We start from the raw sequence: 72,089 nt of genomic DNA, 5'->3' as shown, positions 1-72,089 counted from the left end.
ATCATGCTAAGAGGAGCAGGAAAAAGCAAAAAATTTCAGAATTGCACCTTGCAATGCGGAGAAATTACTGTTTGTGCATTTACAATATTCATTGATTTTTGCCATTGAAAAACATCCAGAAATGTTTGAAGCTACTTACTGATTGAAAGGAGCTGGCATCTCACTCTCTTTGAATCTTCTTTACCATGCTAAGAGGAGCAGGAAAAAGCAAAAAATTTCAGAATTGCACCTTGCCATGCAGAGAAATTACTGTTTGTGCATTTACAATATTCATTGATTTTTGCCATTGAAAAACATCATGTTATTCATATACCAGAAATGTTTGAAGCTACTGACTGAATGAAAAGAGCTGGCATCTCACTCTCTTTGAATCTTCTTTATCATGCTAAGAGGAGCAGGAAAAAGCAAAAAATTTCAGAATTGCACCTTGCAATGTGGAGAAATTACTGTTTGTGCATTTACAATATTCATTGATTTTTGCCATTGAAAAACGTCCAGAAATGTTTGAAGCTACTGACTGAATGAAAGGAGCTGGCATCTCACTCTCTTTGAATCTTCTTTATCATGCTAAGAGGAGCAGGAAAAAGCAAAAAATTTCAGAATTGCACCTTGCAATGCGGAGAAATTACTGTTTGTGCATTTACAATATTCATTGATTTTTGCCATTGAAAAACATCATGTTATTCATATACCAGAAATGTTTGAAGCTACTGACTGAATGAAAAGAGCTGGCATCTCACTCTCTTTGAATCTTCTTTATCATGCAAAGAGGAGCAGGAAAAAGCTAAAAATTTCAGAATTGCACCTTGCAATGTGGAGAAATTACTGTTTGTGCATTTACAATATTCATTGATTTTTGCCATTGAAAAACGTCCAGAAATGTTTGAAGCTACTGACTGAATGAAAAGAGCTGGCATCTCACTCTCTTTGAATCTTCTTTATCATGCTAAGAGGAGCAGGAAAAAGCAAAAAGTTTCAGAATTGCACCTTGCAATGTGGAGAAATTACTGTTTGTGCATTTACAATATTCATTGATTTTTGCCATTGAAAAACGTCCAGAAATGTTTGAAGCTACTGACTGAATGAAAGGAGCTGGCATCTCACTCTCCTTGAATCTTCTTTATCATGCTAAGAGGAGCAGGAAAAAGCAAAAAATTTCAGAATTGCACCTTGCAATGCAGAGAAATTACTGTTTGTGCATTTACAATATTCATTGATTTTTGCCATTGAAAAACATCCAGAAATGTTTGAAGCTACTGACTGAATGAAAGGAGCTGGCATCTCACTCTCTTTGAATCTTCTTTATCATGCTAAGAGGAGCAGGAAAAAGCAAAAAATTTCAGAATTGCACCTTGCAATGCGGAGAAATTACTGTTTGTGCATTTACAATATTCATTGATTTTTGCCATTGAAAAACATCATGTAATTCATATACCAGAAATGTTTGAAGCTACTGACTGAATGAAAAAAGCTGGCATCTCACTCTCTTTGAATCTTCTTTATCATGCTAAGAAGAGCAGGAAAAAGCAAAAAATTTCAGAATTGCACCTTGCAATGTGGAGAAATTACTGTTTGTGCATTTACAATATTCATTGATTTTTGCCATTGAAAAACGTCCAGAAATGTTTGAAGCTACTGACTGAATGAAAGGAGCTGCCATCTCACTCTCTTTGAATCTTCTTTATCATGCTAAGAGGAGCAGGAAAAAGCAAAAAATTTCAGAATTGCACCCAGCAATGCGGAGAAATTACTGTTTGTGCATTTACAATATTCATTGATTTTTGCCATTGAAAAACATCATGTTATTCATATACCAGAAATGTTTGAAGCTACTGACTGAATGAAAAGAGCTGGCATCTCACTCTCTTTGAATCTTCTTTATCATGCTAAGAGGAGCAGGAAAAAGCAAAAAATTTCAGAATTGCACCTTGCAATGTGGAGAAATTACTGTTTGTGCATTTACAATATTCATTGATTTTTGCCATTGAAAAACGTCCAGAAATGTTTGAAGCTACTGACTGAATGAAAGGAGCTGGCATCTCACTCTCTTTGAATCTTCTTTATCATGCTAAGAGGAGCAGGAAAAAGCAAAAAATTTCAGAATTGCACCTTGCAATGCGGAGAAATTACTGTTTGTGCATTTACAATATTCATTGATTTTTGCCATTGAAAAACATCATGTTATTCATATACCAGAAATGTTTGAAGCTACTGACTGAATGAAAAGAGCTGGCATCTCTCTCTCTTTGAATCTTCTTTATCATGCTAAGAGGAGCAGGAAAAAGCAAAAAATTTCAGAATTGCACCTTGCAATGCGGAGAAATTACTGTTTGTGCATTTACAATATTCATTGATTTTTGCCATTGAAAAACATCATGTTATTCATATAAGAGAAATGTTTGAAGCTACTGACTGAATGAAAAGAGCTGGCATCTCACTCTCTTTGAATCTTCTTTATCATGCTAAGAGGAGCAGGAAAAAGCAAAAAATTTCAGAATTGCACCTTGCAATGTGGAGAAATTACTGTTTGTGCATTTACAATATTCATTGATTTTTGCCATTGAAAAACGTCCAGAAATGTTTGAAGCTACTGACTGAATGAAAGGAGCTGGCATCTCCCTCTCTTTGAATCTTCTTTATCATGCTAAGAGGAGCAGGAAAAAGCAAAAAATTTCAGAATTGCACCTTGCAATGCAGAGAAATTACTGTTTGTGCATTTACAATATTCATTGATTTTTGCCATTGAAAAACATCATGTTATTCATATAAGAGAAATGTTTGAAGCTACTGACTGAATGAAAAGAGCTGGCATCTCACTCTCTTTGAATCTTCTTTATCATGCTAAGAGGAGCAGGAAAAAGCAAAAAATTTCAGAATTGCACCTTGCAATGTGGAGAAATTACTGTTTGTGCATTTACAATATTCATTGATTTTTGCCATTGAAAAACGTCCAGAAATGTTTGAAGCTACTGACTGAATGAAAGGAGCTGGCATCTCACTCTCTTTGAATCTTCTTTATCATGCTAAGAGGAGCAGGAAAAAGCAATCAATTTCAGAATTGAACCTTGCAATGCGGAGAAATTACTGTTTGTGCATTTACAATATTCATTGATTTTTGCCATTGAAAAACATCATGTTATTCATATACCAGAAATGTTTGAAGCTACTGACTGAATGAAAAGAGCTGGCATCTCACTCTCTTTGAATCTTCTTTATCATACTAAGAGGAGCAGGAAAAAGCAAAAAATTTCAGAATTGCACCTTGCAATGTGGAGAAATTACTGTTTGTGAATTTACAATATTCATTGATTTTTGCCATTGAAAAACGTCCAGAAATGTTTGAAGCTACTGACTGAATGAAAGGAGCTGGCATCTCCCTCTCTTTGAATCTTCTTTATCATGCTAAGAGGAGCAGGAAAAAGCAAAAAATTTCAGAATTGCACCTTGCAATGCGCAGAAATTACTGTTTGTGCATTTACAATATTCATTGATTTTTGCCATTGAAAAACGTCCAGAAATGTTTGAAGCTACTGACTGAATGAAAGGAGCTGGCATCTCACTCTCTTTGAATCTTCTTTATCATGCTAAGAGGAGCAGGAAAAAGCAAAAAATTTCAGAATTGCACCTTGCAATGCGGAGAAATTACTGTTTGTGCATTTACAATATTCATTGATTTTTGCCATTGAAAAACATCCAGAAATGTTTGAAGCTACTGACTGAATGAAAGGAGCTGGCATCTCACTCTCTTTGAATCTTCTTTACCATGCTAAGAGGAGCAGGAAAAAGCAAAAAATTTCAGAATTGCACCTTGCAATGCAGAGAAATTACTGGTTGTGCATTTACAATATTCATTGATTTTTGCCATTGAAAAACATCATGTTATTCATATACCAGAAATGTTTGAAGCTACTGACTGAATGAAAAGAGCTGGCATCTCACTCTCTTTGAATCTTCTTTATCATGCTAAGAGGAGCAGGAAAAAGCAAAAAATTTCAGAATTGCACCTTGCAATGTGGAGAAATTACTGTTTGTGCATTTACAATATTCATTGATTTTTGCCATTGAAAAACGTCCAGAAATGTTTGAAGCTACTGACTGAATGAAAGGAGCTGGCATCTCACTCTCTTTGAATCTTCTTTATCATGCTAAGATGAGCAGGAAAAAGCAAAAAATTTCAGAATTGCACCTTGCAATGCGGAGAAATTACTGTTTGTGCATTTACAATATTCATTGATTATTGCCATTGAAAAACATCATGTTATTCATATACCAGAAATGTTTGAAGCTACTGACTGAATGAAAAGAGCTGGCATCTCACTCTCTTTGAATCTTCTTTATCATGCAAAGAGGAGCAGGAAAAAGCAAAAAATTTCAGAATTGCACCTTGCAATGCGGAGAAATTACTGTTTGTGCATTTACAATATTCATTGATTTTTGCCATTGAAAAACATCATGTTATTCATATAAGAGAAATGTTTGAAGCTACTGACTGAATGAAAAGAGCTGGCATCTCACTCTCTTTGAATCTTCTTTATCATGCTAAGAGGAGCAGGAAAAAGCAAAAAATTTCAGAATTGCACCTTGCAATGTGGAGAAATTACTGTTTGTGCATTTACAATATTCATTGATTTTTGCCATTGAAAAACGTCCAGAAATGTTTGAAGCTACTGACTGAATGAAAGGAGCTGGCATCTCCCTCTCTTTGAATCTTCTTTATCATGCTAAGAGGAGCAGGAAAAAGCAAAAAATTTCAGAATTGCACCTTGCAATGCAGAGAAATTACTGTTTGTGCATTTACAATATTCATTGATTTTTGCCATTGAAAAACATCATGTTATTCATATAAGAGAAATGTTTGAAGCTACTGACTGAATGAAAAGAGCTGGCATCTCACTCTCTTTGAATCTTCTTTATCATGCTAAGAGGAGCAGGAAAAAGCAAAAAATTTCAGAATTGCACCTTGCAATGTGGAGAAATTACTGTTTGTGCATTTACAATATTCATTGATTTTTGCCATTGAAAAACGTCCAGAAATGTTTGAAGCTACTGACTGAATGAAAGGAGCTGGCATCTCACTCTCTTTGAATCTTCTTTATCATGCTAAGAGGAGCAGGAAAAAGCAATCAATTTCAGAATTGCACCTTGCAATGCGGAGAAATTACTGTTTGTGCATTTACAATATTCATTGATTTTTGCCATTGAAAAACATCATGTTATTCATATACCAGAAATGTTTGAAGCTACTGACTGAATGAAAAGAGCTGGCATCTCACTCTCTTTGAATCTTCTTTATCATACTAAGAGGAGCAGGAAAAAGCAAAAAATTTCAGAATTGCACCTTGCAATGTGGAGAAATTACTGTTTGTGCATTTACAATATTCATTGATTTTTGCCATTGAAAAACGTCCAGAAATGTTTGAAGCTACTGACTGAATGAAAGGAGCTGGCATCTCCCTCTCTTTGAATCTTCTTTATCATGCTAAGAGGAGCAGGAAAAAGCAAAAAATTTCAGAATTGCACCTTGCAATGCGGAGAAATTACTGTTTGTGCATTTACAATATTCATTGATTTTTGCCATTGAAAAACGTCCAGAAATGTTTGAAGCTACTGACTGAAGAAAGGAGCTGGCATCTCACTCTCTTTGAATCTTCTTTATCATGCTAACAGGAGCAGGAAAAAGCAAAAAATTTCAGAATTGCACCTTGCATTGCGGAGAAATTACTGTTTGTGCATTTACAATATTCATTGATTTTTGCCATTGAAAAACATCCAGAAATGTTTGAAGCTACTGACTGAATGAAAGGAGCTGGCATCTCACTCTCTTTGAATCTTCTTTACCATGCTAAGAGGAGCAGGAAAAAGCAAAAAATTTCAGAATTGCACCTTGCAATGCAGAGAAATTACTGTTTGTGCATTTACAATATTCATTGATTTTTGCCATTGAAAAACATCATGTTATTCATATACCAGAAATGTTTGAAGCTACTGACTGAATGAAAAGAGCTGGCATCTCACTCTCTTTGAATCTTCTTTATCATGCTAAGAGGAGCAGGAAAAAGCAAAAAATTTCAGAATTGCACCTTGCAATGTGGAGAAATTACTGTTTGTGCATTTACAATATTCATTGATTTTTGCCATTGAAAAACGTCCAGAAATGTTTGAAGCTACTGACTGAATGAAAGGAGCTGGCATCTCCCTCTCTTTGAATCTTCTTTATCATGCTAAGAGGAGCAGGAAAAAGCAAAAAATTTCAGAATTGCACCTTGCAATGAGGAGAAATTACTGTTTGTGCATTTACAATATTCATTGATTTTTGCCATTGAAAAACATCCAGAAATGTTTGAAGCTACTTACTGATTGAAAGGAGCTGGCATCTCACTCTCTTTGAATCTTCTTTACCATGCTAAGAGGAGCAGGAAAAAGCAAAAAATTTCAGAATTGCACCTTGCCATGCAGAGAAATTACTGTTTGTGCATTTACAATATTCATTGATTTTTGCCATTGAAAAACATCATGTTATTCATATACCAGAAATGTTTGAAGCTACTGACTGAATGAAAAGAGCTGGTATCTCACTCTCTTTGAATCTTCTTTATCATGCTAAGAGGAGCAGGAAAAAGCAAAAAATTTCAGAATTGCACCTTGCAATGTGGAGAAATTACTGTTTGTGCATTTACAATATTCATTGATTTTTGCCATTGAAAAACGTCCAGAAATGTTTGAAGCTACTGACTGAATGAAAGGAGCTGGCATCTCACTCTCTTTGAATCTTCTTTATCATGCTAAGAGGAGCAGGAAAAAGCAAAAAATTTCAGAATTGCACCTTGCAATGCGGAGAAATTACTGTTTGTGCATTTACAATATTCATTGATTTTTGCCATTGAAAAACATCATGTTATTCATATACCAGAAATGTTTGAAGCTACTGACTGAATGAAAAGAGCTGGCATCTCACTCTCTTTGAATCTTCTTTATCATGCAAAGAGGAGCAGGAAAAAGCAAAAAATTTCAGAATTGCACCTTGCAATGTGGAGAAATTACTGTTTGTGCATTTACAATATTCATTGATTTTTGCCATTGAAAAACGTCCAGAAATGTTTGAAGCTACTGACTGAATGAAAAGAGCTGGCATCTCACTCTCTTTGAATCTTCTTTATCATGCTAAGAGGAGCAGGAAAAAGCAAAAAGTTTCAGAATTGCACCTTGCAATGTGGAGAAATTACTGTTTGTGCATTTACAATATTCATTGATTTTTGCCATTGAAAAACGTCCAGAAATGTTTGAAGCTACTGACTGAATGAAAGGAGCTGGCATCTCACTCTCCTTGAATCTTCTTTATCATGCTAAGAGGAGCAGGAAAAAGCAAAAAATTTCAGAATTGCACCTTGCAATGCAGAGAAATTACTGTTTGTGCATTTACAATATTCATTGATTTTTGCCATTGAAAAACATCCAGAAATGTTTGAAGCTACTGACTGAATGAAAGGAGCTGGCATCTCACTCTCTTTGAATCTTCTTTATCATGCTAAGAGGAGCAGGAAAAAGCAAAAAATTTCAGAATTGCACCTTGCAATGCGGAGAAATTACTGTTTGTGCATTTACAATATTCATTGATTTTTGCCATTGAAAAACATCATGTAATTCATATACCAGAAATGTTTGAAGCTACTGACTGAATGAAAAAAGCTGGCATCTCACTCTCTTTGAATCTTCTTTATCATGCTAAGAAGAGCAGGAAAAAGCAAAAAATTTCAGAATTGCACCTTGCAATGTGGAGAAATTACTGTTTGTGCATTTACAATATTCATTGATTTTTGCCATTGAAAAACGTCCAGAAATGTTTGAAGCTACTGACTGATTGAAAGGAGCTGCCATCTCACTCTCTTTGAATCTTCTTTATCATGCTAAGAGGAGCAGGAAAAAGCAAAAAATTTCAGAATTGCACCCAGCAATGCGGAGAAATTACTGTTTGTGCATTTACAATATTCATTGATTTTTGCCATTGAAAAACATCATGTTATTCATATACCAGAAATGTTTGAACCTACTGACTGAATGAAAAGAGCTGGCATCTCACTCTCTTTGAATCTTCTTTATCATGCTAAGAGGAGCAGGAAAAAGCAAAAAATTTCAGAATTGCACCTTGCAATGTGGAGAAATTACTGTTTGTGCATTTACAATATTCATTGATTTTTGCCATTGAAAAACGTCCAGAAATGTTTGAAGCTACTGACTGAATGAAAGGAGCTGGCATCTCACTCTCTTTGAATCTTCTTTATCATGCTAAGAGGAGCAGGAAAAAGCAAAAAATTTCAGAATTGCACCTTGCAATGCGGAGAAATTACTGTTTGTGCATTTACAATATTCATTGATTTTTGCCATTGAAAAACATCATGTTATTCATATACCAGAAATGTTTGAAGCTACTGACTGAATGAAAAGAGCTGGCATCTCACTCTCTTTGAATCTTCTTTATCATGCTAAGAGGAGCAGGAAAAAGCAAAAAATTTCAGAATTGCACCTTGCAATGCGGAGAAATTACTGTTTGTGCATTTACAATATTCATTGATTTTTGCCATTGAAAAACATCATGTTATTCATATAAGAGAAATGTTTGAAGCTACTGACTGAATGAAAAGAGCTGGCATCTCACTCTCTTTGAATCTTCTTTATCATGCTAAGAGGAGCAGGAAAAAGCAAAAAATTTCAGAATTGCACCTTGCAATGTGGAGAAATTACTGTTTGTGCATTTACAATATTCATTGATTTTTGCCATTGAAAAACGTCCAGAAATGTTTGAAGCTACTGACTGAATGAAAGGAGCTGGCATCTCCCTCTCTTTGAATCTTCTTTATCATGCTAAGAGGAGCAGGAAAAAGCAAAAAATTTCAGAATTGCACCTTGCAATGCAGAGAAATTACTGTTTGTGCATTTACAATATTCATTGATTTTTGCCATTGAAAAACATCATGTTATTCATATAAGAGAAATGTTTGAAGCTACTGACTGAATGAAAAGAGCTGGCATCTCACTCTCTTTGAATCTTCTTTATCATGCTAAGAGGAGCAGGAAAAAGCAAAAAATTTCAGAATTGCACCTTGCAATGTGGAGAAATTACTGTTTGTGCATTTACAATATTCATTGATTTTTGCCATTGAAAAACGTCCAGAAATGTTTGAAGCTACTGACTGAATGAAAGGAGCTGGCATCTCACTCTCTTTGAATCTTCTTTATCATGCTAAGAGGAGCAGGAAAAAGCAATCAATTTCAGAATTGAACCTTGCAATGCGGAGAAATTACTGTTTGTGCATTTACAATATTCATTGATTTTTGCCATTGAAAAACATCATGTTATTCATATACCAGAAATGTTTGAAGCTACTGACTGAATGAAAAGAGCTGGCATCTCACTCTCTTTGAATCTTCTTTATCATACTAAGAGGAGCAGGAAAAAGCAAAAAATTTCAGAATTGCACCTTGCAATGTGGAGAAATTACTGTTTGTGAATTTACAATATTCATTGATTTTTGCCATTGAAAAACGTCCAGAAATGTTTGAAGCTACTGACTGAATGAAAGGAGCTGGCATCTCCCTCTCTTTGAATCTTCTTTATCATGCTAAGAGGAGCAGGAAAAAGCAAAAAATTTCAGAATTGCACCTTGCAATGCGGAGAAATTACTGTTTGTGCATTTACAATATTCATTGATTTTTGCCATTGAAAAACGTCCAGAAATGTTTGAAGCTACTGACTGAATGAAAGGAGCTGGCATCTCACTCTCTTTGAATCTTCTTTATCATGCTAAGAGGAGCAGGAAAAAGCAAAAAATTTCAGAATTGCACCTTGCAATGTGGAGAAATTACTGTTTGTGCATTTACAATATTCATTGATTTTTGCCATTGAAAAACGTCCAGAAATGTTTGAAGCTACTGACTGAATGAAAGGAGCTGGCATCTCACTCTCTTTGAATCTTCTTTATCATGCTAAGAGGAGCAGGAAAAAGCAAAAAATTTCAGAATTGCACCTTGCAATGCGGAGAAATTACTGTTTGTGCATTTACAATATTCATTGATTTTTGCCATTGAAAAACATCATGTTATTCATATACCAGAAATGTTTGAAGCTACTGACTGAATGAAAAGAGCTGGCATCTCACTCTCTTTGAATCTTCTTTATCATGCTAAGAGGAGCAGGAAAAAGCAAAAAATTTCAGAATTGCACCTTGCAATGCGGAGAAATTACTGTTTGTGCATTTACAATGTTCATTGATTTTTGCCATTGAAAAACATCATGTTATTCATATAAGAGAAATGTTTGAAGCTACTGACTGAATGAAAAGAGCTGGCATCTCACTCTCTTTGAATCTTCTTTATCATGCTAAGAGGAGCAGGAAAAAGCAAAAAATTTCAGAATTGCACCTTGCAATGTGGAGAAATTACTGTTTGTGCATTTACAATATTCATTGATTTTTGCCATTGAAAAACGTCCAGAAATGTTTGAAGCTACTGACTGAATGAAAGGAGCTGGCATCTCCCTCTCTTTGAATCTTCTTTATCATGCTAAGAGGAGCAGGAAAAAGCAAAAAATTTCAGAATTGCACCTTGCAATGCAGAGAAATTACTGTTTGTGCATTTACAATATTCATTGATTTTTGCCATTGAAAAACATCATGTTATTCATATAAGAGAAATGTTTGAAGCTACTGACTGAATGAAAAGAGCTGGCATCTCACTCTCTTTGAATCTTCTTTATCATGCTAAGAGGAGCAGGAAAAAGCAAAAAATTTCAGAATTGCACCTTGCAATGTGGAGAAATTACTGTTTGTGCATTTACAATATTCATTGATTTTTGCCATTGAAAAACGTCCAGAAATGTTTGAAGCTACTGACTGAATGAAAGGAGCTGGCATCTCACTCTCTTTGAATCTTCTTTATCATGCTAAGAGGAGCAGGAAAAAGCAATCAATTTCAGAATTGAACCTTGCAATGCGGAGAAATTACTGTTTGTGCATTTACAATATTCATTGATTTTTGCCATTGAAAAACATCATGTTATTCATATACCAGAAATGTTTGAAGCTACTGACTGAATGAAAAGAGCTGGCATCTCACTCTCTTTGAATCTTCTTTATCATACTAAGAGGAGCAGGAAAAAGCAAAAAATTTCAGAATTGCACCTTGCAATGTGGAGAAATTACTGTTTGTGAATTTACAATATTCATTGATTTTTGCCATTGAAAAACGTCCAGAAATGTTTGAAGCTACTGACTGAATGAAAGGAGCTGGCATCTCCCTCTCTTTGAATCTTCTTTATCATGCTAAGAGGAGCAGGAAAAAGCAAAAAATTTCAGAATTGCACCTTGCAATGCGGAGAAATTACTGTTTGTGCATTTACAATATTCATTGATTTTTGCCATTGAAAAACGTCCAGAAATGTTTGAAGCTACTGACTGAATGAAAGGAGCTGGCATCTCACTCTCTTTGAATCTTCTTTATCATGCTAAGAGGAGCAGGAAAAAGCAAAAAATTTCAGAATTGCACCTTGCAATGCGGAGAAATTACTGTTTGTGCATTTACAATATTCATTGATTTTTGCCATTGAAAAACATCCAGAAATGTTTGAAGCTACTGACTGAATGAAAGGAGCTGGCATCTCACTCTCTTTGAATCTTCTTTACCATGCTAAGAGGAGCAGGAAAAAGCAAAAAATTTCAGAATTGCACCTTGCAATGCAGAGAAATTACTGTTTGTGCATTTACAATATTCATTGATTTTTGCCATTGAAAAACATCATGTTATTCATATACCAGAAATGTTTGAAGCTACTGACTGAATGAAAAGAGCTGGCATCTCACTCTCTTTGAATCTTCTTTATCATGCTAAGAGGAGCAGGAAAAAGCAAAAAATTTCAGAATTGCACCTTGCAATGTGGAGAAATTACTGTTTGTGCATTTACAATATTCATTGATTTTTGCCATTGAAAAACGTCCAGAAATGTTTGAAGCTACTGACTGAATGAAAGGAGCTGGCATCTCACTCTCTTTGAATCTTCTTTATCATGCTAAGATGAGCAGGAAAAAGCAAAAAATTTCAGAATTGCACCTTGCAATGCGGAGAAATTACTGTTTGTGCATTTACAATATTCATTGATTTTTGCCATTGAAAAACATCATGTTATTCATATACCAGAAATGTTTGAAGCTACTGACTGAATGAAAAGAGCTGGCATCTCACTCTCTTTGAATCTTCTTTATCATGCAAAGAGGAGCAGGAAAAAGCAAAAAATTTTAGAATTGCACCTTGCAATGTGGAGAAATTACTGTTTGTGCATTTACAATATTCATTGATTTTTGCCATTGAAAAACGTCCAGAAATGTTTGAAGCTACTGACTGAATGAAAAGAGCTGGCATCTCACTCTCTTTGAATCTTCTTTATCATGCTAAGAGGAGCAGGAAAAAGCAAAAAGTTTCAGAATTGCACCTTGCAATGCAGAGAAATTACTGTTTGTGCATTTACAATATTCATTGATTTTTGCCATTGAAAAACATCCAGAAATGTTTGAAGCTACTGACTGAATGAAAGGAGCTGGCATCTCCCTCTCTTTGAATCTTCTTTATCATGCTAAGAGGTGCAGGAAAAAGCAAAAAATTTCAGAATTGCACCTTGCAATGCGGAGAAATTACTGTTTGTGCATTTACAATATTCATTGATTTTTGCCATTGAAAAACATCATGTTATTCATATGCCAGAAATGTTTGAAGCTACTGACTGAATGAAAAGAGCTGGCATCTCACTCTCTTTAAATCTTCTTTATCATGCTAAGAGGAGCAGGAAAAAGCAAAAAATTTCAGAATTGCACCTTGCAATGTGGAGAAATTACTGTTTGTGCATTTACAATATTCATTGATTTTTGCCATTGAAAAACGTCCAGAAATGTTTGAAGCTACTGACTGAATGAAAGGAGCTGGCATCTCACTCTCTTTGAATCTTCTTTATCATGCTATGCTAAGAGGAGCAGGAAAAAGCAAAAAATTTCAGAATTGCACCTTGCAATGCGGAGAAATTACTGTTTGTGCATTTACAATATTCATTGATTTTTGCCATTGAAAAACATCATGTTATTCATATACCAGAAATGTTTGAGGCTACGGACTGAATGAAAAAGGCTGGCATCTCACTCTCTTTGAATCTTCTTTATCATGCTAAGAGGAGCAGGAAAAAGCGAAAAATTTCAGAATTGCACCTTGCAATGTGGAGAAATTACTGTTTGTGCATTTACAATATTCATTGATTTTTGCCATTGAAAAACGTCCAGAAATGTTTGAAGCTACTGACTGAATGAAAGGAGCTGGCATCTCACTCTCTTTGAATCTTCTTTATCATGCTAAGAGGAGCAGGAAAAAGCAAAAAATTTCAGAATTGCACCTTGCAAAGCGGAGAAATACTGTTTGTGCATTTACAATATTCATTGATTTTTGCCATTGAAAAACATCATGTTATTCATATACCAGAAATGTTTGAAGCTACTGACTGAATGAAAAGAGCTGGCATCTCACTCTCTTTGAATCTTCTTTATCATGCTAAGAGGAGCAGGAAAAAGCAAAAAATTTCAGAATTGCGCCTTGCAATGTGGAGAAATTACTGTTTGTGCATTTACAATATTCATTGATTTTTGCCATTGAAAAATGTCCAGAAATGTCTGAAGCTACTGACTGAATGAAAGGAGCTGGCATCTCACTCTCTTTGAATCTTCTTTATCATGCTAAGAGGAGCAGGAAAAAGCAAAAAATTTCAGAATTGCACCTTGCAATGCGGAGAAATACTGTTTGTGCATTTACAATATTCATTGATTTTTGCCATTGAAAAACATCATGTTATTCATATACCAGAAATGTTTGAAGCTACTGACTGAATGAAAAGAGCTGGCATCTCACTCTCTTTGAATCTTCTTTATCATGCTAAGAGGAGCAGGAAAAAGCAAAAAATTTCAGAATTGCGCCTTGCAATGTGGAGAAATTACTGTTTGTGCATTTACAATATTCATTGATTTTTGCCATTGAAAAACGTCCAGAAATGTCTGAAGCTACTGACTGAATGAAAGGAGCTGGCATCTCACTCTCTTTGAATCTTCTTTATCATGCTAAGAGGAGCAGGAAAAAGCAAAAAATTTCAGAATTGCACCTTGCAATGCGGAGAAATTACTGTTTGTGCATTTACAATATTCATTGATTTTTGCCATTGAAAAACATCATGTTATTCATATAAGAGAAATGTTTGAAGCTACTGACTGAATGAAAAGAGCTGGCATCTCACTCTCTTTGAATCTTCTTTATCATGCTAAGAGAAGCAGGAAAAAGCAAAAAATTTCAGAATTGCACCTTGCAATGTGGAGAAATTACTGTTTGTGCATTTACAATATTCATTGATTTTTGCCATTGAAAAACGTCCAGAAATGTTTGAAGCTACTGACTGAATGAAAGGAGCTGGCATCTCACTCTCTTTGAATCTTCTTTATCATGCTAAGAGGAGCAGGAAAAAGCAAACAATTTCAGAATTGCACCTTGCAATGCGGAGAAATTACTGTTTGTGCATTTACAATATTGATTGATTTTTGCCATTGAAAAACATCATGTTATTCATATACCAGAAATGTTTGAAGCTACTGACTGAATGAAAAGAGCTGGCATCTCACTCTCTTTGAATCTTCTTTATCATGCTAAGAGGAGCAGGAAAAAGCAAAAAATTTCAGAATTGCACCTTGCAATGTGGAGAAATTACTGTTTGTGCATTTACAATATTCATTGATTTTTGCCATTGAAAAACGTCCAGAAATGTTTGAAGCTACTGACTGAATAAAAGGAGCTGGCATCTCCCTCTCTTTGAATCTTCTTTATCATGCTAAGAGGAGCAGGAAAAAGCAAAAAATTTCAGAATTGCACCTTGCAATGCGGAGAAATTACTGTTTGTGCATTTACAATATTCATTGATTTTTGCCATTGAAAAACATCATGTTATTCATATAAGAGAAATGTTTGAAGCTACTGACTGAATGAAAAGAGCTGGCATCTCACTCTCTTTGAATCTTCTTTATCATGCTAAGAGGAGCAGGAAAAAGCAAAAAATTTCAGAATTGCACCTTGCAATGTGGAGAAATTACTGTTTGTGCATTTACAATATTCATTGATTTTTGCCATTGAAAAACGTCCAGAAATGTTTGAAGCTACTGACTGAATGAAAGGAGCTGGCATCTCACTCTCTTTGAATCTTCTTTATCATGCTAAGAGGAGCAGGAAAAAGCAAACAATTTCAGAATTGCACCTTGCAATGCGGAGAAATTACTGTTTGTGCATTTACAATATTCATTGATTTTTGCCATTGAAAAACATCATGTTATTCATTTACCAGAAATGTTTGAAGCTACTAACTGAATGAAAAGAGCTGGCATCTCACTCTCTTTGAATCTTCTTTATGATGCTAAGAGGAGCAGGAAAAAGCAAAAAATTTCAGATTTGCACCTTGCAATGTGGAGAAATTACTGTTTGTGCATTTACAATATTCATTGATTTTTGCCATTGAAAAACGTCCAGAAATGTTTGAAGCTACTGACTGAATGAAAGGAGCTGGCATCTCCCTCTCTTTGAATATTCTTTATCATGCTAAGAGGAGCAGGAAAAAGCAAAAAATTTCAGAATTGCACCTTGCAATGCGGAGAAATTACTGTTTGTGCATTTACAATATTCATTGATTTTTGCCATTGAAAAACGTCCAGAAATGTTTGAAGCTACTGACTGAATGAAAGGAGCTGGCATCTCACTCTCTTTGAATCTTCTTTATCATGCTAAGAGGAGCAGGAAAAAGCAAACAATTTCAGAATTGCACCTTGCAATGCGGAGAAATTACTGTTTGTGCATTTACAATATTCATTGATTTTTGCCATTGAAAAACATCATGTTATTCATTTACCAGAAATGTTTGAAGCTACTAACTGAATGAAAAGAGCTGGCATCTCACTCTCTTTGAATCTTCTTTATGATGCTAAGAGGAGCAGGAAAAAGCAAAAAATTTCAGATTTGCACCTTGCAATGTGGAGAAATTACTGTTTGTGCATTTACAATATTCATTGATTTTTGCCATTGAAAAACGTCCAGAAATGTTTGAAGCTACTGACTGAATGAAAGGAGCTGGCATCTCCCTCTCTTTGAATATTCTTTATCATGCTAAGAGGAGCAGGAAAAAGCAAAAAATTTCAGAATTGCACCTTGCAATGCGGAGAAATTACTGTTTGTGCATTTACAATATTCATTGATTTTTGCCATTGAAAAACATCATGTTATTCATCTACCAGAAATGTTTGAAGCTACTGACTGAATGAAAAGAGCTGGCATCTCACTCTCTTTGAATCTTCTTTACCATGCTAAGAGGAGCAGGAAAAAGCAAAAAATTTTAGAATTGCACCTTGCAATGTGGAGAAATTACTGTTTGTGCATTTACAATATTCATTGATTTTTGCCATTGAAAAACGTCCAGAAATGTTTGAAGCTACTGACTGAATGAAAGGAGCTGGCATCTCACTCTCTTTGAATATTCTTTATCATGCTAAGAGGAGCAGGAGAAAGCAAAAAATTTCAGAATTGCACCTTGCAATGCGGAGAAATTACTGTTTGTGCATTTACAATATTCATTGATTTTTGCCATTGAAAAACATCATGTTATTCATATACCAGAAATGTTTGAAGCTACTGACTGAATGAAAAGAGCTGGCATCTCACTCTCTTTGAATCTTCTTTATCATGCTAAGAGGAGCAGGAAAAAGCAAAAAATTTCAGAATTGCACCTTGCAATGTGGAGAAATTACTGTTTGTGCATTTACAATATTCATTGATTTTTGCCATTGAAAAACGTCCAGAAATGTTTGAAGCTACTGACTGAATGAAAGGAGCTGGCATCTCCCTCTCTTTGAATCTTCTTTATCATGCTAAGAGGAGCAGTAAAAAGCAAAAAATTTCAGAATTGCACCTTGCAATGCGGAGAAATTACTGTTTGTGCATTTACAATATTCATTGATTTTTGCCATTGAAAAACATCATGTTATTCATATACCAGAAATGTTTGAAGCTACTGACTGAATGAAAAGAGCTGGCATCTCACTCTCTTTGAATCTTCTTTATTATGCTAAGAGGAGCTGGAAAAAGCAAAAAATTTCAGAATTGCACCTTGCAATGTGGAGAAATTACTGTTTGTGCATTTACAATATTCATTGATTTTTGCCATTGAAAAACGTCCAGAAATGTTTGAAGCTACTGACTGAATGAAAGGAGCTGGCATCTCACTCTCTTTGAATCTTCTTTATCATGCTAAGAGGAGCAGGAAAAAGCAAAAAATTTCAGAATTGCACCTTGCAATGCGGAGAAATTACTGTTTGTGCATTTACAATATTCATTGATTTTTGCCATTGAAAAACATCATGTTAATCATATACCAGAAATGTTTGAAGCTACTGACTGAATGAAAAGAGCTGGCATCTCACTCTCTTTAAATCTTCTTTATCATGCTAAGAGGAGCAGGAAAAAGCAAAAAATTTCAGAATTGCACCTTGCAATGTGGAGAAATTACTGTTTGTGCATTTACAATATTCATTGATTTTTGCCATTGAAAAACGTCCAGAAATGTTTGAAGCTACTGATTGAATGAAAGGAGCTGGCATCTCACTCTCTTTGAATCTTCTTTATCATGCTAAGAGGAGCAGGAAAAAGCAAAAAATTTCAGAATTGCACCTTGCAATGCGGAGAAATTACTGTTTGTGCATTTACAATATTCATTGATTTTTGCCATTGAAAAACATCATGTTATTAATATACCAGAAATGTTTGAAGCTACTGACTGAATGAAAAGAGCTGGCATCTCACTCTCTTTGAATCTTCTTTATCATGCTAAGAGGAGCAGGAAAAAGCAAAAAATTACAGAATTGCACCTTGCAATGTGGAGAAATTTCTGTTTGTGCATTTACAATATTCATTGATTTTTGCCATTGAAAAACGTCCAGAAATGTTTGAAGCTACTGACTGAAGGAAAGAAGCTGGCATCTCACTCTCTTTGAATCTTCTTTATCATGCTAAGAGGAGCAGGAAAAAGCAAAAAAATTTCAGAATTGCACCTTGCAATGCGGAGAAATTACTGTTTGTGCATTTACAATATTCATTGATTTTTGCCATTGAAAAACATCATGCTATTCATATACCAGAAATGTTTGAAGCTACTGACTGAATGAAAAGAGCTGGCATCTCACTCTCTTAGAATCTTCTTTATCATGCTAAGAGAAGCAGGAAAAAGCAAAAAATTTCAGAATTGCACCTTGCAATGTGGAGAAATTACTGTTTGTGCATTTACAATATTCATTGATTTTTGCCATTGAAAAACATCATGTTATTCATATACCAGAATTGTTTGAAGCTACTGACTGAATGAAAAGAGCTGGCATCTCACTCTCTTTGAATCTTCTTTATCATGCTAAGAGGAGAAGGAAAAAGCAAAAAATTTCAGAATTGCACCTTGCAATGTGGAGAAATTGCTGTTTGTGCATTTACAATATTCATTGATTTTTGCCATTGAAAAACGTCCAGAAATGTTTGAAGCTACTGACTGAATGAAAGGAGCTGGCATCTCACTCTCTTTGAATCTTCTTTATCATGCTAAGAGGAGCAGGAAAAAGCAAAAAATTTCAGAATTGCACCTTGCAATGCGGAGAAATTACTGTTTGTGCATTTACAATATTCATTGATTTTTGCCATTGAAAAACATCATGTTATTCATATACCAGAAATGTTTGAAGCTACTGACTGAATGAAAAGAGCTGGCATCTCACTCTCTTTGAATGTTCTTTATCATGCTAAGAGGAGCAGGAAAAAGCAAAAAATTTCAGAATTGCACCTTGCAATGTGGAGAAATTTCTGTTTGTGCATTTACAATATTCATTGATTTTTGCCATTGAAAAACATCCAGAAATGTTTGAAGCTACTGACTGAAGGAAAGAAGCTGGCATCTCACTCTCTTTGAATCTTCTTTATCATGCTAAGAGGAGCAGGAAAAAGCAAAAAAATTTCAGAATTGCACCTTGCAATGCGGAGAAATTACTGTTTGTGCATTTACAATATTCATTGATTTTTGCCACTGAAAAACATCATGTTATTCATATACCAGAAATGTTTGAAGCTACTGACTGAATGAAAAGAGCTGGCATCTCACTCTCTTTGAATCTTCTTTATCATGCTAAGAGGAGCAGGAAAAAGCAAAAAATTTCAGAATTGCACCTTGCGATGTGGAGAAATTACTGTTTGTGCATTTACAATATTCATTGATTTTTGCCATTGAAAAACGTCCAGAAATGTTTGAAGCTACTGACTGAATTAAAGTAGCTGGCATCTCACTCTCTTTGAATCTTTTTTATCATGCTAAGAGGAGCAGGAAAAAGCAAAAAATTTCAGAATTGCACCTTGCAATGCGGAGAAATTACTGTTTGTGCATTTACAATATTCATTGATTTTTGCCATCGAAAAACATCATGTTATTCATATACCAGAAATGTTTGAAGCTACTGACTGAATGAAAAGAGCTGGCATCTCACTCTCTTTGAATCTTCTTTATCATGCTAAGAGGAGCAGGAAAAAGCAAAAAATTTCAGAATTGCACCTTGCAATGTGGAGAAATTACTGTTTGTGCATTTACAATATTCATTGATTTTTGGCATTGAAAAACGTCCAGAAATGTTTGAAGCTACTGACTGAATGAAAGGAGCTGGCATCTCACTCTCTTTGAATCTTCTTTATCATGCTAAGAGGAGCAGGAAAAAGCAAAAAATTTCAGAATTGCACGTTGCAATGCGGAGAAATTACGGTTTGTGCATTTACAATATTCATTGATTTTTGCCATTGAAAAACATCATGTTATTCATATACCAGAAATGTTTGAAGCTACTGACTGAATGAAAAGAGCTGGCATCTCACTCTCTTTGAATCTTCTTTATCATGATAAGAGGAGCAGGAAAAAGCAAAAAATTTCAGAATTGCACCTTGCAATGCGGAGAAATTACTGTTTGTGCATTTACAATATTCATTGATTTTTGCCATTGAAAAACATCATGTTGTTCATATACCAGAATTGTTTGAAGCTACTGACTGAATGAAAAGAGCTGGCATCTCACTCTCTTTGAATCTTCTTTATCATGCTAAGAGGAGCAGGAAAAAGCAAAAAATTTCAGAATTGCACATTTTAATGTGGAGAAATTACTGTTTGGGCATTTACAATATTCATTGATTTTTGAAATTGAAAAACGTCCAGAAATGTTTGAAGCTACTGACTGATTGAAAGGAGCTGGCATCTCACTCTCTTTGAATCTTCTTTATCATGCTAAGAGGAGCAGGAAAAAGCTAAAAAATTCAGAATTGCTCCTTGCAATGCGGAGAAATTACTGTTTGTGCATTTACAATATTCATTGATTTTTGCCATTGAAAAACATCATGTTATTCATATACCAGAATTGTTTGAAGCTACTGACTGAATGAAAAGAGCTGGCATCTCACTCTCTTTGAATCTTCTTTATCATGCTAAGAGGAGCAGGAAAAAGCAAAAAATTTCAGAATTGCACCTTGCAATGTGGAGAAATTACTGTTTGTGCATTTACAATATTCATTGATTTTTGCCATTGAAAAACGTCCAGAAATGTTTGAAGCTACTGACTGAATGAAAGGAGCTGTCATCTCACTCTCTTTGAATCTTCTTTATCATGCTAAGAGGAGCAGGAAAAAGCAAAAAATTTCAGAATTGCACCTTGCAATGCGGAGAAATTACTGTTTGTGCATTTACAATATTCATTGATTTTTGCCATTGAAAAACATCATGTTATTCATATACCAGAAATGTTTGAAGCTACTGACTGAATGAAAAGAGCTGGCATCTCACTCTCTTTGAATGTTCTTTATCATGCGAAGAGGAGCAGGAAAAAGCAAAAAATTTCAGAATTGCACCTTGCAATGTGGAGAAATTTCTGTTTGTGCATTTACAATATTCATTGATTTTTGCCATTGAAAAACGTCCAGAAATGTTTGAAGCTAATGACTGAAGGAAAGAAGCTGGCATCTCACTCTCTTTGAATCTTCTTTATCATGCTAAGAGGAGCAGGAAAAAGCAAAAAAATTTCAGAATTGCACCTTGCAATGCGGAGAAATTACTGTTTGTGCATTTACAATATTCATTGATTTTTGCCATTGAAAAACATCATGTTATTCATATACCAGAAATGTTTGAAGCTACTGACTGAATAAAAAGAGCTGGCATCTCACTCTCTTTGAATCTTCTTTCTCATGCTAAGAGGAGCAGGAAAAAGCAAAAAATTTCAGAATTGCACCTTGCAATGTGGAGAAATTACGGTTTGTGCATTTACAATATTCATTGATTTTTACCATTGAAAAACATCCAGAAATGTTTGAAGCTACTGACTGAATGAAAGGAGCTGGCATCTCACTCTCTTTGAATCTTCTTTATCATGCTAAGAGGAGCAGGAAAAAGCAAAAAATTTCAGAATTGCACCTTGCAATGCGGAGAAATTACTGTTTGTGCATTCTCAATATTCATTGATTTTTGCCATTGAAAAACATCATGTTATTCATATACTAGAAATGTTTGAAGCTACTGACTGAATGAAAAGAGCTGGCATCTCACTCTCTTTGAATCTTCTTTATCATTCTAAGAGAAGCAGGAAAAAGCAAAAAATTTCAGAATTGCACCTTGCAATGTGGAGAAATTACTGTTTGTGCATTTACAATATTCATTGATTTTTGCCATTGAAAAACGTCCAGAAATGTTTGAAGCTACTGACTGAATGAAAGGAGCTGGCATCTCACTCTCTTTGAATCTTCTTTATCATGCTAAGAGGAGCAGGAAAAGCAAACAATTTCAGAATTGCACCTTGCAATGAGGAGAAATTACTGTTTGTGCATTTACAATATTCATTGATTTTTGCCATTGAAAAACATCATGTTATTCATATACCAGAAATGTTTGAAGCTACTGACTGAATGAAAAGAGCTGGCATCTCACTCTCTTTGAATCTTCTTTATTATGCTAAGAGGAGCAGGAAAAAGCAAAAAATTTCAGAATTGCACCTTGCAATGTGGAGAAATTACTGTTTGTGCATTTACAATATTCATTGATTTTTGCCATTGAAAAACGTCCAGAAATGTTTGAAGCTACTGACTGAAGGAAAGAAGCTGGCATCTCACTCTCTTTGAATCTTCTTTATCATGCTAAGAGGAGCAGGAAAAAGCAAAAAAATTTCAGAATTGCACCTTGCAATGCGGAGAAATTACTGTTTGTGCATTTACAATATTCATTGATTTTTGCCATTGAAAAACATCATGTTATTCATATACCAGAAATGTTTGAAGCTACTGACTGAATGAAAAGAGCTGGCATCTCACTCTCTTTGAATCTTCTTTATCATGCTAAGAGAAGCAGGAAAAAGCAAAAAATTTCAGAATTGCACCTTGCAATGTGGAGAAATTACTGTTTGTGCATTTACAATATTCATTGATTTTTGCCATTGAAAAACGTCCAGAAATGTTTGAAGCTACTGACTGAAGGAAAGAAGCTGGCATCTCACTCTCTTTGAATCTTCTTTATCATGCTAAGAGGAGCAGGAAAAAGCAAAAAAATTTCAGAATTGCACCTTGCAATGCGGAGAAATTACTGTTTGTGCATTTACAATATTCATTGATTTTTGCCATTGAAAAACATCATGTTATTCATATACCAGAAATGTTTGAAGCTACTGACTGAATGAAAAGAGCTGGCATCTCACTCTCTTTGAATCTTCTTTATCATGCTAAGAGAAGCAGGAAAAAGCAAAAAATTTCAGAATTGCACCTTGCAATGTGGAGAAATTACTGTTTGTGCATTTACAATATTCATTGATTTTTGGCATTGAAAAACGTCCAGAAATGTTTGAAGCTACTGACTGAATGAAAGGATCTGGCATCTCACTCTCTTTGAATCTTCTTTATCATGCTAAGAGGAGCAGGAAAAAGCAAAAAATTTCAGAATTGCACCTTGCAATGCGGAGAAATTACTGTTTGTGCATTTACAATATTCATTGATTTTTGCCATTGAAAAACATCATGTTATTCATATACCAGAAATGTTTGAAGCTACTGACTGAATGAAAAGAGCTGGCATCTCACTCTCTTTGAATCTTCTTTATCATGATAAGAGGAGCAGGAAAAAGCAAAAAATTTCAGAATTGCACCTTGCAATGCGGAGAAATTACTGTTTGTGCATTTATAATATTCATTGATTTTTGCCATTGAAAAACATCATGTTATTCATATACCAGAATTGTTTGAAACTACTGACTGAATGAAAAGAGCTGGCATCTCACTCTCTTTGAATCTTCTTTATCATGCTAAGAGGAGAAGGAAAAAGCAAAAAATTTCAGAATTGCACCTTGCAATGTGGAGAAATTGCTGTTTGTGCATTTACAATATTCATTGATTTTTGCCATTGAAAAACGTCCAGAAATGTTTGAAGCTACTGACTGAATGAAAGGAGCTGGCATCTCACTCTCTTTGAATCTTCTTTATCATGCTAAGAGGAGCAGGAAAAAGCAAAAAATTTCAGAATTGCACCTTGCAATGCGGAGAAATTACTGTTTGTGCATTTACAATATTCATTGATTTTTGCCATTGAAAAACATCATGTTATTCATATACCAGAAATGTTTGAAGCTACTGACTGAATGAAAAGAGCTGGCATCTCACTCTCTTTGAATGTTCTTTATCATGCTAAGAGGAGCAGGAAAAAGCAAAAAATTTCAGAATTGCACCTTGCAATGTGGAGAAATTTCTGTTTGTGCATTTACAATATTCATTGATTTTTGCCATTGAAAAACATCCAGAAATGTTTGAAGCTACTGACTGAAGGAAAGAAGCTGGCATCTCACTCTCTTTGAATCTTCTTTATCATGCTAAGAGGAGCAGGAAAAAGCAAAAAAATTTCAGAATTGCACCTTGCAATGCGGAGAAATTACTGTTTGTGCATTTACAATATTCATTGATTTTTGCCATTGAAAAACATCATGTTATTCATATACCAGAAATGTTTGAAGCTACTGACTGAATGAAAAGAGCTGGCATCTCACTCTCTTTGAATCTTCTTTATCATGCTAAGAGGAGCAGGAAAAAGCAAAAAATTTCAGAATTGCACCTTGCAATGTGGAGAAATTACTGTTTGTGCATTTACAATATTCATTGATTTTTGCCATTGAAAAACGTCCAGAAATGTTTGAAGCTACTGACTGAATTAAAGTAGCTGGCATCTCACTCTCTTTGAATCTTTTTTATCATGCTAAGAGGAGCAGGAAAAAGCAAAAAATTTCAGAATTGCACCTTGCAATGCGGAGAAATTACTGTTTGTGCATTTACAATATTCATTGATTTTTGCCATTGAAAAACATCATGTTATTCACATACCAGAAATGTTTGAAGCTACTGACTGAATGAAAAGAGCTGGCATCTCACTCTCTTTGAATCTTCTTTATCATGCTAAGAGGAGCAGGAAAAAGCAAAAAATTTCAGAATTGCACCTTGCAATGTGGAGAAATTACTGTTTGTGCATTTACAATATTCATTGATTTTTGGCATTGAAAAACGTCCAGAAATGTTTGAAGCTACTGACTGAATGAAAGGAGCTGGCATCTCACTCTCTTTGAATCTTCTTTATCATGCTAAGAGGAGCAGGAAAAAGCAAAAAATTTCAGAATTGCACGTTGCAATGCGGAGAAATTACGGTTTGTGCATTTACAATATTCATTGATTTTTGCCATTGAAAAACATCATGTTATTCATATACCAGAAATGTTTGAAGCTACTGACTGAATGAAAAGAGCTGGCATCTCACTCTCTTTGAATCTTCTTTATCATGATAAGAGGAGCAGGAAAAAGCAAAAAATTTCAGAATTGCACCTTGCAATGCGGAGAAATTACTGTTTGTGCATTTACAATATTCATTGATTTTTGCCATTGAAAAACATGATGTTATTCATATACCAGAATTGTTTGAAGCTACTGACTGAATGAAAAGAGCTGGCATCTCACTCTCTTTGAATCTTCTTTATCATGCTAAGAGGAGCAGGAAAAAGCAAAAAATTTCAGAATTGCACCTTGCAATCTGGAGAAATTGCTGTTTGTGCATTTACAATATTCATTGATTTTTGCCATTGAAAAACGTCCAGAAATGTTTGAAGCTACTGACTGAATGAAAGGAGCTGGCATCTCACTCTCTTTGAATCTTCTTTATCATGCTAAGAGGAGCAGGAAAAAGCAAAAAATTTCAGAATTGCACCTTGCAATGCGGAGAAATTACTGATTGTGCATTTATAATATTCATTGATTTTTGCCATTGAAAAACATCATGTTATTCATATACCAGAAATGGTTGAAGCTACTGACTGAATGAAAAGAGCTGGCATCTCACTCTCTTTGAATCTTCTTTATCATGCTAAGAGGAGCAGGAAAAAGCAAAAAATTTCAGAATTGCACATTTCAATGTGGAGAAATTACTGTTTGGGCATTTACAATATTCATTGATTTTTGAAATTGAAAAACGTCCAGAAATGTTTGAAGCTACTGACTGATTGAAAGTAGCTGGCATCTCACTCTCTTTGAATCTTCTTTATCATGCTAAGAGGAGCAGGAAAAAGCTAAAAAATTCAGAATTGCTCTTTGCAATGCGGAGAAATTACTGTTTGTGCATTTACAATATTCATTGATTTTTGCCATTGAAAAACATCATGTTATTCATATACCAGAATTGTTTGAAGCTACTGACTGAATGAAAAGAGCTGGCATCTCACTCTCTTTGAATCTTCTTTATCATGCTAAGAGGAGCAGGAAAAAGCAAAAAAATTCAGAATTGCACCTTGCAATGTGGAGAAATTGCTGTTTGTGCATTTACAATATTCATTGATTTTTGCCATTGAAAAACGTCCAGAAATGTTTGAAGCTACTGACTGAATGAAAGGAGCTGGCATCTCACTCTCTTTGAATCTTCTTTATCATGCTAAGAGGAGCAGGAAAAAGCAAAAAATTTCAGAATTGCACCTTGCAATGCGGAGAAATTACTGTTTGTGCATTTACAATATTCATTGATTTTTGCCATTGAAAAACATCATGTTATTCATATACCAGAAATGTTTGAAGCTACTGACTGAATGAAAAGAGCTGGCATCTCACTCTCTTTGAATGTTCTTTATCATGCTAAGAGGAGCAGGAAAAAGCAAAAAATTTCAGAATTGCACCTTGCAATGTGGAGAAATTTCTGTTTGTGCATTTACAATATTCATTGATTTTTGCCATTGAAAAACGTCCAGAAATGTTTGAAGCTAATGACTGAAGGAAAGAAGCTGGCATCTCACTCTCTTTGAATCTTCTTTATCATGCTAAGAGGAGCAGGAAAAAGCAAAAAAATTTCAGAATTGCACCTTGCAATGCGGAGAAATTACTGTTTGTGCATTTACAATATTCATTGATTTTTGCCATTGAAAAACATCATGTTATTCATATACCAGAAATGTTTGAAGCTACTGACTGAATAAAAAGAGCTGGCATCTCACTCTCTTTGAATCTTCTTTCTCATGCTAAGAGGAGCAGGAAAAAGCAAAAAATTTCAGAATTGCACCTTGCAATGTGGAGAAATTACGTTTGTGCATTTACAATATTCATTGATTTTTACCATTGAAAAACTTCCAGAAATGTTTGAAGCTACTGACTGAATGAAAGGAGCTGGCATCTCACTCTCTTTGAATCTTCTTTATCATGCTAAGAGGAGCAGGAAAAAGCAAAAAATTTCAGAATTGCACCTTGCAATGCGGAGAAATTACTGTTTGTGCTTTCTCAATATTCATTGATTTTTGCCATTGAAAAACATCATGTTATTCATATACTAGAAATGTTTGAAGCTACTGACTGAATGAAAAGAGCTGGCATCTCACTCTCTTTGAATCTTCTTTATCATGCTAAGAGGAGCAGGAAAAAGCAAAAAATTTCAGAATTGCACCTTGCAATGTGGAGAAATTACTGTTTGTGCATTTACAATATTCATTGATTTTTGCCATTGAAAAACGTCCAGAAATGTTTGAAGCTACTGACTGAATGAAAGGAGCTGGCATCTCACTCTCTTTGAATCTTCTTTATCATGCTAAGAGGAGCAGGAAAAAGCAAAAAATTTCAGAATTGCACCTTGCAATGCGGAGAAATTACTGTTTGTGCATTTACAATATTCATTGATTTTTGCCATTGAAAAACATCATGTTATTCATATACCAGAAATGTTTGAAGCTACTGACTGAATGAAAAGAGCTGGCATCTCACTCTCTTTGAATCTTCTTTATCATGATAAGAGGAGCAGGAAAAAGCAAAAAAATTCAGAATTGCACCTTGCAATGCGGAGAAATTATTGTTTCTGCATTTACAATATTCATTGATTTTTGCCATTGACAAACATCATGTTATTCATATACCAGAATTGTTTGAAGCTACTGACTGAATGAAAAGAGCTGGCATCTCACTCTTTTTGAATCTTCTTTATCATGCTAAGAGGAGCAGGAAAAAGCAAAAAATTTCAGAATTGCACCTTGCAATGTGGAGAAATTGCAGTTTGTGCATTTACAATATTCATTGATTTTTGCCATTGAAAAACGTCCAGAAATGTTTGAAGCTACTGACTGAATGAAAGGAGCTGGCATCTCACTCTCTTTGAATCTTCTTTATCATGCTAAGAGGAGCAGGAAAAAGCTAAAAATTTCAGAATTGCTACTTGCAATGCGGAGAAATTACTGTTTGTGCATTTACAATATTCATTGATTTTTGCCATTGAAAAACATCATGTTATTCATATACCAGAAATGTTTGAAGCTACTGACTGAATAAAAAGAGCTGGCATGTCACTCTCTTTGTATCTTCTTTATCATGCTAAGAGGAGCAGGAAAAAGCAAAAAATTTTAGAATTGCACCTTGCAATGTGGAGAAATTACTGTTTGTGCATTTACAATATTCATTGATTTTTACCATTGAAAAACATCCAGAAATGTTTGAAGCTACTGACTGAATGAAAGGAGCTGGCATCTCACTCTCTTTGAATCTTCTTTATCATGCTAAGAGGAGCAGGAAAAAGCAAAAAATTTCAGAATTGCACCTTGCAATGTGGAGAAATTACTGTTTGTGCATTTACAATATTCATTGATTTTTGCCATTGAAAAACGTCCAGAAATGTTTGAAGCTACTGACTGAATGAAAGGAGCTGGCATCTCACTCTCTTTGAATCTTCTTTATCATGCTAAGAGGAGCAGGAAAAAGCAAAAAATTTCAGAATTGCACCTTGCAATGTGGAGAAATTACTGTTTGTGCATTTACAATATTCATTGATTTTTGCCATTGAAAAACGTCCAGAAATGTTTGAAGCTACTGACTGAATTAAAGTAGCTGGCATCTCACTCTCTTTGAATCTTCTTTATCATGCTAAGAGGAGCAGGAAAAAGCAAAAAATTTCAGAATTGCACCTTGCAATGCGGAGAAATTACTGTTTGTGCATTTACAATATTCATTGATTTTTGCCATTGAAAAACATCATGTTATTCATATACTAGAAATGTTTGAAGCTACTGACTGAATGAAAAGAGCTGGCATCTCACTCTCTTTGAATCTTCTTTATCATGCTAAGAGGAGCAGGAAAAAGCAAAAAATTTCAGAATTGCACCTTGCAATGTGGAGAAATTACTGTTTGTGCATTTACAATATTCATTGATTTTTGCCATTGAAAAACGTCCAGAAATGGTTGAAGCTACTAACTGAATGAAAGGAGCTGGCATCTCACTCTCTTTGAATCTTCTTTATCATGCTAAGAAGAGCAGGAAAAAGCAAAAAATTTCAGAATTGCACCTTGCAATGCGGAGAAATTACTGTTTGTGCATTTACAATATTCATTGATTTTTGCCATTGAAAAACATCATGTTATTCATATACCAGAAATGTTTGAAGCTACTGACTGAATGAAAAGAGCTGGCATCTCACTCTCTTTGAATCTTCTTTATCATGATAAGAGGAGCAGGAAAAAGCAAAAAATTTCAGAATTGCACCTTGCAATGCGGAGAAATTATTGTTTGTGCATTTACAATATTCATTGATTTTTGCCATTGACAAACATCATGTTATTCATATACCAGAATTGTTTGAAGCTACTGACTGAATGAAAAGAGCTGGCATCTCACTCTCTTTGAATCTTCTTTATCATGCTAAGAGGAGCAGGAAAAAGCAAAAAATTTCAGAATTGCACCTTGCAATGTGGAGAAATTGCAGTTTGTGCATTTACAATATTCATTGATTTTTGCCATTGAAAAACGTCCAGAAATGTTTGAAGCTACTGACTGAATGAAAGGAGCTGGCATCTCACTCTCTTTGAATCTTCTTTATCATGCTAAGAGGAGCAGGAAAAAGCAAAAAATTTCAGAATTGCACCTTGCAATGCGGAGAAATTACTGTTTGTGCATTCTCAATATTCATTGATTTTTGCCATTGAAAAACATCATGTTATTCATATACTAGAAATGTTTGAAGCTACTGACTGAATGAAAAGAGCTGGCATCTCACTCTCTTTGAATCTTCTTTATCATGCTAAGAGTAGCAGGAAAAAGCAAAAAATTTCAGAATTGCACCTTGCAATGTGGAGAAATTACTGTTTGTGCATTTACAATATTCATTGATTTTTGCCATTGAAAAACGTCCAGAAATGTTTGAAGCTACTGACTGAATGAAAGGAGCTGGCATCTCACTCTCTTTGAATCTTCTTTATCATGCTAAGAGGAGCAGGAAAAAGCAAAAAATTTCAGAATTGCACCTTGCAATGCGGAGAAATTACTGTTTGTGCATTTACAATATTCATTGATTTTTGCCATTGAAAAACATCATGTTATTCATATACCAGAAATGTTTGAAGCTACTGACTGAATGAAAAGAGCTGGCATCTCACTCTCTTTGAATCTTCTTTATCATGATAAGAGGAGCAGGAAAAAGCAAAAAATTTCAGAATTGCACCTTGCAATGCGGAGAAATTATTGTTTCTGCATTTACAATATTCATTGATTTTTGCCATTGACAAACATCATGTTATTCATATACCAGAATTGTTTGAAGCTACTGACTGAATGAAAAGAGCTGGCATCTCACTCTTTTTGAATCTTCTTTATCATGCTAAGAGGAGCAGGAAAAAGCAAAAAATTTCAGAATTGCACCTTGCAATGTGGAGAAATTGCAGTTTGTGCATTTACAATATTCATTGATTTTTGCCATTGAAAAACGTCCAGAAATGTTTGAAGCTACTGACTGAATGAAAGGAGCTGGCATCTCACTCTCTTTGAATCTTCTTTATCATGCTAAGAGGAGCAGGAAAAAGCTAAAAATTTCAGAATTGCTCCTTGCAATGCGGAGAAATTACTGTTTGTGCATTTACAATATTCATTGATTTTTGCCATTGAAAAACATCATGTTATTCATATACCAGAAATGTTTGAAGCTACTGACTGAATAAAAAGAGCTGGCATGTCACTCTCTTTGTATCTTCTTTATCATGCTAAGAGGAGCAGGAAAAAGCAAAAAATTTTAGAATTGCACCTTGCAATGTGGAGAAATTACTGTTTGTGCATTTACAATATTCATTGATTTTTACCATTGAAAAACATCCAGAAATGTTTGAAGCTACTGACTGAATGAAAGGAGCTGGCATCTCACTCTCTTTGAATCTTCTTTATCATGCTAAGAGGAGCAGGAAAAAGCAAAAAATTTCAGAATTGCACCTTGCAATGCGGAGAAATTACTGTTTGTGCATTTACAATATTCATTGATTTTTGCCATTGAAAAACATCATGTTATTCATATACTAGAAATGTTTGAAGCTACTGACTGAATGAAAAGAGCTGGCATCTCACTCTCTTTGAATCTTCTTTATCATTCTAAGAGGAGCAGGAAAAAGCAAAAAATTTCAGAATTGCACCTTGCAATGTGGAGAAATTACTGTTTGTGCATTTACAATATTCATTGATTTTTGCCATTGAAAAACGTCCAGAAATGTTTGAAGCTACTGACTGAATGAAAGGAGCTGGCATCTCACTCTCTTTGAATCTTCTTTATCATGCTAAGAGGAGCAGGAAAAAGCAAAAAATTTCAGAATTGCACCTTGCAATGTGGAGAAATTACTGTTTGTGCATTTACAATATTCATTGATTTTTGCCATTGAAAAACGTCCAGAAATGTTTGAAGCTACTGACTGAATTAAAGTAGCTGGCATCTCACTCTCTTTGAATCTTCTTTATCATGCTAAGAGGAGCAGGAAAAAGCAAAAAATTTCAGAATTGCACCTTGCAATGCGGAGAAATTACTGTTTGTGCATTTACAATATTCATTGATTTTTGCCATTGAAAAACATCATGTTATTCATATACTAGAAATGTTTGAAGCTACTGACTGAATGAAAAGAGCTGGCATCTCACTCTCTTTGAATCTTCTTTATCATGCTAAGAGGAGCAGGAAAAAGCAAAAAATTTCAGAATTGCACCTTGCAATGTGGAGAAATTACTGTTTGTGCATTTACAATATTCATTGATTTTTGCCATTGAAAAACGTCCAGAAATGTTTGAAGCTACTAACTGAATGAAAGGAGCTGGCATCTCACTCTCTTTGAATCTTCTTTATCATGCTAAGAAGAGCAGGAAAAAGCAAAAAATTTCAGAATTGCACCTTGCAATGCGGAGAAATTACTGTTTGTGCATTTACAATATTCATTGATTTTTGCCATTGAAAAACATCATGTTATTCATATACCAGAAATGTTTGAAGCTACTGACTGAATGAAAAGAGCTGGCATCTCACTCTCTTTGAATCTTCTTTATCATGATAAGAGGAGCAGGAAAAAGCAAAAAATTTCAGAATTGCACCTTGCAATGCGGAGAAATTATTGTTTGTGCATTTACAATATTCATTGATTTTTGCCATTGACAAACATCATGTTATTCATATACCAGAATTGTTTGAAGCTACTGACTGAATGAAAAGAGCTGGCATCTCACTCTCTTTGAATCTTCTTTATCATGCTAAGAGGAGCAGGAAAAAGCAAAAAATTTCAGAATTGCACCTTGCAATGTGGAGAAATTGCAGTTTGTGCATTTACAATATTCATTGATTTTTGCCATTGAAAAACGTCCAGAAATGTTTGAAGCTACTGACTGAATGAAAGGAGCTGGCATCTCACTCTCTTTGAATCTTCTTTATCATGCTAAGAGGAGCAGGAAAAAGCAAAAAATTTCAGAATTGCACCTTGCAATGCGGAGAAATTACTGTTTGTGCATTCTCAATATTCATTGATTTTTGCCATTGAAAAACATCATGTTATTCATATACTAGAAATGTTTGAAGCTACTGACTGAATGAAAAGAGCTGGCATCTCACTCTCTTTGAATCTTCTTTATCATGCTAAGAGGAGCAGGAAAAAGCAAAAAATTTCAGAATTGCACCTTGCAATGTGGAGAAATTGCAGTTTGTGCATTTACAATATTCATTGATTTTTGCCATTGAAAAACGTCCAGAAATGTTTGAAGCTACTGACTGAATGAAAGGAGCTGGCATCTCACTCTCTTTGAATCTTCTTTATCATGCTAAGAGGAGCAGGAAAAAGCTAAAAATTTCAGAATTGCTCCTTGCAATGCGGAGAAATTACTGTTTGTGCATTTACAATATTCATTGATTTTTGCCATTGAAAAACATCATGTTATTCATATACCAGAAATGTTTGAAGCTACTGACTGAATAAAAAGAGCTGGCATGTCACTCTCTTTGTATCTTCTTTATCATGCTAAGAGGAGCAGGAAAAAGCAAAAAATTTTAGAATTGCACCTTGCAATGTGGAGAAATTACTGTTTGTGCATTTACAATATTCATTGATTTTTACCATTGAAAAACATCCAGAAATGTTTGAAGCTACTGACTGAATGAAAGGAGCTGGCATCTCACTCTCTTTGAATCTTCTTTATCATGCTAAGAGGAGCAGGAAAAAGCAAAAAATTTCAGAATTGCACCTTGCAATGCGGAGAAATTACTGTTTGTGCATTTACAATATTCATTGATTTTTGCCATTGAAAAACATCATGTTATTCATATACTAGAAATGTTTGAAGCTACTGACTGAATGAAAAGAGCTGGCATCTCACTCTCTTTGAATCTTCTTTATCATTCTAAGAGGAGCAGGAAAAAGCAAAAAATTTCAGAATTGCACCTTGCAATGTGGAGAAATTACTGTTTGTGCATTTACAATATTCATTGATTTTTGCCATTGAAAAACGTCCAGAAATGTTTGAAGCTACTGACTGAATGAAAGGAGCTGGCATCTCACTCTCTTTGAATCTTCTTTATCATGCTAAGAGGAGCAGGAAAAAGCAAAAAATTTCAGAATTGCACCTTGCAATGTGGAGAAATTACTGTTTGTGCATTTACAATATTCATTGATTTTTGCCATTGAAAAACGTCCAGAAATGTTTGAAGCTACTGACTGAATTAAAGTAGCTGGCATCTCACTCTCTTTGAATCTTCTTTATCATGCTAAGAGGAGCAGGAAAAAGCAAAAAATTTCAGAATTGCACCTTGCAATGCGGAGAAATTACTGTTTGTGCATTTACAATATTCATTGATTTTTGCCATTGAAAAACATCATGTTATTCATATACTAGAAATGTTTGAAGCTACTGACTGAATGAAAAGAGCTGGCATCTCACTCTCTTTGAATCTTCTTTATCATGCTAAGAGGAGCAGGAAAAAGCAAAAAATTTCAGAATTGCACCTTGCAATGTGGAGAAATTACTGTTTGTGCATTTACAATATTCATTGATTTTTGCCATTGAAAAACGTCCAGAAATGTTTGAAGCTACTGACTGAATGAAAGGAGCTGGCATCTCACTCTCTTTGAATCTTCTTTATCATGCTAAGAGGAGCAGGAAAAAGCAAAAAATTTCAGAATTGCACCTTGCAATGCGGAGAAATTACTGTTTGTGCATTTACAATATTCATTGATTTTTGCCATTGAAAAACATCATGTTATTCATATACCAGAAATGTTTGAAGCTACTGACTGAATGAAAAGAGCTGGCATCTCACTCTCTTTGAATCTTCTTTATCATGATAAGAGGAGCAGGAAAAAGCAAAAAATTTCAGAATTGCACCTTGCAATGCGGAGAAATTATTGTTTCTGCATTTACAATATTCATTGATTTTTGCCATTGACAAACATCATGTTATTCATATACCAGAATTGTTTGAAGCTACTGACTGAATGAAAAGAGCTGGCATCTCACTCTTTTTGAATCTTCTTTATCATGCTAAGAGGAGCAGGAAAAAGCAAAAAATTTCAGAATTGCACCTTGCAATGTGGAGAAATTACTGTTTGTGCATTTACAATATTCATTGATTTTTGCCATTGAAAAACGTCCAGAAATGTTTGAAGCTACTGACTGAATTAAAGTAGCTGGCATCTCACTCTCTTTGAATCTTCTTTATCATGCTAAGAGGAGCAGGAAAAAGCAAAAAATTTCAGAATTGCACCTTGCAATGCGGAGAAATTACTGTTTGTGCATTTACAATATTCATTGATTTTTGCCATTGAAAAACATCATGTTATTCATATACTAGAAATGTTTGAAGCTACTGACTGAATGAAAAGAGCTGGCATCTCACTCTCTTTGAATCTTCTTTATCATGCTAAGAGGAGCAGGAAAAAGCAAAAAATTTCAGAATTGCACCTTGCAATGTGGAGAAATTACTGTTTGTGCATTTACAATATTCATTGATTTTTGCCATTGAAAAACGTCCAGAAATGTTTGAAGCTACTGACTGAATGAAAGGAGCTGGCATCTCACTCTCTTTGAATCTTCTTTATCATGCTAAGAGGAGCAGGAAAAAGCAAAAAATTTCAGAATTGCACCTTGCAATGCGGAGAAATTACTGTTTGTGCATTTACAATATTCATTGATTTTTGCCATTGAAAAACATCATGTTATTCATATACCAGAAATGTTTGAAGCTACTGACTGAATGAAAAGAGCTGGCATCTCACTCTCTTTGAATCTTCTTTATCATGATAAGAGGAGCAGGAAAAAGCAAAAAATTTCAGAATTGCACCTTGCAATGCGGAGAAATTATTGTTTCTGCATTTACAATATTCATTGATTTTTGCCATTGACAAACATCATGTTATTCATATACCAGAATTGTTTGAAGCTACTGACTGAATGAAAAGAGCTGGCATCTCACTCTTTTTGAATCTTCTTTATCATGCTAAGAGGAGCAGGAAAAAGCAAAAAATTTCAGAATTGCACCTTGCAATGTGGAGAAATTGCAGTTTGTGCATTTACAATATTCATTGATTTTTGCCATTGAAAAACGTCCAGAAATGTTTGAAGCTACTGACTGAATGAAAGGAGCTGGCATCTCACTCTCTTTGAATCTTCTTTATCATGCTAAGAGGAGCAGGAAAAAGCTAAAAATTTCAGAATTGCTCCTTGCAATGCGGAGAAATTACTGTTTGTGCATTTACAATATTCATTGATTTTTGCCATTGAAAAACATCATGTTATTCATATACCAGAAATGTTTGAAGCTACTGACTGAATAAAAAGAGCTGGCATGTCACTCTCTTTGTATCTTCTTTATCATGCTAAGAGGAGCAGGAAAAAGCAAAAAATTTTAGAATTGCACCTTGCAATGTAGAGAAATTACTGTTTGTGCATTTACAATATTCATTGATTTTTACCATTGAAAAACATCCAGAAATGTTTGAAGCTACTGACTGAATGAAAGGAGCTGGCATCTCACTCTCTTTGAATCTTCTTTATCATGCTAAGAGGAGCAGGAAAAAGCAAAAAATTTCAGAATTGCACCTTGCAATGCGGAGAAATTACTGTTTGTGCATTTACAATATTCATTGATTTTTGCCATTGAAAAACATCATGTTATTCATATACTAGAAATGTTTGAAGCTACTGACTGAATGAAAAGAGCTGGCATCTCACTCTCTTTGAATCTTCTTTATCATTCTAAGAGGAGCAGGAAAAAGCAAAAAATTTCAGAATTGCACCTTGCAATGTGGAGAAATTACTGTTTGTGCATTTACAATATTCATTGATTTTTGCCATTGAAAAACGTCCAGAAATGTTTGAAGCTACTGACTGAATGAAAGGAGCTGGCATCTCACTCTCTTTGAATCTTCTTTATCATGCTAAGAGGAGCAGGAAAAAGCAAAAAATTTCAGAATTGCACCTTGCAATGTGGAGAAATTACTGTTTGTGCATTTACAATATTCATTGATTTTTGCCATTGAAAAACGTCCAGAAATGTTTGAAGCTACTGACTGAATTAAAGTAGCTGGCATCTCACTCTCTTTGAATCTTCTTTATCATGCTAAGAGGAGCAGGAAAAAGCAAAAAATTTCAGAATTGCACCTTGCAATGCGGAGAAATTACTGTTTGTGCATTTACAATATTCATTGATTTTTGCCATTGAAAAACATCATGTTATTCATATACTAGAAATGTTTGAAGCTACTGACTGAATGAAAAGAGCTGGCATCTCACTCTCTTTGAATCTTCTTTATCATGCTAAGAGGAGCAGGAAAAAGCAAAAAATTTCAGAATTGCACCTTGCAATGTGGAGAAATTACTGTTTGTGCATTTACAATATTCATTGATTTTTGCCATTGAAAAACGTCCAGAAATGTTTGAAGCTACTGACTGAATGAAAGGAGCTGGCATCTCACTCTCTTTGAATCTTCTTTATCATGCTAAGAAGAGCAGGAAAAAGCAAAAAATTTCAGAATTGCACCTTGCAATGCGGAGAAATTACTGTTTGTGCATTTACAATATTCATTGATTTTTGCCATTGAAAAACATCATGTTATTCATATACCAGAAATGTTTGAAGCTACTGACTGAATGAAAAGAGCTGGCATCTCACTCTCTTTGAATCTTCTTTATCATGATAAGAGGAGCAGGAAAAAGCAAAAAATTTCAGAATTGCACCTTGCAATGCGGAGAAATTATTGTTTGTGCATTTACAATATTCATTGATTTTTGCCATTGACAAACATCATGTTATTCATATACCAGAATTGTTTGAAGCTACTGACTGAATGAAAAGAGCTGGCATCTCACTCTCTTTGAATCTTCTTTATCATGCTAAGAGGAGCAGGAAAAAGCAAAAAATTTCAGAATTGCACCTTGCAATGTGGAGAAATTGCAGTTTGTGCATTTACAATATTCATTGATTTTTGCCATTGAAAAACGTCCAGAAATGTTTGAAGCTACTGACTGAATGAAAGGAGCTGGCATCTCACTCTCTTTGAATCTTCTTTATCATGCTAAGAGGAGCAGGAAAAAGCTAAAAATTTCAGAATTGCTCCTTGCAATGCGGAGAAATTACTGTTTGTGCATTTACAATATTCATTGATTTTTGCCATTGAAAAACATCATGTTATTCATATACCAGAAATGTTTGAAGCTACTGACTGAATAAAAAGAGCTGGCATGTCACTCTCTTTGTATCTTCTTTATCATGCTAAGAGGAGCAGGAAAAAGCAAAAAATTTTAGAATTGCACCTTGCAATGTGGAGAAATTACTGTTTGTGCATTTACAATATTCATTGATTTTTACCATTGAAAAACATCCAGAAATGTTTGAAGCTACTGACTGAATGAAAGGAGCTGGCATCTCACTCTCTTTGAATCTTCTTTATCATGCTAAGAGGAGCAGGAAAAAGCAAAAAATTTCAGAATTGCACCTTGCAATGCGGAGAAATTACTGTTTGTGCATTTACAATATTCATTGATTTTTGCCATTGAAAAACATCATGTTATTCATATACTAGAAATGTTTGAAGCTACTGACTGAATGAAAAGAGCTGGCATCTCACTCTCTTTGAATCTTCTTTATCATTCTAAGAGGAGCAGGAAAAAGCAAAAAATTTCAGAATTGCACCTTGCAATGTGGAGAAATTACTGTTTGTGCATTTACAATATTCATTGATTTTTGCCATTGAAAAACGTCCAGAAATGTTTGAAGCTACTGACTGAATGAAAGGAGCTGGCATCTCACTCTCTTTGAATCTTCTTTATCATGCTAAGAGGAGCAGGAAAAAGCAAAAAATTTCAGAATTGCACCTTGCAATGCGGAGAAATTACTGTTTGTGCATTTACAATATTCATTGATTTTTGGCATTGAAAAACATCATGTTATTCATATACCAGAATTGTTTGAAGCTACTGACTGAATGAAAAGAGCTGGCATCTCACTCTCTTTGAATCTTCTTTATCATGCTAAGTGGAGCAGGAAAAAGCAAAAAATTTCAGAATTGCACCTTGCAATGTTTAGAAATTGCAGTTTGTGCATTTACAATATTCTTTGATTTTTGCCATTGAAAAACGTCCAGAAATGTTTGAAGCTACTGACTGAATGAAAGGAGCTGGCATCTCACTCTCTTTGAATCTTCTTTAACATGCTAAGAGGAGCAGGAAAAAGCTAAAAATTTCAGAATTGCTCCTTGCAATGCGGAGAAATTACTGTTTGTGCATTTACAATATTCATTGTTTTTTGCCATTGAAAAACATCATGTTATTCATATACCAGAAATGTTTGAAGCTACTGACTGAATGAAAAGAGCTGGCATCTCACTCTCTTTGAATCTTCTTTATCATGATAAGAGGAGCAGGAAAAAGCAAAAAATTTCAGAATTGCACCTTGCAATGCGGAGAAATTACTGTTTGTGCATTTACAATATTCATTGATTTTTGCCATTGACAAACATCATGTTATTCATATACCAGAATTGTTTGAAGCTACTGACTGAATGAAAAGAGCTGGCATCTCACTCTCTTTGAATCTTCTTTATCATGCTAAGAGGAGCAGGAAAAAGCAAAAAATTTCAGAATTGCACCTTGCAATGTGGAGAAATTGCAGTTTGTGCATTTACAATATTCATTGATTTTTGCCATTGAAAAACGTCCAGAAATGTTTGAAGCTACTGACTGAATGAAAGGAGCTGGCATCTCACTCTCTTTGAATCTTCTTTATCATGCTAAGAGGAGCAGGAAAAAGCTAAAAATTTCAGAATTGCTCCTTGCAATGCGGAGAAATTACTGTTTGTGCATTTACAATATTCATTGATTTTTGCCATTGAAAAACATCATGTTATTCATATACCAGAAATGTTTGAAGCTACTGACTGAATAAAAAGAGCTGGCATGTCACTCTCTTTGTATCTTCTTTATCATGCTAAGAGGAGCAGGAAAAAGCAAAAAATTTTAGAATTGCACCTTGCAATGTGGAGAAATTACTGTTTGTGCATTTACAATATTCATTGATTTTTACCATTGAAAAACATCCAGAAATGTTTGAAGCTACTGACTGAATGAAAGGAGCTGGCATCTCACTCTCTTTGAATCTTCTTTATCATGCTAAGAGGAGCAGGAAAAAGCAAAAAATTTCAGAATTGCACCTTGCAATGCGGAGAAATTACTGTTTGTGCATTTACAATATTCATTGATTTTTGCCATTGAAAAACATCATGTTATTCATATACCAGAAATGTTTGAAGCTACTGACTGAATGAAAAGAGCTGGCATCTCACTCTCTTTGAATCTTCTTTATCATGATAAGAGGAGCAGGAAAAAGCAAAAAATTTCAGAATTGCACCTTGCAATGCGGAGAAATTATTGTTTCTGCATTTACAATATTCATTGATTTTTGCCATTGACAAACATCATGTTATTCATATACCAGAATTGTTTGAAGCTACTGACTGAATGAAAAGAGCTGGCATCTCACTCTTTTTGAATCTTCTTTATCATGCTAAGAGGAGCAGGAAAAAGCAAAAAATTTCAGAATTGCACCTTGCAATGTGGAGAAATTGCAGTTTGTGCATTTACAATATTCATTGATTTTTGCCATTGAAAAACGTCCAGAAATGTTTGAAGCTACTGACTGAATGAAAGGAGCTGGCATCTCACTCTCTTTGAATCTTCTTTATCATGCTAAGAGGAGCAGGAAAAAGCTAAAAATTTCAGAATTGCTCCTTGCAATGCGGAGAAATTACTGTTTGTGCATTTACAATATTCATTGATTTTTGCCATTGAAAAACATCATGTTATTCATATACCAGAAATGTTTGAAGCTACTGACTGAATAAAAAGAGCTGGCATGTCACTCTCTTTGTATCTTCTTTATCATGCTAAGAGGAGCAGGAAAAAGCAAAAAATTTTAGAATTGCACCTTGCAATGTGGAGAAATTACTGTTTGTGCATTTACAATATTCATTGATTTTTACCATTGAAAAACATCCAGAAATGTTTGAAGCTACTGACTGAATGAAAGGAGCTGGCATCTCACTCTCTTTGAATCTTCTTTATCATGCTAAGAGGAGCAGGAAAAAGCAAAAAATTTCAGAATTGCACCTTGCAATGCGGAGAAATTACTGTTTGTGCATTTACAATATTCATTGATTTTTGCCATTGAAAAACATCATGTTATTCATATACTAGAAATGTTTGAAGCTACTGACTGAATGAAAAGAGCTGGCATCTCACTCTCTTTGAATCTTCTTTATCATTCTAAGAGGAGCAGGAAAAAGCAAAAAATTTCAGAATTGCACCTTGCAATGTGGAGAAATTACTGTTTGTGCATTTACAATATTCATTGATTTTTGCCATTGAAAAACGTCCAGAAATGTTTGAAGCTACTGACTGAATGAAAGGAGCTGGCATCTCACTCTCTTTGAATCTTCTTTATCATGCTAAGAGGAGCAGGAAAAAGCAAAAAATTTCAGAATTGCACCTTGCAATGTGGAGAAATTACTGTTTGTGCATTTACAATATTCATTGATTTTTGCCATTGAAAAACGTCCAGAAATGTTTGAAGCTACTGACTGAATTAAAGTAGCTGGCATCTCACTCTCTTTGAATCTTCTTTATCATGCTAAGAGGAGCAGGAAAAAGCAAAAAATTTCAGAATTGCACCTTGCAATGCGGAGAAATTACTGTTTGTGCATTTACAATATTCATTGATTTTTGCCATTGAAAAACATCATGTTATTCATATACTAGAAATGTTTGAAGCTACTGACTGAATGAAAAGAGCTGGCATCTCACTCTCTTTGAATCTTCTTTATCATGCTAAGAGGAGCAGGAAAAAGCAAAAAATTTCAGAATTGCACCTTGCAATGTGGAGAAATTACTGTTTGTGCATTTACAATATTCATTGATTTTTGCCATTGAAAAACGTCCAGAAATGTTTGAAGCTACTGACTGAATGAAAGGAGCTGGCATCTCACTCTCTTTGAATCTTCTTTATCATGCTAAGAAGAGCAGGAAAAAGCAAAAAATTTCAGAATTGCACCTTGCAATGCGGAGAAATTACTGTTTGTGCATTTACAATATTCATTGATTTTTGCCATTGAAAAACATCATGTTATTCATATACCAGAAATGTTTGAAGCTACTGACTGAATGAAAAGAGCTGGCATCTCACTCTCTTTGAATCTTCTTTATCATGATAAGAGGAGCAGGAAAAAGCAAAAAATTTCAGAATTGCACCTTGCAATGCGGAGAAATTATTGTTTGTGCATTTACAATATTCATTGATTTTTGCCATTGACAAACATCATGTTATTGATATACCAGAATTGTTTGAAGCTACTGACTGAATGAAAAGAGCTGGCATCTCACTCTCTTTGAATCTTCTTTATCATGCTAAGAGGAGCAGGAAAAAGCAAAAAATTTCAGAATTGCACCTTGCAATGTGGAGAAATTGCAGTTTGTGCATTTACAATATTCATTGATTTTTGCCATTGAAAAACGTCCAGAAATGTTTGAAGCTACTGACTGAATGAAAGGAGCTGGCATCTCACTCTCTTTGAATCTTCTTTATCATGCTAAGAGGAGCAGGAAAAAGCAAAAAATTTCAGAATTGCACCTTGCAATGCGGAGAAATTACTGTTTGTGCATTTACAATATTCATTGATTTTTGCCATTGAAAAACATCATGTTATTCATATACTAGAAATGTTTGAAGCTACTGACTGAATGAAAAGAGCTGGCATCTCACTCTCTTTGAATCTTCTTTATCATTCTAAGAGGAGCAGGAAAAAGCAAAAAATTTCAGAATTGCACCTTGCAATGTGGAGAAATTACTGTTTGTGCATTTACAATATTCATTGATTTTTGCCATTGAAAAACGTCCAGAAATGTTTGAAGCTACTGACTGAATGAAAGGAGCTGGCATCTCACTCTCTTTGAATCTTCTTTATCATGCTAAGAAGAGCAGGAAAAAGCAAAAAATTTCAGAATTGCACCTTGCAATGCGGAGAAATTACTGTTTGTGCATTTACAATATTCATTGATTTTTGCCATTGAAAAACATCATGTTATTCATATACTAGAAATGTTTGAAGCTACTGACTGAATGAAAAGAGCTGGCATCTCACTCTCTTTGAATCTTCTTTATCATTCTAAGAGGAGCAGGAAAAAGCAAAAAATTTCAGAATTGCACCTTGCAATGTTTAGAAATTGCAGTTTGTGCATTTACAATATTCTTTGATTTTTGCCATTGAAAAACGTCCAGAAATGTTTGAAGCTACTGACTGAATGAAAGGAGCTGGCATCTCACTCTCTTTGAATCTTCTTTAACATGCTAAGAGGAGCAGGAAAAAGCTAAAAATTTCAGAATTGCTCCTTGCAATGCGGAGAAATTACTGTTTGTGCATTTACAATATTCATTGATTTTTGCCATTGAAAAACATCATGTTATTCATATACCAGAAATGTTTGTAGCTACTGACTGAATGAAAAGAGCTGGCATCTCACTCTCTTTGAATCTTCTTTATCATGATAAGAGGAGCAGGAAAAAGCAAAAAATTTCAGAATTGCACCTTACAATGCGGAGAAATTACTGTTTGTGCATTTACAATATTCATTGATTTTTGCCATTGACAAACATCATGTTATTCATATACCAGAATTGTTTGAAGCTACTGACTGAATGAAAAGAGCTGGCATCTCACTCTCTTTGAATCTTCTTTATCATGCTAAGAGGAGCAGGAAAAAGCAAAAAATTTCAGAATTGCACCTTGCAATGTGGAGAAATTGCAGTTTGTGCATTTACAATATTCATTGATTTTTGCCATTGAAAAACGTCCAGAAATGTTTGAAGCTACTGACTGAATGAAAGGAGCTGGCATCTCACTCTCTTTGAATCTTCTTTATCATGCTAAGAGGAGCAGGAAAAAGCTAAAAATTTCAGAATTGCTCCTTGCAATGCGGAGAAATTACTGTTTGTGCATTTACAATATTCATTGATTTTTGCCATTGAAAAACATCATGTTATTCATATACCAGAAATGTTTGAAGCTACTGACTGAATAAAAAGAGCTGGCATGTCACTCTCTTTGTATCTTCTTTATCATGCTAAGAGGAGCAGGAAAAAGCAAAAAATTTTAGAATTGCACCTTGCAATGTGGAGAAATTACTGTTTGTGCATTTACAATATTCATTGATTTTTACCATTGAAAAACATCCAGAAATGTTTGAAGCTACTGACTGAATGAAAGGAGCTGGCATCTCACTCTCTTTGAATCTTCTTTATCATGCTAAGAGGAGCAGGAAAAAGCAAAAAATTTCAGAATTGCACCTTGCAATGCGGAGAAATTACTGTTTGTGCATTTACAATATTCATTGATTTTTGCCATTGAAAAACATCATGTTATTCATATACTAGAAATGTTTGAAGCTACTGACTGAATGAAAAGAGCTGGCATCTCACTCTCTTTGAATCTTCTTTATCATTCTAAGAGGAGCAGGAAAAAGCAAAAAATTTCAGAATTGCACCTTGCTATGTGGAGAAATTACTGTTTGTGCATTTACAATATTCATTGATTTTTGCCATTGAAAAACGTCCAGAAATGTTTGAAGCTACTGACTGAATGAAAGGAGCTGGCATCTCACTCTCTTTGAATCTTCTTTATCATGCTAAGAGGAGCAGGAAAAAGCAAAAAATTTCAGAATTGCACCTTGCAATGCGGAGAAATTACTGTTTGTGCATTTACAATATTCATTGATTTTTGGCATTGAAAAACATCATGTTATTCATATACCAGAATTGTTTGAAGCTACTGACTGAATGAAAAGAGCTGGCATCTCACTCTCTTTGAATCTTCTTTATCATGGTAAGTGGAGCAGGAAAAAGCAAAAAATTTCAGAATTGCACCTTGCAATGTGGAGAAATTGCAGTTTGTGCATTTACAATATTCTTTGATTTTTGCCATTGAAAAACGTCCAGAAATGTTTGAAGCTACTGACTGAATGAAAGGAGCTGGCATCTCACTCTCTTTGAATCTTCTTTAACATGCTAAGAGGAGCAGGAAAAAGCTAAAAATTTCAGAATTGCTCCTTGCAATGCGGAGAAATTACTGTTTGTGCATTTACAATATTCATTGATTTTTGCCATTGAAAAACATCATGTTATTCATATACCAGAAATGTTTGAAGCTACTGACTGAATAAAAAGAGCTGGCATCTCACTCTCTTTGAATCTTATTTATCATGCTAAGAGGAGCAGGAAAAAGCAAAAAATTTCAGAATTGCACCGTGCAATGTGGAGAAATTACTGTTTGTGCATTTACAATATTCATTGATTTTTGCCATTGAAAAACGTCCAGAAATGTTTGAAGCTACTGACTGAATGAAAGGAGCTGGCATCTCACTCTCTTTGAATCTTCTTTATCATGCTAAGAGGAGCAGGAAAAGCAAACAATTTCAGAATTGCACCTTGCAATGAGGAGAAATTACTGTTTGTGCATTTACAATATTCATTGATTTTTGCCATTGAAAAACATCATGTTATTCATATACCAGAAATGTTTGAAGCTACTGACTGAATGAAAAGAGCTGGCATCTCACTCTCTTTGAATCTTCTTTATTATGCTAAGAGGAGCAGGAAAAAGCAAAAAATTTCAGAATTGCACCTTGCAATGTGGAGAAATTACTGTTTGTGCATTTACAATATTCATTGATTTTTGCCATTGAAAAACGTCCAGAAATGTTTGAAGCTACTGACTGAATGAAAGGAGCTGGCATCTCACTCTCTTTGAATCTTCTTTATCATGCTAAGAGGAGCAGGAAAAAGCAAAAAATTTCAGAATTGCACCTTGCAATGTGGAGAAATTACTGTTTGTGCATTTACAATATTCATTGATTTTTGCCATTCAAAAACATCATGTTATTCATATACCAGAAATGTTTGAAGCTACTGACTGAATGAAAAGAGCTGGCATCTCACTCTCTTTGAATCTTCTTTATCATGCTAAGAGGAGCAGGAAAAAGCAAAAAATTTCAGAATTGCACCTTGCAATGTGGAGAAATTACTGTTTGTGCATTTACAATATTCATTGATTTTTGCCATTGAAAAACGTCCAGAAATGTTTGAAGCTACTGACTGAATTAAAATAGCTGGCATCTCACTCTCTTTGAATCTTCTTTATCATGCTAAGAGGAGCAGGAAAAAGCAAAAAATTTCAGAATTGCACCTTGCAATGCGGAGAAATTACTGTTTGTGCATTTACAATATTCATTGATTTTTGCCATTGAAAAACATCATGTTATTCATATACTAGAAATGTTTGAAGCTACTGACTGAATGAAAAGAGCTGGCATCTCACTCTCTTTGAATCTTCTTTATCATGCTAAGAGGAGCAGGAAAAAGCAAAAAATTTCAGAATTGCACCTTGCAATGTGGAGAAATTACTGTTTGTGCATTTACAATATTCATTGATTTTTGCCATTGAAAAACGTCCAGAAATGTTTGAAGCTACTGACTGAATGAAAGGAGCTGGCATCTCACTCTCTTTGAATCTTCTTTATCATGCTAAGAGGAGCAGGAAAAAGCAAAAAATTTCAGAATTGCACCTTGCAATGCGGAGAAATTACTGTTTGTGCATTTACAATATTCATTGATTTTTGCCATTGAAAAACATCATGTTATTCATATACTAGAAATGTTTGAAGCTACTGACTGAATGAAAACAGCTGGCATCTCACTCTCTTTGAATCTTCTTTATCATTCTAAGAGGAGCAGGAAAAAGCAAAAAATTTCAGAATTGCACCTTGCAATGTGGAGAAATTGCAGTTTGTGCATTTACAATATTCATTGATTTTTGCCATTGAAAAACGTCCAGAAATGTTTGAAGCTACTGACTGAATGAAAGGAGCTGGCATCTCACTCTCTTTGAATCTTCTTTAACATGCTAAGAGGAGCAGGAAAAAGCTAAAAATTTCAGAATTGCTCCTTGCAATGCGGAGAAATTACTGTTTGTGCATTTACAATATTCATTGATTTTTGCCATTGAAAAACATCATGTTATTCATATACCAGAAATGTTTGAAGCTACTGACTGAATGAAAAGAGCTGGCATCTCACTCTCTTTGAATCTTCTTTATCATGATAAGAGGAGCAGGAAAAAGCAAAAAATTTCAGAATTGCACCTTGCAATGCGGAGAAATTACTGTTTGTGCATTTACAATATTCATTGATTTTTGCCATTGACAAACATCATGTTATTCATATACCAGAATTGTTTGAAGCTACTGACTGAATGAAAAGAGCTGGCATCTCACTCTCTTTGAATCTTCTTTATCATGCTAAGAGGAGCAGGAAAAAGCAAAAAATTTCAGAATTGCACCTTGCAATGTGGAGAAATTGCAGTTTGTGCATTTACAATATTCATTGATTTTTGCCATTGAAAAACGTCCAGAAATGTTTGAAGCTACTGACTGAATGAAAGGAGCTGGCATCTCACTCTCTTTGAATCTTCTTTATCATGCTAAGAGGAGCAGGAAAAAGCTAAAAATTTCAGAATTGCTCCTTGCAATGCGGAGAAATTACTTTTTGTGCATTTACAATATTCATTGATTTTTGCCATTGAAAAACATCATGTTATTCATATACCAGAAATGTTTGAAGCTACTGACTGAATAAAAAGAGCTGGCATGTCACTCTCTTTGTATCTTCTTTATCATGCTAAGAGGAGCAGGAAAAAGCAAAAAATTTTAGAATTGCACCTTGCAATGTGGAGAAATTACTGTTTGTGCATTTACAATATTCATTGATTTTTACCATTGAAAAACATCCAGAAATGTTTGAAGCTACTGACTGAATGAAAGGAGCTGGCATCTCACTCTCTTTGAATCTTCTTTATCATGCTAAGAGGAGCAGGAAAAAGCAAAAAATTTCAGAATTGCACCTTGCAATGCGGAGAAATTACTGTTTGTGCATTTACAATATTCATTGATTTTTGCCATTGAAAAACATCATGTTATTCATATACTAGAAATGTTTGAAGCTACTGACTGAATGAAAAGAGCTGGCATCTCACTCTCTTTGAATCTTCTTTATCATTCTAAGAGGAGCAGGAAAAAGCAAAAAATTTCAGAATTGCACCTTGCTATGTGGAGAAATTACTGTTTGTGCATTTACAATATTCATTGATTTTTGCCATTGAAAAACGTCCAGAAATGTTTGAAGCTACTGACTGAATGAAAGGAGCTGGCATCTCACTCTCTTTGAATCTTCTTTATCATGCTAAGAGGAGCAGGAAAAAGCAAAAAATTTCAGAATTGCACCTTGCAATGCGGAGAAATTACTGTGTGTGCATTTACAATATTCATTGATTTTTGGCATTGAAAAACATCATGTTATTCATATACCAGAATTGTTTGAAGCTACTGACTGAATGAAAAGAGCTGGCATCTCACTCTCTTTGAATCTTCTTTATCATGCTAAGTGGAGCAGGAAAAAGCAAAAAATTTCAGAATTGCACCTTGCAATGTGGAGAAATTGCAGTTTGTGCATTTACAATATTCTTTGATTTTTGCCATTGAAAAACGTCCAGAAATGTTTGAAGCTACTGACTGAATGAAAGGAGCTGGCATCTCACTCTCTTTGTATCTTCTTTAACATGCTAAGAGGAGCAGGAAAAAGCTAAAAATTTCAGAATTGCTCCTTGCAATGCGGAGAAATTACTGTTTGTGCATTTACAATATTCATTGATTTTTGCCATTGAAAAACATCATGTTATTCATATACCAGAAATGTTTGAAGCTACTGACTGAATAAAAAGAGCTGGCATCTCACTCTCTTTGAATCTTATTTATCATGCTAAGAGGAGCAGGAAAAAGCAAAAAATTTCAGAATTGCACCGTGCAATGTGGAGAAATTACTGTTTGTGCATTTACAATATTCATTGATTTTTGCCATTGAAAAACGTCCAGAAATGTTTGAAGCTACTGACTGAATGAAAGGAGCTGGCATCTCACTCTCTTTGAATCTTCTTTATCATGCTAAGAGGAGCAGGAAAAGCAAACAATTTCAGAATTGCACCTTGCAATGAGGAGAAATTACTGTTTGTGCATTTACAATATTCATTGATTTTTGCCATTGAAAAACATCATGTTATTCATATACCAGAAATGTTTGAAGCTACTGACTGAATGAAAAGAGCTGGCATCTCACTCTCTTTGAATCTTCTTTATTATGCTAAGAGGAGCAGGAAAAAGCAAAAAATTTCAGAATTGCACCTTGCAATGTGGAGAAATTACTGTTTGTGCATTTACAATATTCATTGATTTTTGCCATTGAAAAACGTCCAGAAATGTTTGAAGCTACTGACTGAATGAAAGGAGCTGGCATCTCACTCTCTTTGAATCTTCTTTATCATGCTAAGAGGAGCAGGAAAAAGCAAAAAATTTCAGAATTGCACCTTGCAATGTGGAGAAATTACTGTTTGTGCATTTACAATATTCATTGATTTTTGCCATTCAAAAACATCATGTTATTCATATACCAGAAATGTTTGAAGCTACTGACTGAATGAAAAGAGCTGGCATCTCACTCTCTTTGAATCTTCTTTATCATGCTAAGAGGAGCAGGAAAAAGCAAAAAATTTCAGAATTGCACCTTGCAATGTGGAGAAATTACTGTTTGTGCATTTACAATATTCATTGATTTTTGCCATTGAAAAACGTCCAGAAATGTTTGAAGCTACTGACTGAATTAAAATAGCTGGCATCTCACTCTCTTTGAATCTTCTTTATCATGCTAAGAGGAGCAGGAAAAAGCAAAAAATTTCAGAATTGCACCTTGCAATGCGGAGAAATTACTGTTTGTGCATTTACAATATTCATTGATTTTTGCCATTGAAAAACATCATGTTATTCATATACTAGAAATGTTTGAAGCTACTGACTGAATGAAAAGAGCTGGCATCTCACTCTCTTTGAATCTTCTTTATCATGCTAAGAGGAGCAGGAAAAAGCAAAAAATTTCAGAATTGCACCTTGCAATGTGGAGAAATTACTGTTTGTGCATTTACAATATTCATTGATTTTTGCCATTGAAAAACGTCCAGAAATGTTTGAAGCTACTGACTGAATGAAAGGAGCTGGCATCTCACTCTCTTTGAATCTTCTTTATCATGCTAAGAGGAGCAGGAAAAAGCAAAAAATTTCAGAATTGCACCTTGCAATGCGGAGAAATTACTGTTTGTGCATTTACAATATTCATTGATTTTTGCCATTGAAAAACATCATGTTATTCATATACTAGAAATGTTTGAAGCTACTGACTGAATGAAAACAGCTGGCATCTCACTCTCTTTGAATCTTCTTTATCATTCTAAGAGGAGCAGGAAAAAGCAAAAAATTTCAGAATTGCACCTTGCTATGTGGAGAAATTACTGTTTGTGCATTTACAATATTCATTGATTTTTGCCATTGAAAAACGTCCAGAAATGTTTGAAGCTACTGACTGAATGAAAGGAGCTGGCATCTCACTCTCTTTGAATCTTCTTTATCATGCTAAGAGGAGCAGGAAAAAGCAAAAAATTTCAGAATTGCACCTTGCAATGCGGAGAAATTACTGTTTGTGCATTTACAATATTCATTGATTTTTGGCATTGAAAAACATCATGTTATTCATATACCAGAATTGTTTGAAGCTACTGACTGAATGAAAAGAGCTGGCATCTCACTCTCTTTGAATCTTCTTTATCATGCTAAGTGGAGCAGGAAAAAGCAAAAAATTTCAGAATTGCACCTTGCAATGTGGAGAAATTGCAGTTTGTGCATTTACAATATTCTTTGATTTTTGCCATTGAAAAACGTCCAGAAATGTTTGAAGCTACTGACTGAATGAAAGGAGCTGGCATCTCACTCTCTTTGAATCTTCTTTAACATGCTAAGAGGAGCAGGAAAAAGCTAAAAATTTCAGAATTGCTCCTTGCAATGCGGAGAAATTACTGTTTGTGCATTTACAATATTCATTGATTTTTGCCATTGAAAAACATCATGTTATTCATATACCAGAAATGTTTGAAGCTACTGACTGAATGAAAAGAGCTGGCATCTCACTCTCTTTTAATCTTCTTTATCATGATAAGAGGAGCAGGAAAAAGCAAAAAATTTCAGAATTGCACCTTGCAATGCGGAGAAATTACTGTTTGTGCATTTACAATATTCATTGATTTTTGCCATTGACAAACATCATGTTATTCATATACCAGAATTGTTTGAAGCTACTGACTGAATGAAAAGAGCTGGCATCTCACTCTCTTTGAATCTTCTTTTTCATGCTAAGAGGAGCAGGAAAAAGCAAAAAATTTCAGAATTGCACCTTGCAATGTGGAGAAATTGCAGTTTGTGCATTTACAATATTCATTGATTTTTGCCATTGAAAAACGTCCAGAAATGTTTGAAGCTACTGACTGAATGAAAGGAGCTGGCATCTCACTCTCTTTGAATCTTCTTTATCATGCTAAGAGGAGCAGGAAAAAGCTAAAAATTTCAGAATTGCTCCTTGCAATGCGGAGAAATTACTTTTTGTGCATTTACAATATTCATTGATTTTTGCCATTGAAAAACATCATGTTATTCATATACCAGAAATGTTTGAAGCTACTGACTGAATAAAAAGAGCTGGCATGTCACTCTCTTTGTATCTTCTTTATCATGCTAAGAGGAGCAGGAAAAAGCAAAAAATTTTAGAATTGCACCTTGCAATGTGGAGAAATTACTGTTTGTGCATTTACAATATTCATTGATTTTTACCATTGAAAAACATCCAGAAATGTTTGAAGCTACTGACTGAATGAAAGGAGCTGGCATCTCACTCTCTTTGAATCTTCTTTATCATGCTAAGAGGAGCAGGAAAAAGCAAAAAATTTCAGAATTGCACCTTGCAATGCGGAGAAATTACTGTTTGTGCATTTACAATATTCATTGATTTTTGCCATTGAAAAACATCATGTTATTCATATACTAGAAATGTTTGAAGCTACTGACTGAATGAAAAGAGCTGGCATCTCACTCTCTTTGAATCTTCTTTATCATTCTAAGAGGAGCAGGAAAAAGCAAAAAATTTCAGAATTGCACCTTGCTATGTGGAGAAATTACTGTTTGTGCATTTACAATATTCATTGATTTTTGCCATTGAAAAACGTCCAGAAATGTTTGAAGCTACTGACTGAATGAAAGGAGCTGGCATCTCACTCTCTTTGAATCTTCTTTATCATGCTAAGAGGAGCAGGAAAAAGCAAAAAATTTCAGAATTGCACCTTGCAATGCGGAGAAATTACTGTGTGTGCATTTACAATATTCATTGATTTTTGGCATTGAAAAACATCATGTTATTCATATACCAGAATTGTTTGAAGCTACTGACTGAATGAAAAGAGCTGGCATCTCACTCTCTTTGAATCTTCTTTATCATGCTAAGTGGAGCAGGAAAAAGCAAAAAATTTCAGAATTGCACCTTGCAATGTGGAGAAATTGCAGTTTGTGCATTTACAATATTCTTTGATTTTTGCCATTGAAAAACGTCCAGAAATGTTTGAAGCTACTGACTGAATGAAAGGAGCTGGCATCTCACTCTCTTTGTATCTTCTTTAACATGCTAAGAGGAGCAGGAAAAAGCTAAAAATTTCAGAATTGCTCCTTGCAATGCGGAGAAATTACTGTTTGTGCATTTACAATATTCATTGATTTTTGCCATTGAAAAACATCATGTTATTCATATACCAGAAATGTTTGAAGCTACTGACTGAATAAAAAGAGCTGGCATCTCACTCTCTTTGAATCTTATTTATCATGCTAAGAGGAGCAGGAAAAAGCAAAAAATTTCAGAATTGCACCGTGCAATGTGGAGAAATTACTGTTTGTGCATTTACAATATTCATTGATTTTTGCCTTGAAAAACGTCCAGAAATGTTTGAAGCTACTGACTGAATGAAAGGAGCTGGCATCTCACTCTCTTTGAATCTTCTTTATCATGCTAAGAGGAGCAGGAAAAAGCAAAAAAATTCAGAATTGCACCTTGCAATGCGGAGAAATTACTGTTTGTGCATTTACAATATTCATTGATTTTTGCCATTGAAAAACATCATGTTATTCATATACCAGAAATGTTTGAAGCTACTGACTGAATGAAAAGAGCTGGCATCTCACTCTCTTTGAATCTTCTTTATCATGCTGAGAGGAGCAGGAAAAAGCAAAAAATTTCAGAATTGCACCTTGCAATGTGGAGAAATTACTGTTTGTGCATTTACAATATTCATTGATTTTTGCCATTGAAAAACGTCCAGAAATGTTTGAAGCTACTGACTGAATGAAAGGAGCTGGCATCTCACTCTCTTTGAATCTTCTTTATCATGCTAAGAGGAGCAGGAAAAAGCAAAAAATTTCAGAATTGCACCTTGCAATGCGGAGAAATTACTGTTTGTGCATTTACAATATTCATTGATTTTTGCCATTGAAAAACATCATGTTATTCATATACCAGAAATGTTTGAAGCTACTGACTGAATATAAAGAGCTGGCATCTCACTCTCTTTGAATCTTCTTTATCATGCTAAGAGGAGCAGGAAAAGCAAAAAATTTCAGAATTGCACCTTGAAATGTGGAGAAATTACTGTTTGTGCATTTACAATATTCATTGATTTTTACCATTGAAAAACATCCAGAAATGTTTGAAGCTACTGACTGAATGAAAGGAGCTGGCATCCCACTCTCTTTGAATCTTCTTTATCATGCTAAGAGGAGCAGGAAAAAGCAAAAAATTTCAGAATTGCACCTTGCAATGCGGAGAAATTACTGTTTGTGCATTTACAATATTCATTGATTTTTGCCATTGAAAAACATCATGTTATTCATATAGCAGAAATGTTTGAAGCTATTGACTGAATGAAAAGAGCTGGCATCTCACTCTCTTTGAATCTTCTTTATCATGCTAAGTGGAGCAGGAAAAAGCAAAAAATTTCAGAATTGCACCTTGCAATGTGGAGAAATTACTGTTTGTGCATTTACAATATTCATTGATTTTTGCCATTGAAAAACGTCCAGAAATGTTTGAAGCTACTGACTGAATGAAAGGAGCTGGCATCTCACTCTCTTTGAATCTTCTTTATCATGCTAAGAGGAGCAGGAAAAAGCAAAAAATTTCAGAATTGCACCTTGCAATTCGGAGAAATTACTGTTTGTGCATTTACAATATTCATTGATTTTTGCCATTGAAAAACATCATGTTATTCATATACCAGAAATGTTTGAAGATAGTGACTGAATGAAAAGAGCTGGCATCTCACTCTCTTTGAATCTTCTTTATCATGCTGAGAGGAGCAGGAAAAAGCAAAAAATTTCAGAATTGCACCTTGCAATGTGGAGAAATTACTGTTTGTGCATTTACAATATTCATTGATTTTTGCCATTGAAAAACGTCCAGAAATGTTTGAAGCTACTGACTGAATGAAAGGAGCTGGCATCTCACTCTCTTTGAATCTTCTTTATCATGCTAAGAGGAGCAGGAAAAAGCAAAAAATTTCAGAATTGCACCTTGCATTGCGGAGAAATTACTGTTTGTGCATTTACAATATTCATTGATTTTTGCCAATGAAAAACATCATGTTATTCATATACCAGAAATGTTTGAAGCTACTGACTGAATAAAAAGAGCTGGCATCTCACTCTCTTTGAATCTTCTTTATCATGCTAAGAGGAGCAGGAAAAAGCAAAAAATTTCAGAATTGCACCTTGCAATGTGGAGAAATTACTGTTTGTGCATTTACAATATTCATTGATTTTTACCATTGAAAAACATCCAGAAATGTTTGAAGCTACTGACTGAATGAAAGGAGCTGGCATCTCACTCTCTTTGAATCTTCTTTATCATGCTAAGAGGAGCAGGAAAAAGCAAAAAATTTCAGAATTGCACCTTGCAATGCGGAGAAATTACTGTTTGTGCATTTACAATATTCATTGATTTTTGCAATTGAAAAACATCATGTTATTCCTATACCAGAAATGTTTGAAGCTACTGACTGAATGAAAAGAGCTGGCATCTCACTCTCTTTGAATCTTCTTTATCATGATAAGATGAGCAGGAAAAAGCAAAAAATTTCAGAATTGCACCTTGCAATGCGGAGAAATTACTGTTTGTGCATTTACAATATTCATTGATTTTTGCCATTGAAAAACATCATGTTATTCATATACCAGATTTGTTTGAAGCTACTGACTGAATGAAAAGAGCTGGCATCTCACTCTCTTTGAATCTTCTTTATCATGCTAAGAGGAGCAGGAAAAAGCAAAAAATTTCAGAATTGCACCTTGCAATGTGGAGAAATTGCAGTTTGTGCATTTACAATATTCATTGATTTTTGCCATTGAAAAACGTGCAGAAATGTTTGAAGCTACTGACTGAATGAAAGGAGCTGGCATCTCACTCTCTTTGAATCTTCTTTATCATGCTAAGAGGAGCAGGAAAATGCTAAAAATTTCAGAATTGCTCCTTGCAATGCGGAGAAATTACTGTTTGTGCATTTACAATATTCATTGATTTTTGCCATTGAAAAACATCATGTTATTCATATACCAGAAATGTTTGAAGCTACTGACTGAATAAAAAGAGCTGGCATCTCACTCTCTTTGAATCTTCTTTATCATGCTAAGAGGAACAGGAAAAAGCAAAAAATTTCAGAATTGCACCTTGCAATGTGGAGAAATTACTGTTTGTGCATTTACAATATTCATTGATTTTTACCATTGAAAAACATCCAGAAATGTTTGAAGCTACTGACTGAATGAAAGGAGCTGGCATCTCACTCTCTTTGAATCTTCTTTATCATGCTAAGAGGAGCAGGAAAAAGCAAAAAATTTCAGAATTGCACCTTGCAATGCGGAGAAATTACTGTTTGTGCATTTACAATATTCATTGATTTTTGCCATTGAAAAACATCATGTTATTCATATACTAGAAATGTTTGAAGCTACTGACTGAATGAAAAGAGCTGGCATCTCACTCTCTTTGAATCTTCTTTATCATTCTAAGAGGAGCAGGAAAAAGCAAAAAATTTCAGAATTGCACCTTGCAATGTGGAGAAATTACTGTTTGTGCATTTACAATATTCATTGATTTTTGCCATTGAAAAACGTCCAGAAATGTTTGAAGCTACTGACTGAATGAAAGGAGCTGGCATCTCACTCTCTTTGAATCTTCTTTATCATGCTAAGAGGAGCAGGAAAAAGCTAAAAATTTCAGAATTGCTCCTTGCAATGCGGAGAAATTACTGTTTGTGCATTTCAATATTCATTGATTTTTGCCATTGAAAAACATCATGTTAATCATATACCAGAAATGTTTGAAGCTACTGACTGAATAAAAAGAGCTGGCATCTCACTCTCTTTGAATCTTCTTTATCATGCTAAGAGGAGCAGGAAAAAGCAAAAAATTTCAGAATTGCACCTTGCAATGTGGAGAAATTACTGTTTGTGCATTTACAATATTCATTGATTTTTGCCATTGAAAAACATCATGTTATTCATATACCAGAAATGTTTGAAGCTACTGACTGAATAAAAAGAGCTGGCATCTCACTCTCTTTGAATCTTCTTTATCATGCTAAGAGGAGCAGGAAAAAGCAAAAAATTTCAGAATTGCACCTTGCAATGTGGAGAAATTACTGTTTGTGCATTTACAATATTCAATGATTTTTGCCATTGAAAAACGTCCAGAAATGTTTGAAGCTACTGACTGAATGAAAGGAGCTGGCATCTCACTCTCTTTGAATCTTCTTTATCATGCTAAGAGGAGCAGGAAAAAGCAAAAAATTTCAGAATTGCACCTTGCAATGCGGAGAAATTACTGTTTGTGCATTTACAATATTCATTGATTTTTGCCATTGAAAAACATCATGTTATTCATATACCAGAAATGTTTGAAGCTACTGTCTGAATGAAAAGAGCTGGCATCTCACTCTCTTTGAATCTTCTTTATCATGCTGAGAGGAGCAGGAAAAAGCAAAAAATTTCAGAATTGCACCTTGCAATGTGGAGAAATTACTGTTTGTGCATTTACAATATTCATTGATTTTTGCCATTGAAAAACGTCCAGAAATGTTTGAAGCTACTGACTGAATGAAAGGAGCTGGCATCTCACTCTCTTTGAATCTTCTTTATCATGCTAAGAGGAGCAAGAAAAAGCAAAAAATTTCAGAATTGCACCTTGCAATGCGGAGAAATTACTGTTTGTGCATTTACAATATTCATTGATTTTTGCCATTGAAAAACATCATGTTATTCATATACCAGAAATGTTTGAAGCTACTGACTGAATATAAAGAGCTGGCATCTCACTCTCTTTGAATCTTCTTTATCATGCTAAGAGGGGCAGGAAAAAGCAAAAAATTTCAGAATTGCACCTTGCAATGTGGAGAAATTACTGTTTGTGCATTTACAATATTCATTGATTTTTACCATTGAAAAACATCCAGAAATGTTTGAAGCTACTGTCTGAATGAAAGGAGCTGGCATCTCACTCTCTTTGAATCTTCTTTATCATGCTAAGAGGAGCAGGAAAAAGCAAAAAATTTCAGAATTGCACCTTGCAATGCGGAGAAATTACTGTTTGTGCATTTACAATATTCATTGATTTTTGCCATTGAAAAACATCATGTTATTCATATACTAGAAATGTTTGAAGCTACTGACTGAATGAAAAGAGCTGGCATCTCACTCTCTTTGAATCTTCTTTATCATTCTAAGAGGAGCAGGAAAAAGCAAAAAATTTCAGAATTGCACCTTGCAATGTGGAGAAATTACTGTTTGTGCATTTACAATATTCATTGATTTTTGCCATTGAAAAACGTCCAGAAATGTTTGAAGCTACTGACTGAATGAAAGGAGCTGGCATCTCACTCTCTTTGAATCTTCTTTACCATGCTAAGAGGAGCAGGAAAAAGCAAAAAATTTCAGAATTGCACCTTGCAATGCGGAGAAATTACTGTTTGTGCATTTACAATATTCATTGATTTTTGCCATTGAAAAACATCATGTTATTCATATACCAGAATTGTTTGAAGCTACTGACTGAATGAAAAGAGCTGGCATCTCACTCTCTTTGAATTTTCTTTATCATGCCAAGAGGAGCAGGAAAAAGCAAAAAATTTCAGAATTGCACCTTGCAATGTGGAGAAATTGCAGTTTGTGCATTTACAATATTCATTGATTTTTGCCATTGAAAAACGTCCAGAAATGTTTGAAGCTACTGACTGAATGAAAGGAGCTGGCATCTCACTCTCTTTGAATCTTCTTTATCATGCTAAGAGGAGCAGGAAAAAGCTAAAAATTTCAGAATTGCTCCTTGCAATGCGGAGAAATTACTGTTTGTGCATTTACAATATTCATTGATTTTTGCCATTGAAAAACATCATGTTAATCATATACCAGAAATGTTTGAAGCTACTGACTGAATAAAAAGAGCTGGCATCTCACTCTCTTTGAATCTTCTTTATCATGCTAAGAGGAGCAGGAAAAAGCAAAAAATTTCAGAATTGCACCTTGCAATGTGGAGAAATTACTGTTTGTGCATTTACAATATTCATTGATTTTTGCCATTGAAAAACATCATGTTATTCATATACCAGAAATGTTTGAAGCTACTGACTGAATAAAAAGAGCTGGCATCTCACTCTCTTTGAATCTTCTTTATCATGCTAAGAGGAGCAGGAAAAAGCAAAAAATTTCAGAATTGCACCTTGCAATGTGGAGAAATTACTGTTTTTGCATTTACAATATTCATTGATTTTTGCCATTGAAAAACGTCCAGAAATGTTTGAAGCTACTGACTGAATGAAAGGAGCTGGCATCTCACTCTCTTTGAATCTTCTTTATCATGCTAAGAGGAGCAGGAAAAAGCAAAAAATTTCAGAATTGCACCTTGCAATGCGGAGAAATTACTGTTTGTGCATTTACAATATTCATTGATTTTTGCCATTGAAAAACATCATGTTATTCATATACCAGAAATGTTTGAAGCTACTGACTGAATGAAAAGAGCTGGCATCTCACTCTCTTTGAATCTTCTTTATCATGCTGAGAGGAGCAGGAAAAAGCTAAAAATTTCAGAATTGCACCTTGCAATGTGGAGAAATTACTGTTTGTGCATTTACAATATTCATTGATTTTTGCCATTGAAAAACGTCCAGAAATGTTTGAAGCTACTGACTGAATGAAAGGAGCTGGCATCTCACTCTCTTTGAATCTTCTTTATCATGCTAAGAGGAGCAGGAAAAAGCAAAAAATTTCAGAATTGCACCTTGCAATGCGGAGAAATTACTGTTTGTGCATTTACAATATTCATTGATTTTTGCCATTGAAAAACATCATGTTATTCATATACCAGAAATGTTTGAAGCTACTGACTGAATATAAAGAGCTGGCATCTCACTCTCTTTGAATCTTCTTTATCATGCTAAGAGGAGCAGGAAAAAGCAAAAAATTTCAGAATTGCACCTTGCAATGTGGAGAAATTACTGTTTGTGCATTTACAATATTCATTGATTTTTACCATTGAAAAACATCCAGAAATGTTTGAAGCTACTGACTGAATGAAAGGAGCTGGCATCTCACTCTCTTTGAATCATCTTTATCATGCTAAGAGGAGCAGGAAAAAGCAAAAAATTTCAGAATTGCACCTTGCAATGTGGAGAAATTACTGTTTGTGCATTTACAATATTCATTGATTTTTGCCATTGAAAAACATCATGTTATTCATATAGCAGAAATGTTTGAAGCTATTGACTGAATGAAAAGAGCTGGCATCTCACTCTCTTTGAATCTTCTTTATCATGCTAAGAGGAGCAGGAAAAAGCAAAAAATTTCAGAATTGCACCTTGCAATGTGGAGAAATTACTGTTTGTGCATTTACAATATTCATTGATTTTTGCCATTGAAAAATATCATGTTATTCATATAGCAGAAATGTTTGAAGCTATTGACTGAATGAAAAGAGCTGGCATCTCACTCTCTTTGAATCTTCTTTATCATGCTAAGAGGAGCAGGAAAAAGCAAAAAATTTCAGAATTGCACCTTGCAATGTGGAGAAATTACTGTTTGTGCATTTACAATATTCATTGATTTTTGCCATTGAAAAACATCATGTTATTCATATACCAGAAATGTTTGAAGCTACTGACTGAATGAAAAGAGCTGGCATCTCACTCTCTTTGAATCTTCTTTATCATGCTGAGAGGAGCAGGAAAAAGCAAAAAATTTCAGAATTGCACCTTGCAATGTGGAGAAATTACTGTTTGTGCATTTACAATATTCATTGATTTTTGCCATTGAAAAACGTGCAGAAATGTTTGAAGCTACTGACTGAATGAAAGGAGCTGGCATCTCACTCTCTTTGAATCTTCTTTATCATGCTAAGAGGAGCAGGAAAAAGCAAAAAATTTCAGAATTGCACCTTGCAATGCGGAGAAATTACTGTTTGTGCATTTACAATATTCATTGATTTTTGCCATTGAAAAACATCATGTTATTCATATACCAGAAATGTTTGAAGCTATTGACTGAATGAAAAGAGCTGGCATCTCACTCTCTTTGAATCTTCTTTATCATGCTAAGAGGATCAGGAAAAAGCAAAAAATTTCAGAATTGCACCTTGCAATGTGGAGAAATTACTGTTTGTGCATTTACAATATTAATTGATTTTTGCCATTGAAAAACGTCCAGAAATGTTTGAAGCTACTGACTGAATGAAAGGAGCTGGCATCTCACTCTCTTTGAATCTTCTTTATCATGCTAAGAGGAGCAGGAAAAAGCAAAAAATTTCAGAATTGCACCTTGCAATGCGGAGAAATTACTGTTTGTGCATTTACAATATTCATTGATTTTTGCCATTGAAAAACATCATGTTATTCATATACTAGAAATGTTTGAAGCTACTGACTGAATGAAAAGAGCTGGCATCTCACTCTCTTTGAATCTTCTTTATCATTCTAAGAGGAGCAGGAAAAAGCAAATAATTTCAGAATTGCACCTTGCAATGTGGAGAAATTACTGTTTGTGCATTTACAATATTCTTTGATTTTTGCCATTGAAAAACGTCCAGAAATGTTTGAAGCTACTGACTGAATGAAAGGAGCTGGCATCTCACTCTCTTTGAATCTTCTTTATCATGCTAAGAGGAGCAGGAAAAAGCGAAAAATTTCAGAATTGCACCTTGCAATGCGGAGAAATTACTGTTTGTGCATTTACAATATTCATTGATTTTTGCCATTGAAAAACATCATGTTATTCATATACCAGAAATGTTTGAAGCTACTAACTGAATGAAAAGAGCTGGCATCTCACTCTCTTTGAATCTTCTTTATCATGCTAAGTGGAGCAGGAAAAGCAAAAAATTTCAGAATTGCACCTTGCAATGTGGAGAAATTACTGTTTGTGCATTTACAATATTAATTGATTTTTGCCATTGAAAAACGTCCAGAAATGTTTGAAGCTACTGACTGAATGAAAGGAGCTGGCATCTCACTCTCTTTGAATCTTCTTTATCATGCTAAGAGGAGCAGGAAAAAGCAAAAAATTTCAGAATTGCACCTTGCAATGCGGAGAAATTACTGTTTGTTCATTTACAATATTCATTGATTTTTGCCATTGAAAAACATCATGTTATTCATATACTAGAAATGTTTGAAGCTACTGACTGAATGAAAAGAGCTGGCATCTCACTCTCTTTGAATCTTCTTTATCATTCTAAGAGGAGCAGGAAAAAGCAAATAATTTCAGAATTGCACCTTGCAATGTGGAGAAATTACTGTTTGTGCATTTACAATATTCTTTGATTTTTGCCATTGAAAAACGTCCAGAAATGTTTGAAGCTACTGACTGAATGAAAGGAGCTGGCATCTCACTCTCTTTGAATCTTCTTTATCATGCTAAGAGGAGCAGGAAAAAGCGAAAAATTTCAGAATTGCACCTTGCAATGCGGAGAAATTACTGTTTGTGCATTTACAATATTCATTGATTTTTGCCATTGAAAAACGTCCAGAAATGTTTGAAGCTACTGACTGAATGAAAGGAGCTGGAATCTCACTCTCTTTGAATCTTCTTTATCATGCTAAGAGGAGCAGTAAAAAGCAAAAAATTTCAGAATTGCACCTTGCAATGCGGAGAAATTACTGTTTGTGCATTTACAATATTCATTGATTTTTGCCTTTGAAAAACATCATGTTATTCATATACCAGAAATGTTTGAAGCTACTGACTGAATGAAAAGAGCTGGCATCTCACTCTCTTTGAATCTTCTTTATCATGCTAAGAGGAGCAGGAAAAAGCAAAACTTTTCAGAATTGCACCTTGCAATGTGGAGAAATTACTGTTTGTGCATTTACAATATTCATTGATTTTTGCCATTGAAAAACGTCCAGAAATGTTTGAAGCTACTGACTGAATGAAAGGATCTGGCATCTCACTCTCTTTGAATCTTCTTTATCATGCTAAGAGGAGCAGGAAAAAGCAAAACATTTCAGAATTGCACCTTGCAATGCGGAGAAATTACTGTTTGTGCATTTACAATATTATTTGATTTTTGCCATTGAAAAACATCATGTTATTCATATACCAGAAATGTTTAAAGCTACTGACTGAATGAAAGGAGCTGGCATCTCACTCTCTTTGAATCTTCTTTATCATGCTAAGAGGAGCAGGAAAAAGCAAAAAATTTCAGAATTGCACCTTGCAATGTGGAGAAATTACTGTTTGTGCATTTACAATATTCATTGATTTTTGCCATTGAAAAACGTCCAGAAATGTTTGAAGCTACTGACTGAATGAAAGGAGCTGGAATCTCACTCTCTTTGAATCTTCTTTATCATGCTAAGAGGAGCAGGAAAAAGCAAAAAATTTCAGAATTGCACCTTGCAATGCGGAGAAATTACTGTTTGTGCATTTACAATATTCATTGATTTTTGCCATTGAAAAACATCATGTTATTCATATGCCAGAAATGTTTGAAGCTACTGACTGAATGAAAAGAGCTGGCATCTCACTCTCTTTGAATCTTCTTTATCATGCTAAGAGGAGCAGGAAAAAGCAAAAAATTTCAGAATTGCACCTTGCAATGTGGAGAAATTACTGTTTGTGCATTTACAATATTCATTGATTTTTGCCATTGAAAAACGTCCAGAAATGTTTGAAGCTACTGACTGAATGAAAGGAGCTGGCATCTCACTCTCTTTGAATCTTCTTTATCATGCTAAGAGGAGCAGGAAAAAGCAAAAATTTTCAGAATTGCACCTTGCAATGCGGAGAAATTACTGTTTGTGCATTTACAATATTCATTGATTTTTGCCATTGAAAAACATCATGTTATTCATATACCAGAAATGTTTGAAGCTACTGACTGAATGAAAAGAGCTGGCATCTCACTCTCTTTGAATCTTCTTTATCATTCTAAGAGGAGCAGGAAAAAGCAAATAATTTCAGAATTGCACCTTGCAATGTGGAGAAATTACTGTTTGTGCATTTACAATATTCTTTGATTTTTGCCATTGAAAAACGTCCAGAAATGTTTGAAGCTACTGACTGAATGAAAGGAGCTGGCATCTCACTCTCTTTGAATCTTCTTTATCATGCTAAGAGGAGCAGGAAAAAGCGAAAAATTTCAGAATTGCACCTTGCAATGCGGAGAAATTACTGTTTGTGCATTTACAATATTCATTGATTTTTGCCATTGAAAAACATCATGTTATTCATATACCAGAAATGTTTGAAGCTACTAACTGAATGAAAAGAGCTGGCATCTCACTCTCTTTGAATCATCTTTATCATGCTAAGAGGAGCAGGAAAAGCAAAAAATTTCAGAATTGCACCTTGCAATGTGGAGAAATTACTGTTTGTGCATTTACAATATTCATTGATTTTTGCCATTGAAAAACGTCCAGAAATGTTTGAAGCTACTGACTGAATGAAAGGAGCTGGAATCTCACTCTCTTTGAATCTTCTTTATCATGCTAAGAGGAGCAGTAAAAAGCAAAAAATTTCAGAATTGCACCTTGCAATGCGGAGAAATTACTGTTTGTGCATTTACAATATTCATTGATTTTTGCCATTGAAAAACATCATGTTATTCATATACCAGAAATGTTTGAAGCTACTGACTGAATGAAAAGAGCTGGCATCTCACTCTCTTTGAATCTTCTTTATCATGCTAAGAGGAGCAGGAAAAAGCAAAACTTTTCAGAATTGCACCTTGCAATGTGGAGAAATTACTGTTTGTGCATTTACAATATTCATTGATTTTTGCCATTGAAAAACGTCCAGAAATGTTTGAAGCTACTGACTGAATGAAAGGATCTGGCATCTCACTCTCTTTGAATCTTCTTTATCATGCTAAGAGGAGCAGGAAAAAGCAAAAAATTTCAGAATTGCACCTTGCAATGCGGAGAAATTACTGTTTGTGCATTTACAATATTATTTGATTTTTGCCATTGAAAAACATCATGTTATTCATATACCAGAAATGTTTAAAGCTACTGACTGAATGAAAGGAGCTGGCATCTCACTCTCTTTGAATCTTCTTTATCATGCTAAGAGGAGCAGGAAAAAGCAAAAAATTTCAGAATTGCACCTTGCAATGTGGAGAAATTACTGTTTGTGCATTTACAATATTCATTGATTTTTGCCATTGAAAAACGTCCAGAAATGTTTGAAGCTACTGACTGAATGAAAAGAGCTGGAATCTCACTCTCTTTGAATCTTCTTTATCATGCTAAGAGGAGCAGGAAAAAGCAAATAATTTCAGAATTGCACCTTGCAATGCGGAGAAATTACTGTTTGTGCATTTACAATATTCATTGATTTTTGCCATTGAAAAACATCATGTTATTCATATACCAGAAATGTTTGAAGCTACTGACTGAATGAAAAGAGCTGGCATCTCCCTCTCTTTGAATCTTCTTTATCATGCTAAGAGGAGCAGGAAAAAGCAAAAAATTTCAGAATTGCACCTTGCAATGTGGAGAAATTACTGTTTGTGCATTTACAATATTCATTGATTTTTGCCATTGAAAAACGTCCAGAAATGTTTGAAGCTACTGACTGAATGAAAGGAGCTGGAATCTCACTCTCTTTGAATCTTCTTTATCATGCTAAGAGGAGCAGGAAAAAGCAAAAAATTTCAGAATTGCACCTTGCAATGCGGAGAAATTACTGTTTGTGCATTTACAATATTCATTGATTTTTGCCATTGAAAAACATCATGTTATTCATATACCAGAAATGTTTGAAGCTACTGACTGAATGAAAAGAGCTGGCATCTCACTCTCTTTGAATCTTCTTTATCATGCTAAGAGGAGCAGGAAAAAGCAAAACTTTTCAGAATTGCACCTTGCAATGTGGAGAAATTACTGTTTGTGCATTTACAATATTCATTGATTTTTGCCATTGAAAAACGTCCAGAAATGTTTGAAGCTACTGACTGAATGAAAGGATCTGGCATCTCTCTCTCTTTGAATCTTCTTTATCATGCTAAGAGGAGCAGGAAAAAGCAAAAAATTTCAGAATTGCACCTTGCAATGCGGAGAAATTACTGTTTGTGCATGTACAATATTATTTAATTTTTGCCATTGAAAAACATCATGTTATTCATATACCAGAAATGTTTGAAGCTACTGACTGAATTAAAGGAGCTGGCATCTCACTCTCTTTGAATCTTCTTTATCATGCTAAGAGGAGCAGGAAAAAGCAAAAAATTTCAGAATTGCACCATGCAATGTGGAGAAATTACTGTTTGTGCATTTACAATATTCATTGATTTTTGCCATTGAAAAACGTCCAGAAATGTTTGAAGCTATTGACTGAATGAAAGGAGCTGGCATCTCACTCTCTTTGAATCTTCTTTATCATGCTAAGAGGAGCAGGAAAAAGCAAAAAATTTCAGAATTGCACCTTGCAATGCGGAGAAATTACTGTTTGTGCATTTACAATATTCATTGATTTTTGCCATTGAAAAACATCATGTTATTCATATACCAGAAATGTTTGAAGCTACTGACTGAATGAAAAGAGCTGGCATCTCACTCTCTTTGAATCTTCTTTATCATGCTAAGAGGAGCAGGAAAAAGCAAAAAATTTCAGAATTGCACCTTGCAATGTGGAGAAATTACTGTTTGTGCATTTACAATATTCATTGATTTTTGCCATTGAAAAACGTCCAGAAATGTTTGAAGCTACTGACTGAATGAAAGGAGCTGGCATCTCACTCTATTTAAATCTTCTTAATCATGCTAAGAGGAGCAGGAAAAAGCGAAAAATTTCAGAATTGCACCTTGCAATGCGGAGAAATTACTGTTTGTGCATTTACAATATTCATTGATTTTTGCCATTGAAAAACATCATGTTATTCATATACCAGAAATGTTTGAAGCTACTGACTGAATGAAAAGAGCTGGCATCTCACTCTCTTTGAATCTTCTTTATCATGCTAAGAGGAGCAGGAAAAAGCAAAAAATTTCAGAATTGCACCTTGCAATGTGGAGAAATTACTGTTTGTGCATTTACAATATTCATTGATTTTTGCCATTGAAAAACGTCCAGAAATGTTTGAAGCTACTGACTGAATGAAAGGAGCTGGCATCTCACTCTCTTTGAATCTTCTTTATCATGCTAAGAGGAGCAGGAAAAAGCAAAAATTTTCAGAATTGCACCTTGCAATGCGGAGAAATTACTGTTTGTGCATTTACAATATTCATTGATTTTTGCCATTGAAAAACATCATGTTATTCATATACCAGAAATGTTTGAAGCTACTGACTGAATGAATAGAGCAGGCATCTCACTCGCTTTGAATCTTCTTTATCATGCTAAGAGGAGCAGGAAAAAGCAAAAAATTTCAGAATTGCACCTTGCAATGTGGAGAAATTACTGTTTGAGCATTTACAATATTCATTGATTTTTGCCATTGAAAAACGTCCAGAAATGTTTGAAGCTACTGACTGAATGAAAGGAGCTGGCATCTCACTCTATTTAAATCTTCTTTATCATGCTAAGAGGAGCAGGAAAAAGCAAAAAATTTCAGAATTGCACCTTGCAATGCGGAGAAATTACTGTTTGTGCATTTACAATATTCATTGATTTTTGCCATTGAAAAACATCATGTTATTCATATACCAGAAATGTTTGAAGCTACTGACTGAATGAAAAGAGCTGGCATCTCACTCTCTTTGAATCTTCTTTATCATGCTAAGAGGAGCAGGAAAAAGCAAAAAATTTCAGAATTGCACCTTGCAATGTGGAGAAATTACTGTTTGTGCATTTACAATATTCATTGATTTTTACCATTGAAAAACGTCCAGAAATGTTTGAAGCTACTGATTGAATGAAAGGAGCTGGCATCTCACTCTTTTTGAATCTTCTTTATCATGCTAAGAGGAGCAGGAAAAAGCAAAAAATTTCAGAATTGCACCTTGCAATGCGGAGAAATTACTGTTTGTGCATTTACAATATTCATTGATTTTTGCCATTGAAAAACATCATGTTATTCATATACCAGAAATGTTTGAAGCTACTGACTGAATGAAAAGAGCTGGCATCTCACTCTCTTTGAATCTTCTTTATCATGCTAAGAGGAGCAGGAAAAAGCAAAAAATTTCAGAATTGCACCTTGCAATGTGGAGAAATTACTGTTTGTGCATTTACAATATTCATTGATTTTTGCCATTGAAAAACGTCCAGAAATGTTTGAAGCTACTGACTGAATGAAAGGAGCTGGCATCTCTCTCTATTTAAATCTTCTTTATCATGCTAAGAGGAGCAGGAAAAAGCAAAAAATTTCAGAATTGCACCTTGCAATGCGGAGAAATTACTGTTTGTGCATTTACAATATTCATTGATTTTTGCCATTGAAAAACATCATGTTATTCATATACCAGAAATGTTTGAAGCTACTGACTGAATGAAAAGAGCTGGCATCTCACTCTCTTTGAATCTTCTTTATCATGCTAAGAGGAGCAGGAAAAAGCAAAAAATTTCAGAATTGCACCTTGCAATGTGGAGAAATTACTGTTTGTGCATTTACAATATTCATTGATTTTTACCATTGAAAAACGTCCAGAAATGTTTGAAGCTACTGATTGAATGAAAGGAGCTGGCATCTCACTCTTTTTGAATCTTCTTTATCATGCTAAGAGGAGCAGGAAAAAGCAAAAAATTTCAGAATTGCACCTTGCAATGCGGAGAAATTACTGTTTGTGCATTTACAATATTCATTGATTTTTGCCATTGAAAAACATCATGTTATTCATATACCAGAAATGTTTGAAGCTACTGACTGAATGAAAAGAGCTGGCATCTCACTCTCTTTGAATCTTCTTTATCATGCTAAGAGGAGCAGGAAAAAGCAAAAAATTTCAGAATTGCACCTTGCAATTTGGAGAAATTACTGTTTGTGCATTTACAATATTCATTGATTTTTGCCATTGAAAAACGTCCAGAAATGTTTGAAGCTACTGACTGAATGAAAGGAGCTGGCATCTCACTCTCTATGAATCTTCTTTATCATGCTAAGAGGAGCAGGAAAAAGCAAAAAATTTCAGAATTGCACCTTGCAATGCGGAGAAATTACTGTTTGTGCATTTACAATATTCATTGATTTTTGCCATTGAAAAACATCATGTTATTCATATACCAAAAATGTTTGAAGCTACTGACTGAATGAAAAGAGCTGGAATCTCACTCTCTTTGAATCTTCTTTATCATGCTAAGAGGAGCAGGAAAAAGCAAAACATTTCAGAATTGCACCTTGCAATGTGGAGAAATTACTGTTTGTGCATTTACAATATTCATTGATTTTTGCCATTGAAAAACGTCCAGAAATGTTTGAAGCTACTGACTGAATGAAAGGAGCTGGCATCTAACTCTCTTTGAATCTTCTTTATCATGCTAAGAGCAGCAGGAAAAAGCAAAAAATTTCAGAATTGCATCTTGCAATGCGGAGAAATTACTGTTTGTGCATTTTCAATATTCATTGATTTTTGCCATTGAAAAACATCATGTTATTCATATACCAGAAATGTTTGAAGCTACTGACTGAATGAAAAGAGCTGGCATCTCACTCTCTTTGAATCTTCTTTATCATGCTAAGAGGAGCAGGAAAAAGCAAAAAATTTCAGAATTGCACCTTGCAATGTGGAGAAATTACTGTTTGTGCATTTACAATATTCATTGATTTTTGCCATTGAAAAACGTCCAGAAATGTTTGAAGCTACTGACTGAATGAAAGGAGCTGGAATCTCACTCTCTTTGAATCTTCTTTATCATGCTAAGAGGAGCAGGAAAAAGCAAAAAATTTCAGAATTGCACCTTGCAATGCGGAGAAATTACTGTTTGTGCATTTACAATATTCATTGATTTTTGCCATTGAAAAACATCATGTTATTCATATACCAGAAATGTTTGAAGCTACTGACTGAATGAAAAGAGCTGGCATCTCACTCTCTTTGAATCTTCTTTATCATGCTAAGAGGAGCAGGAAAAAGCAAAACTTTTCAGAATTGCACCTTGCAATGTGGAGAAATTACTGTTTGTGCATTTACAATATTCATTGATTTTTGCCATTGAAAAACGTCCAGAAATGTTTGAAGCTACTGACTGAATGAAAGGATCTGGCATCTCACTCTCTTTGAATCTTCTTTATCATGCTAAGAGGAGCAGGAAAAAGCAAAAAATTTCAGAATTGCACCTTGCAATGCGGAGAAATTACTGTTTGTGCATTTACAATATTATTTAATTTTTGCCATTGAAAAACATCATGTTATTCATATACCAGAAATGTTTGAAGCTACTGACTGAATGAAAGGAGCTGGCATCTCACTCTCTTTGAATCTTCTTTATCATGCTAAGAGGAGCAGGAAAAAGCAAAAAATTTCAGAATTGCACCATGCAATGTGGAGAAATTACTGTTTGTGCATTTACAATATTCATTGATTTTTGCCATTGAAAAACGTCCAGAAATGTTTGAAGCTATTGACTGAATGAAATGAGCTGGCATCTCACTCTCTTTGAATCTTCTTTATCATGCTAAGAGGAGCAGGAAAAAGCAAAAAATTTCAGAATTGCACCTTGCAATGCGGAGAAATTACTGTTTGTGCATTTACAATATTCATTGATTTTTGCCATTGAAAAACATCATGTTATTCATATACCAGAAATGTTTGAAGCTACTGACTGAATGAAAAGAGCTGGCATCTCACTCTCTTTGAATCTTCTTTATCATGCTAAGAGGAGCAGGAAAAAGCAAAAAATTTCAGAATTGCACCTTGCAATGTGGAGAAATTACTGTTTGTGCATTTACAATATTCATTGATTTTTGCCATTGAAAAACGTCCAGAAATGTTTGAAGCCACTGACTGAATGAAAGGAGCTGGCATCTCACTCTATTTAAATCTTCTTTATCATGCTAAGAGGAGCAGGAAAAAGCAAAAAATTTCAGAATTGCACCTTGCAATGCGGAGAAATTACTGTTTGTGCATTTACAATATTCATTGATTTTTGCCATTGAAAAACATCATGTTATTCATATACCAGAAATGTTTGAAGCTACTGACTGAATGAAAAGAGCTGGCATCTCACTCTCTTTGAATCTTCTTTATCATGCTAAGAGGAGCAGGAAAAAGCAAAAAATTTCAGAATTGCACCTTGCAATGTGGAGAAATTACTGTTTGTGCATTTACAATATTCATTGATTTTTGCCATTGAAAAACGTCCAGAAATGTTTGAAGCTACTGACTGAATGAAAGGAGCTGGCATCTCACTCTCTTTGAATCTTCTTTATCATGCTAAGAGGAGCAGGAAAAAGCAAAAATTTTCAGAATTGCACCTTGCAATGCGGAGAAATTACTGTTTGTGCATTTACAATATTCATTGATTTTTGCCATTGAAAAACATCATGTTATTCATATACCAGAAATGTTTGAAGCTACTGACTGAATGAATAGAGCAGGCATCTCACTCGCTTTGAATCTTCTTTATCATGCTAAGAGGAGCAGGAAAAAGCAAAACTTTTCAGAATTGCACCTTGCAATGTGGAGAAATTACTGTTTGTGCATTTACAATATTCATTGATTTTTGCCATTGAAAAACGTCCAGAAATGTTTGAAGCTACTGACTGAATGAAAGGATCTGGCATCTCACTCTCTTTGAATCTTCTTTATCATGCTAAGAGGAGCAGGAAAAAGCAAAAAATTTCAGAATTGCACCTTGCAATGCGGAGAAATTACTGTTTGTGCATTTACAATATTATTTAATTTTTGCCATTGAAAAACATCATGTTATTCATATACCAGAAATGTTTGAAGCTACTGACTGAATGAAAGGAGCTGGCATCTCACTCTCTTTGAATCTTCTTTATCATGCTAAGAGGAGCAGGAAAAAGCAAAAAATTTCAGAATTGCACCATGCAATGTGGAGAAATTACTGTTTGTGCATTTACAATATTCATTGATTTTTGCCATTGAAAAACGTCCAGAAATGTTTGAAGCTATTGACTGAATGAAAGGAGCTGGCATCTCACTCTCTTTGAATCTTCTTTATCATGCTAAGAGGAGCAGGAAAAAGCAAAAAATTTCAGAATTGCACCTTGCAATGCGGAGAAATTACTGTTTGTGCATTTACAATATTATTTAATTTTTGCCATTGAAAAACATCATGTTATTCATATACCAGAAATGTTTGAAGCTACTGACTGAATGAAAGGAGCTGGCATCTCACTCTCTTTGAATCTTCTTTATCATGCTAAGAGGAGCAGGAAAAAGCAAAAAATTTCAGAATTGCACCATGCAATGTGGAGAAATTACTGTTTGTGCATTTACAATATTCATTGATTTTTGCCATTGAAAAACGTCCAGAAATGTTTGAAGCTATTGACTGAATGAAAGGAGCTGGCATCTCACTCTCTTTGAATCTTCTTTATCATGCTAAGAGGAGCAGGAAAAAGCAAAAAATTTCAGAATTGCACCTTGCAATGCGGAGAAATTACTGTTTGTGCATTTACAATATTCATTGATTTTTGCCATTGAAAAACATCATGTTATTCATATACCAGAAATGTTTGAAGCTACTGACTGAATGAAAAGAGCTGGCATCTCACTCTCTTTGAATCTTCTTTATCATGCTAAGAGGAGCAGGAAAAAGCAAAAAATTTCAGAATTGCACCTTGCAATGTGGAGAAATTACTGTTTGTGCATTTACAATATTCATTGATTTTTGCCATTGAAAAACGTCCAGAAATGTTTGAAGCTACTGACTGAATGAAAGGAGCTGGCATCTCACTCTATTTAAATCTTCTTTATCATGCTAAGAGGAGCAGGAAAAAGCAAAAAATTTCAGAATTGCACCTTGCAATGCGGAGAAATTACTGTTTGTGCATTTACAATATTCATTGATTTTTGCCATTGAAAAACATCATGTTATTCATATACCAGAAATGTTTGAAGCTACTGACTGAATGAAAAGAGCTGGCATCTCACTCTCTTTGAATCTTCTTTATCATGCTAAGAGGAGCAGGAAAAAGCAAAAAATTTCAGAATTGCACCT

Source organism: Phyllobates terribilis, unplaced genomic scaffold (genome assembly GCF_046119375.1).
Source record: "Phyllobates terribilis strain yellow unplaced genomic scaffold, ASM4611937v1 Scaffold_12__6_contigs__length_324123572, whole genome shotgun sequence".
Classification (NCBI taxonomy): Eukaryota; Metazoa; Chordata; class Amphibia; order Anura; family Dendrobatidae; genus Phyllobates; species Phyllobates terribilis.
Note: the sequence above shows the minus strand (reverse complement) of the source record.